The following is a 60,948-nucleotide window of genomic DNA, read 5'->3' as shown; positions in this document are numbered from 1 at the left end:
ACAGTTACTACCACCAAGAACATTCCTGTGTTGGCTCATTTTCACGTTAGAGCAAAGTTTAAACTGTTGTAAACTTGCTGACTTGGGGCAAATAAGTTTCTTCTTTCCTAAAACAAATCTAAAGCAATGCTTTCTTTTAAATGTCATTTTGACATTATTTTCTTTGCATGCTGAGCACTTTCCATAAATAGAGGCCTTTTCCAATAAACAAATTACTACATGATCCAGAAAGCTATGATAGCATTACTGTGACTGTATACCATGGTCAAACACACACACGAAAAGTAAATATTAAAACCAGTATTATTCAAATAGGTAATAAAATTCTATCCATTCTGAAATACACATTTCCTGTGTTTAGTATATATTTACAGGTACCTTAGTGCTTGCTGATTCATTTGGACTATAGATTCTGCCTTAGAGAGAAGGCAGCTGCTTCTTCAGCTTAAAATATATAGCTAAAACAAATAGATAACACTATTTTGAAAATATAAAGATCTGACAAAAATGTGTGACTTTCCTTTTTAGCCTCCTATCCGTGCGATGACAGTTGACATAGCCAACAACCCAGTTACATGACTTAAAAAAGAATTTGGGAAAGAGCAAGAATTTAAAGGACATACTCAGAACTAAAAGCCATACTGTCTGTTTAAGGCCGCATTGACAATACTGCTAAGAACAAGAAGTTGGGTCTCTGTGTATCTCTGGGGCTGTATCACCCATCCAAAGTTCATCTCAAAGTATGCAGCTCCCTTCCCCCGCCCCCAATTTTCTTTTTGCAAACTTCTGTGGAGCATTTTCTGATTTTTACATTAAAGACATTCTGCTTCTTATTTGCTAACTTTTCTTCCCTTAAAAAACATATATTTTTTAAAATTTAAAATTAGGAGTTATTTCTCATTAATGCTTATTCAGTTGCTCTCACAAACTCAGTTTGTGAGTTGTGTTGTGTCTGTTTGTATTCTGTTTAAATATTTACAGAGCCTTGGGAAGCTATCAGCAGAACTTATCTGGTGTCCAACTTGGAGTTTCTAGGCCTCTTTATTCCATACAGTTGAGATACAAAATATAGGGAAAAAAAAAAAAAAGAAAGAAAAAAGAAAAAAAGTGGAGGTCAGACATTTTCAAATCCCCATTTCTGAAAATGAACACTTTTAAAACATTTTATCTGTGGAAATTTTGTTTCTAATGGTAGAGAAGACACTAGAAGTTAAACCTATTACATGAATGCTCTGAATTCCCTTTCCCATGAAATCTGGTAATATAATTAAGAGCTTTTCCTTCTGTTTGGTAATAGAAGCACAGTGCAGTACTCTGTCCACACTGTTCTTAAACTCGACCTGACCTGTACTAATAAATCTTCCTTTTAAGACAGAATAATTAAACACAGAAACTTTCATTATGTATAGAGATAAAAGGAGGAAAAGAGAGGAAATCCTGCTAGGAAAATAATATCATTAATCCATTTCTAACCCATATTTCCCTGCCAACCTTTTTCTAAACTGTTAAAAGATTTTTTTTTTTAATATGGAGCAATATTTTCAAATGAGGAAGGTAAGAAATGCCCCAGAGAAAGCAGACCTTATGTTCCCCAAACTCAGCTTTTTTGGGGCATTAATACATTGCACAGCTTGGGAGCCTGGGAATGAGGCCCACTGACCAGACAGGACACCAGGGCCAAAGGTCTCACTGCTTTGGTGACCCAGGAGGTCACCAATGGTACACGAACACATAAACATTTACTGATTTAAGAGAAAGAGGAGAAAATCACAACATTTCTCTTCCTGTCAGAGCGCAGTGCTTTGCCTCAGACTTTCAAAGGGATGGAGGACAAATAGGCTTGGGATCCCTTAAAAATCACTGTTTTGAGATCCCTACTCAAGACGATTCCCCAGGGCACTGTCTTTGTGCTGCAACTACTGATTCTTGCCCCAAAGGGGCTAAGCTGTGGCTGCCCTGCCAGGACCGACCCAGAAGAAAAGACCCAAAACCGACCAAACAGAAACCCATCAAAGCAAAACAACCCTCGTGCAGTTAAGGGTGTTTTTAAGGGTGTTTTTAAGGCTATATTTAAGGCGAGGCCCCACGCGCAGCCCCGTGACGCGGGGCACGCGCTCCGCCGCCGCCGGGGCGGGCCCGCTGCGCATGCGCGCGGCCGCGGCGCGGCGGGGGCGGCCGCGGCGCGTGCGTCACAGAGGGCGGGGCCGTGGCCCCGCCCCCGCGCGGCGGCGGGCAGCGAGGCGGCCCCGCCCCTGGCGGGGGAGGGGCCGGGCGGCGGTTGAGCGAGGAGGAGGAAGGAGGGGAAAGGGAGGAGGAAGGAGGGGAGAGGGAGGAAGGGGAGGAGGGCGAAGGGCTGCGCGGCGGCCGCGCCTCGCTGCGTGCGTCTGTGTCCGCGGGCGGCCGCGATGGAGCCCGCCAGCCGCTACCAAGTGGTGAGTACCGCGCCCGCGCGGCCCTTTTACCCTTTTAACCCTTTTTTCTGCCTCCATTTCCCGGCCCCCACCACCTTTTTTTTGCTTCCTCTGGCGCCGCGGCGGGCCCGAGCCCGGCGCCGCCTCCGCCGGGGCAGCCCCGCGTCACGGCGGAAGATCGCGGCGCCCGGGCGGGCGGGCCGGCCGCGGCCTCCGCCGCCGTTCAGCTGGGGGCCGGGGTGCCCCGCAGCCGCTTCCCGCGGCCGGCGCCGCGGCTGGGGCAGCGCCCCCGCTGTCCGCCCCGGCCGAAGCGCTCCCAAGGGCCCTGCGAGCCCCTGCGCGTACGTGCGCGTGTGTACACTTACACATATGTATGTGTATCCACACGTACACGCGGGGGGTAGGGCGGTCCGTTGTGGGCGCTTTGCGTTGAGTCCCGCTTAAGTGCTGCTTCTTCCCTGGACTCCGCGGCTGAAGCAGCAATTCAGGGCACTGAGCGCAGTATCCCGGTGTGAGCGGGTTGTGGTGCTTCTTTCCCTCGGGTTAGTGGCTGTTGCACTTAAAAGGGGTGAGCTTTTCTGCCTACTGGTTGCAAAAGTGACTCACGCGTGGGCAGCCTCCTCTGAAGTTTCAGTTTTGGCCTTTAGTTCCGTGTGCTTGGCGGCTTTGCTGTGAGTTTGAGGGGAATGCCATAAAAATCTGCAGCCTTTGCTGCTGGCTGTAGGCACGTTTGCTCTTGTTTGACCTGCCCCCGTGTATTTCTGGGCCTGCCATCTCTATGGGGAGGCCTCCAAATGCTCCTATCTCTCTGAGGTCTGAAGTAAGCGAGGTCTGTTTTGAAAGGCCTTAAAATATATGCTATTAAGAGTCACATAAATATAATGGAAAATCCTCATCCTGTTACTCAAAGGAATAGGAAAAAGCATGGCAAGAGGTAATGAAGAAATAGTTTGCCTCTGTAATATTTCTTATGTTCCATTTGATTTGGAACTTCCAACTGTGGTTGCTGGTGCCCAGCCTTAAATAGATGCTTTGGAGAAATGCTTTTTGGTGCAGAGTTTTAAAAGGGCCAATATTGATGTGATATAATAAGGTTCGGTCCAATCAATTCCCTGTGTATATTAAACTTTGTGGCCAATCTACGTAACTGAATTTCCTTATGGAAGGGTTCTCTGAAGCTTTTGCAGTTACAGCACATGAAATAACTGACTACACATTCAGTGGAATGGCAAAAGTGCTGTTTTAATCCTTGAGGTACTCCAGAGTTCAAAAAACATCTTGCTGATTACTATCTTTTAAGAAGGACGATATTGCCTTTTTCCCTTTACTTCGCAGTACATCTGACAGCTTGACATTGAGACTTCCAAAATCATATTTGCTTACTGTGCGGTCTCAGAGGACAGAAGAAAAAACAATTACAGATGTACTTAGCACCTTATTATTAAACCTGAAATCTTAAGAGTTGTGGTGTATTTCCTTTTACAATGACTATGACGAATGATAAGCAATAGATTTCAGCTTTTGAAAATGCCTGTTTTGTTTTCATGACCTAATTTTTAGGGGCAAAATACAGAGGAGAAATATGTGTCTAAAATGGCATTAGTTTTGTGAGCCTCCTACTCACTATTGCCAAGCTTATGAAATCCAACCAGTGCTTCTCACTATTTGTGTTTTATTATTATTACTATTACTTTAATAGTATTTTTTTCCCTTATTTCCCCTCTTCTGCCTTTATTTCCAGTTGACTTTTTTTTTTTCTTTTTTTTTTTTCTTTTTTTTTCCTTTATTCAGGACAAGTTTTTTTCTAAACAAAATGAAAGGAGTTATTGGCTTACAGTCAGTTCATAGAGGTGATGGTAATTAGTAAGCACTGCAGGAAGCTGAAGAAGCTCTCACTGCTGCCTCTGCTTGTTTGTGGTTTCTTTAAGCGAGTTAAACTAAAAGACCTCAAGAATGGCAGGCACTTTAATTTTAAGCTTTAACACAAGCAGTCAATTTTATGACCTGTTAAGGAGCAGAAAATGCCTGAGCATTCAGTTAAACACTGGTTTCTCTTGCTTGTTTTTCCCTGTCAGAAACACTATTAAATTTTTGTTCTTTTTAATATATTTAAGTATAAAAATATGAAAATGGTGCAAGTGTTAAAAAGCAGCTACTTGGAAGTACAGCACAGTAAGTGTTGTAAACTAAGAGCAGGCAGTAAGTCAGCATTACGTAACTTTATCTGCCTCGGGCATTTGAGGGTTTTTTTTTTTTTTTTTTTTTTTACTTTTCTGTCCCCTCTTCCTAGGGCAGAGAACAGATCTAATAGATGGGTAAGAATTTGTCATGCTTCCGTGCAGGAATATGACATCAGAAATAAATTAGCCAACCTTTGTTGTGCTGCGTTCCTTCCTTTTTCTTTCCTTAGTCACATGCAGACTGCAATGTTGTTGGTAAATGTGTCTTTTCCTGTGTGGTTTTTCTTTTTTCTTTTTTTTTTTTTTCCTGTTCTGCTTTTTTTGGACTGGGAGATGGAGGCATCGACTTAGTAAAATGTAATAATAAGTTGTTCTGTGATAATTTTTCTATGTCCTTGTATTTTCTAGCTCACTGTCATCTGTCCCTAAATTGTGCAGTGCTGTCTTGTTGCCTGAAATGTCTGCTTCTCGTTCGAGCTTGTTCACAAAAAAGGTGATCTGAATGATGCTTTATGAATATGTGTACTGAAGCGCAGAGAAAGAAATTCAGCAGTCTTCTGCAGTGTGTAAAAATGGCTGAGGAACCCATTTTTTGTGAGATTTTTTTTTCTTTACCAAGTAACTAAGTAATGAGGGAGGTGTTTCACAAGTGTACAAAATGATATAGACATTTACATTTCCATTGAAAGCCACATCTTAAGGATTCACAGAATGGTTGAGGTTGGAAGGGACCTCTAGAGACCATCTAGTCCAACCCTCCTGCTCCAGCAGGGTCATCTAGAGCACGTGGCACAGGGTGGCATCCAGGCAGGTTTGGAAGATCTGCAGAGAAGGAGACTCCACAGCCTCTCTGGGCAGCCTGTTCCAGGGCTCTGTCACCCTCACAGTATAGAATTTTTCTTCAAATTCAGGTAGAAATTTATGTAATTCAGTTAGTGGCCTCTTGTGCTATCACTGACCACCACTGAAAAGAGTCTGGCCCCCTCCTCTTGACACTCTCCCTTAAGGTATTTGTACACACTGATAAGATCAAGATCCTTCCTCAGCCTTCTCTTTAGGCTATACAGGCCCAGAGAGATGCTTCAAATGTAAATGCTGAATTGCTTAAGAATTATAATTGGTCTCTTCCCCATGTTACTTCATTAAGGCTTTTGAGTAATAATCTTTGCACAGGTAGTTGATTGTCTTTCACTGTAGGATAGGTTTAAGTGTTAAGGTGTAAAGTAGGTAAATAGCAAACCAGGACTGGTAAAACCAAAGGTCAGTTGTCCACACAGATGTCACTTAAGCCATCACTGAACTTGTCATACTCCTGTAGCACTTGGGGTTGGGTGAGTATTGGAAATGCTGCTTTCATTTCTAAGTAATGAGTGATGAAGAACCCCAAGACTCCAGCCTGCTGTTTATTGGGACTATTTTGTCTTCTGCTAAAGTTCATGAATTTTTTGTGTCATCGTGTATGTGGTTTACAGGCAGGATTAAATGGTGGAAATTCATACTGTAAACACCTTGGCTATGTAATGCTACATGATATGAGCAGTTGTATGGTTAAAAGGAACACTTAATATTCTGTATTTCTTAATTCCATTGCCACTGGCTTCTTATGGCTTTGTGTTTTTAATCTGATTTAAAATCATGTTGTCTTTGTATGTCTGAAACTCACGAGTCAACCTACGCAGAAGAAAATCCTCTTCTTTTCATGGAACTGAAACTAATAGTGATTGGCAAATAAACAAAATTTACCCGAGTATTATTTACTTTCCCTGTCATGTAAGAATCACAGCCATCCAGATGACACCTCTCCAATATGGTCCAGTACTTGTCATCTCTGGGGGATTGGTGTTACCGAACCAGTCGAGCTTATGTTAGGGAAATTCCACTGCTTTCAGTACGTCTGCTTGTGAAGTCATAACTAGAAGGCAAGCTGGGTGCTTTTAGGAGGCTTCTGTGTTTATAGCACAGAAGAATATTGAGTAAAGATAGGCTAAGTGATAAGCCTTGCTGTTGCCTGACTGTGCTTATGACAGTTAAGCTGACACATTTAGTGATACAAACCTCTTAACCAGGGGAGATAAAAATTTTTTTCAATGCACTGACATTTTGCACTTTAACTTATTAATAGTTTAGAAGGGCCTTACACAAGGGGCTTTTGAAATAAGTTGAACTCCCAAATAATGGGCTATGCTTATACCTTAATTATTTTTAGAATTTGATAGTAACCATTTAAAACTTGTAAATTACCCATTTATTTCAACATATTTTTATGAATATCAAATTAAATGGAATATAATTTACTTTTATGTAAAGAGCAGTTTTTTTTTTTGAATTGCCCTATCTTTTTCCTTTTAAAAATCCATAGCAATCGAAGATGAAAAAGGATATTACAGATGCTGTGGCATATTTGCAAATACAGTAGTCGTGCTGCTTGTCTTTTACTTTTTAGGTAATCTTTTAAATAGCTAGATATCTATTTCCTTCTTTCATATGAAATACTTAGTTTCTCAGTATGTTCCTGACAGATCAAGTAGATGACGTACCAGATAGGCACAATCTTTTCTCTCTTCCCCTTTGGAAATGTAAAGCAGAGTAATCTGTCTTTGTGTGTTGTCATGATCATCTGCTTTTTGGATCTCTCTACGTGAATTGTATGTCACGTCTCTTTAATTATATGATTTGCTGATATCTGAAATTGTGGAGCTTGAGTATTCCACTTTTTCAGTTGCCAATAAATGAGTTATATACAAAATGGATTGACTACCACAAATGTAGTATCCAGCCATGGATCTGCTTCACAGGAGAAAGCTCTGTCTCGTTGCTAGAACGGGAGTAATAGCAGTTACCATAGCTTACTCATAGCTTGCATTTATTCATATTAATATGGGCTCAAATATGGGCATTTGGGCAGTTTCCTGTCTTCGGAGTCAATGTGTATGGGGGTGGTGAGGAAAGAAGAGCCATGTTTCATTTTCATCAGCCCTGCTTACAAACTGGATCCGTTTGTAATATAGGACACCAATTCTGCCATGTTGAACAAAATCAAACCCACAGCCAGAAAAATGTACCTGAGTTACTCCATTCCTACAGGCTTTTCTCCAAAAAATGATGGGAACTCTTCTAGACATACTTCCATTGTTCATTTTTCTTTTCATGCAATAACTTGGTTTTGTCAAAAGTCACTGTAGAGTAAGCAGAAATTTGACTTATTGCCTCTTCCCTCTCAGAGGTGATGCAGTTCACCAGACTGGCAGAAAAGCTTTGAGAAGTGTGGACCTTGGTTGGTTGCAGTGTCCCAAAGACACTGGGTTTTCATGGTAACTAGTAATTTAGATACTTCATAAAAACTTAATACAGGGCTGTTGTGGTAGGTTAGCAGCTGGTTATTATATATATATATATATATATATATATATATATATATATATAAAATCATTACCAATATATGTGCAAAAGGGAAAATATAGATGTTCAAATTAAAACTCAAATTCACTTCAAAGAATGTACTTAGGTGTCTGCATTTAGGTATGAAACTTCGCCTATGAACAGTAGATGGGAGTCTTCATATGAATGGAGGTTTTTGAGGAGAGGAATATTGTATTTATAATAAAAGCAATCTTCATCTCCCAGAGATTAAAAATTCTGTGGTAACAATAAGGTATATAGATGTTACCTTTATTTTTAGATATACCTACTGTCTAATTTATGAAGATGGCCTTCTAAACTTTGTAAAAATTTCTGGCTTGTTTTTGTCTTCTGAATCTTATTCCTCTTCTGGTGATTTTTGAGTGTCATATTCTAATGTTTAACTAAACATACTTGTATAACTAACTAAACAGGTGTATAGCTAAAGTTAAATTAATCAGAAAATGCCTATGGTTCTTATTCATACTGATTAAATTTTTACTCGTTGTCTTGTTCTGTCTCTTATGGTTGGTTCTTTAATACTATTTTTATATTAGTTCTAGGAAATCTTGATAGACTTAAATTTAAGACTAATGATGAGTTTGCAGAAGGGAATTGCTGGGAGGAAAGAGTGGGAAAAGGATGTCCTTTTTGGGTAGCAGAAAGCTGTGGCTTGGCCAAGGCCGTCTTGTGAAGTTGTACTCTTGAACTTTAAAATTCCTCAGAGATGTACGTATACAAAGATGTAAGCAAAAGAAAGGTGTCCCTGCCCCAAGCAGTGACATTAAGTCCTGTGATGAAAAAAGGCAGCTTCAGACTGGGTTGTTCCTCCAAAAGGCTGCTTCAGGTATGTCTTTTCTATTAAGAAAGGGAAGAGGGGGAAAATTTCAGTAACAAGAGTAAAATGCTTTTGAATAACAGGGTTTGTGGCAAAAATCATTTGTGATCTGGCCGAGCTAGATCTCTTCCTATTGTGCTGCTTAAAGACCCTCTAAAGACCCTGTAATTGCTGTTTGAGAGTGTTCATGCCTAAAAAATGAGGTAGGAATCACAGTGGAAAAGTCTTAAAATCCTCATGCTGAGAAAGCCCTATGTTAATGCTAAATGTAGGTAGCAGTCTCCCAGATGGAGAAACTAAGGTGAATAGGACAAATGCTTAGCCCAAGTCTATGTTTGAAACTGTTTTCCTGAGGACAATATCCACAAAAGAATGAGTGTGTGGCAACTGCTACTGTCATGATATCTAATATTTGGACCTCAGTCCTAGGATGGAGCTTGCAATCCTGGGTGTGATTTCTGTGTTCAGTTTCATAGCTTAAAATCTCATTTCAGACCAGAGGTGTTTAGACTGCTTGGAACAGGAGAAAGAGCAGATGGACTATATACCACTGCACACCTATATTAGGCAAAGTATTTTCAATTTGGGATGGAAATGTAATTCTAGGGCAAAGAAAGAATAAAACACTGGGAAGCTTATTGGGTTGGAGGGGCATTGGCAACTCTTCCTACTGGAACTGAGCCACTGTACAGCCAAGAACGTGTGTTTGAGCTGCCTCAGGTCTTGGTCTCCCACTTCCTGCACAAGTACTCTAACAAACGACCCATTTCAGTAAGAAGGGCACCCCCTTTGCCAGCTGTGTTTTTAATGGAAGTGACTAACAGCTTCTGTTTTGTGCCGAAGTCTCTCATTGCCTTGATTCTCTGCTCATTTCAGGATGTGCATGATGCCTTACGGCTTTGAGACTTAGAACGAAAGTGGAAAATATATTTCCATTTTAACATTTAGTTGCTTATTCCATTTAAACATTGTTTCCAGTGTCTGAGGGTAAGAATAGCCTAAAAGTGATATAGTGCAACTTGCTTTTCAGTTACTCTGTACCTTGAACATTAGATACTAGGTATTAGATACTAGGTTTCTCACAGACACCCCTGGCTGTGCCTCATTCTGTATCTAGAGTGTTTTAGGAAAAACAAAACAAAAAAACAATCAAACAAAAACTCTCGAAACTGAGTATTGTAGACACAACAAAACATGATCAATATCCTATATATTACTAATTCTGTATTTCTGTTTATAGTCCCATTCTTCTTCAGTTGCTGTTCAGGATGCTTGACAGAGGTTTGTTATCTCCCTCATAAAACATGTGTTTTCAGTGAAAACTTAAGGAAAGAATAACACACTTAATCTCTCTCTATCATGTTGTAACTTAAGATGCTGACAAACATGAGTGTGCCTTCTGTAGTTTTGAATAGTATGTTACCTTTTGACAGCATTCCTGGTAATGATGACAGATGGATTATTGTTGTAATGAGGGTCATAATCATGTCCTTGGTAAAGCTGTATGCATAGCTTACTGTTGAACATGTGTGGGTTTGTTTGTTTGTTTGTATTTCTTGATTAACCTGCAGAGGTTAGGTAGAATAGCTTTGGGGAAAAGCTGTTGACAAGAGAATATTTCCAATGGCATCTATCTTGCTACTGCAACAGCTCAATGACCAGGGTGTCCCTGTGTTCCGTAGTTCTGTCCTGTGCCTTATCCCAGTGGCTGTTACCTTCGCTTTCCTTGACTTCCCAAGTCACTAGGTAGCACTAGTGCAGTCATCTGCTTCCTCCCATCTCTGAACAGCTGAGTTTCCTGATCAGCTGCAATGGGTTTCTGTTTGACTTGACCTATTGGGAAGTGCCTGCTTCTAGACCTGTGCATCACTCCTCTCACCATTGGACAAGCCCAAAAGCCATCAGGCTGTATAAGGTGTTTGTTTATCAACGGAAATACAAAGCACGTCCTTTAAAGACAGGAAAGACAGGGAAGCAGACTTTTATAGTTTATTGCTCTTCTGGGTTGTATTTGTCACTAAATTTCAAGTAAAGCTGGGTGTTCCATAGTGGATACAGGAGAAAAGTCTGCAATTCAAAACAAGGTAACTTCAGTAAAACCTATTCTTTTGCATATTCTTTTGCGAGGAAAAATATGTCCTACCAGATCACATTTTTTTTTTTTAAGGTGTTGGGACTTGTATGTCACGTCTCTTTAATTATATGATTTGCTGATATCTGAAATTGTGGAGCTTGAGTATTCCACTTTTTCAGTTGCCAATAAATGAGTTATATACAAAATGGATTGACCTGTTTAATAAGAATAACAGTTTGCATTTATTGACTTACTCCTCTGATATATGTATTATTTGATCCAGCGATTTTCATTGGAGCTATTTAGGACTGCTGAGTGGGAGCCTGTTCCTGCTTGACTAGCTCTATTCAGATACCCAAGAGAAAAACACCTGTGCTGTCTGTGACATAATTCAAGCTTTTCTTAGGATTTTACTCCAGAATTTTCAAGGGTAATTCAATTGTGAGATAGGAGACACAAACTCAAGTCCTTTTTTTTCTTTTCTTACTCTGTCAAATGAAGGACCTAAGGTATCCCTTTCATAGTTCAGTTACTATAATACTTCTCTAGGAAGATCTCATTTTCTTCCTCATCCTTCTCCGTACAAACTGGATTTGCAGTTTTTAGCCTCCCCCTCATTGTCCTCATTAGGAAGCTGCTGTCCGTGAACCTTCCTATTGTACTTTAGCCTTTCAGTGAAACAAGAATGATATTTTCAGAAATACTTCACTTTTTGTATCAGCACTGAAGTTTTTAGCCTGGATGAATGCAGGTTAGAATGAAAACTGCAACTAAATGTTAAATGACAAGTTTGTTATTGGTGGCAGTTTTGTCCATCTCCCAATTTTACAGGTTCTCATATGCTCATTATTTTTACAGTTTACATGTTTTGTATGTTCTGAGTTACTTCAGTATGATCAGGACTTACTTGATGTACTTGATGCATGTAATTTGTTAGTACATGAGAGGCAAATAGTACTAGCAGATTGAAAAGGTTCTTGGGCAACAAGTCCATAGAAGTTATTAAATGGAATAGGCAGGGGTGTAGCATCTATAACAAAACTTGTGGCAGTATTTGCCCTATTGATAATTTTGTGATTAAAAATCAAACATACCTCTCATATCAAAATTCCAGTATTCAGAATTATCTCTGAATATTCTCGTATTAGAGGAGGAAAAAACTAGGAGGAAACAACTATTTTCAAGGAAAGCCCTTTTAGCTGGAGTTAGTCTTGGCATTTTTACTTGTAGAAGAGTTCTAATATTGACACATGGTATGTTGTTGACTGTCCTTTGCTAAGGATAGCTCTGCATTTGCTATTGGTATGGGAGATGGGAAGAAATAGCTCTCTTGGGGACAAAAAGGAATGCATGCAAATGCATGTACTGTGTTGTTAAATTTGTACTTAATTGTTTAAATCTAGATTACAATCCATGAGAAATTAAATGCTAAGTTACATTTTATGCATCTAGTATCCTTTAGAATATTACCTCTTCCACCACTGGAAATCCTAACCATTATCTGTATTTTTATTTTTTTCTTAAATGCCCATTTGCTTCTTTAAAACAACAACAAACCTTGGAAAAATCCATAGACTAGACCTCTGATGTGAGAACTGACTAAAATGTTTTCACTCTTTACATTAATATGTATGAGTATCTTTTTTTACACTTGCATGTAAAACACTTTCAGTTGCTATGGATTGCTTTATTTTTATGTGAAGAGTCTAACTTTGCCAGAAAAACTGTTCTGTTGCAATGTATTTTTTATTTTTTTTTCAACAACATTCAGTATAAATCTCTCTGGATTCTTTTCGGTAGAAATTTGCCTCCAGAGGTTGTGGGTTTCCATGGTGCCTAATCCTTATTTAGCAGACACATTTGGTATTTCTACACAGCTGTGGAATGGCAGCAATGGCCTTCTGTTCCGCTTTCCTGCTTCCAGTGCAGATTTTATATCTGTGACCTTAAAACATATTGGCTACTGTTGAGTACTTTTTCCAGAGATGTATCAAAACAACCCACTGCACTGTCGCAAAGGAGCAGTGCTAAATCTGGCATCTGTGAGGGAATTCCCATTTGTCAAGTGATGGGATTGTGGGGGGAAAAATTACGTAGAACTGCTCTGTGTCCTTTGGTATGTCCGTGGGCTTTGGTCAACTGATGTTTTAGGTATAAACCAAAGGATGAAAAGCTAAAGTTGCTGAAGTTTGCTGGACTTTTGTGTCTTACCTGCTTGTACCAAGGTATCTTATATAGCTTCATGACTTTGTACTTTAATGTAGTATTTATTCCCTGGGAGGCTCTCAGTCTAACATCTTTAGAGAGGTAATTTCTGGAGGGGAGCTCACTGCCTGTGGTCACTATAGTATGTTTTAGAAGAGAAAGTACTTGGTGAACTGCAAATAGCTTTCAGTTAACAGGAATTCAAAGTTTTCTTCTGCAGGACTTCTTGACAGCCTACATTACAACAGGAGTTTGTGGACAAGAGCATAATCTTGTTGTAAATCAATGCCTTGATAGAGAATGAAAACTGATATTGAGAAGAAAGTTATAAATGTTTTTCCCTCTACTGATGAACAAGAAACTTGCAGTGTTTCTTCTTCAGTAGGAAGGTTTATCTTCTCATCTTGTAATTCCTGTCTAACTGTGTACTGCGCTTACATAGTGTTTATATTGTTTTATGGGTCTTTCTAAAAATACACAAGTAGCCTATACCACAGTGAAAATGTAGAGACAATGTTATTTTGAATAAAGTATGATCTACTTCAATTAGTTCTGTGTTTTTACTTAAAACCTGGTGTTAGATCCATGATCATAGAGTTTCCATGCATTGTATTGATTAGTATACAGTTTGGATAAACTCAGGTCAAAACTGGAAGAGCCAAATTTCCTGAAGTTTCATGTGATTGAAAAGGCTAGAAAGGAAGACGAAAGTGCTTGAAGTTCTCTAGTCAAGGCAGAACCATGGCTACATTTGTGTTTTTTCTAAAAAAAAAAAAAAAAAAAAAAAAAAAAAAAAAAACCTAAGTCATCCTCGTCAAGACAATCTTACAGTACAGGTATAAATGAAAATAGGGAGAGAAAGCTGGATGCCTTTTAGAGCAGCAGAAAATACATTTAAAAAACTAATATAATGTGAAAACAGTTTTTTTTTTTTTTTTTTGGGGGGGGGAGGTGGACAAAAGTAAGGTTTATAATGTATTGTTGAAGTTGCATTGCAGTGCTTGTTTATATGATGTGAATTACATTTTAGAAAATGGAAAATACAGCAACTTTTAAAAGAAGGTGCATAAAATTGGGTAACAGAAGTAGGCTGCGTGTGTGTATGGCACTTTTGTACCATATGCTGTCAGGATGATAAGAGATGACATGTGCAGCTTTAATCCACTCGATCAGAAGATGTCTCGCTAAGCTTGCGGAGTCCGATGCAGTCTAGCTGGCACTGCAGATCGTCACAGTATATCCTCTTCCTGGGCTCGCCTACAAATTTGACATATTTTAACAATTTGTCTTTATTGCCGCTCCTCTACAATCAGGCAATTTATCAGAAGATACTCAAGTTATACAAAGAAGCAGACATTTGTAGTTCCCAAAAAATCACGCTCTGGAGGGGAAGTGAAAAGTTAAGTAGAGAATAACATCTTTCCACTTGAAGTCTTCATTTCTGGAAAGCTTAAAGAGGAAAATTGTGCCCAGCCTGCCCTGCAGTGAAGGGCTTCTGTGCTGCTGAGCCCTTATTTGTGGTTCATGTCCTGTTGCAGGATGTCTGCTCATTCTACCCTCCACGTCGGGTTACTTTACAAATCATTATTTCCACAAACAAAATAGAGGACTTAGAGATCTCCTCCTGTTGTTTATTCCCTCCAAGAATTATTATTTTTGATAAAAATGAAATGCTAAAAGAAAAGTGGCTCTACCACTTTTTTCCTTTTTTTTTTTCCTTTTTTTTTTTTTTTTTTCTTTCCTCTTCCATAGTATATTGCTGCTAGAAGATCTGAAAATGTGAATGCACAGATACTTTCTAGCTTCTTCTGGAAGAGAGTATTGAATTACTGGTTTAGAGATCCTGTTTGGGATATCAGCTGAAGATAGTCTAAGTAAAAAAGCATGTGAAGGAAATTAATATTTTCCTCCTCTGGTTGTTTATTCTCTGGTCATCTCCACTGATGTTAGAGGAACTGTTACTTCTATATCTAAGTTTGCAATTTTAAGCTTTGAAAGTGCCTGGACTTAGGTGTAGTTTGCAAGTCTAAACAGTCTGGCTCTTGAACCCCTAATGCCCTGTAGCTATAGGGCTGGGAAAGCAGAAGAAGAAGGCAGTTTAGGCAGAATCTAAATATACTGAAATATGTCCTGTTTTGAATTTTAATGATCTGCACAGTCAGCTGGCTACACTGCACACAGCCTAACGTGTGAGGGAGTCTGCTCTGGATTATCTAAAAATGGATTTCTAGAAAGCTGACTATTACCAGCGAAACTGGGCTAGTTGCAGGAAAACCTTATTGAAAAGAACGTTTCACATGGAGCTAACACAGAAGAACATGCCTTTGAGCCCTGCTCTTAAAATAGTGTGGTGGGGAGCAGAGGAAGGTGGTAATTTACTGTTGCCTGTAGCTGTTTAAGAGGTCCTGGCAGTTATTTTGACCATAACCTTGGCAAAAGCTGCTCTGCTTGCAGTTATATAATAGCTCGCTTGTAGTGAGGGGGACCTGAACTGTGAGCTCTTCCCACTCCTTCAATTGAAAACGTGGGCAGAGTAGTCTTACTACTGAAAAGAATTTCAGGTAAATTTTGTTGACTTTGTTAAATCCCAAGAAAGTAGCATTCAAGTACTGCCTTGAAACAGACATTTTTCTATTCCCATCTGAGTGTTTTTAGTTTGGTGTCTACGGAAATGAAACCTCCGTGCTGGCTGTCAGACCTCTGCTCCCCCTGTCCCCAAAACCAGCATGGGTCTGTGCCAGGCCAAGCGAAGGGGGCAGGAGGGAGGGCCGCAGGTAGCTCCGCTCCCAAAGGCTCAAGAGAACCGGCCGCTCCGCAGAGGGGAGCCGCTGCCTGTGGAGGCCTAGCGGGAGAGCTGGTCTACCCACCTGCATACCCATGTACCTGCCTGCCTGCCCGTCTGGCTGCCTCCCGGCCGGGAGAGTGGGATTCGCAGCTCGCAGGGTGAGTCTGCCGTCCCAGTAGGGTCTTTGGGAAGTCTGAGAGAGGACCTGGAGTTCCTGCCCCGTTATAATAGTAACAATGCGGTGTCCTGTAAGGCGTGTTGTGAATTCTTGGGAAGTTGCTGAGCTGGTATAGCCATGCTGCCCTCAGGATTTCTGAAAGATCCGCTCAGTAAGGGACAACAGAAATAGAAATGCTTTGCCCTGATATAAATCATCCAAAATAATGACCAGGGCTGGGCGTTTTTTTGGATGCACCTAATCAAAGGGCATAAAGGGCTCCTTCGGAGACTGTAGTGTGGCGTTTTCCTGTTCCCTCCACGCCGTTGCTGTTACAGCTGGTTGCCTCGTCACTTTTCCTGAAGAAAAAAGTGTCCTATTTGGATGTTCTCTTCCCAACCTCTTTTCACTTCCATCACTTATAACCGTTGGTGACTTTCAGAGGATTTCAACAAGAGGAGTTTTCAGGCAAGCAGGTAGGGCAGACACCATTAATTCCCTTGGTAAGGAAAAAGTGCCTGTTGAGCAGTTGTGTCTTTTTTTGATGCATGAGCTGGTGTCAGTGGTCTTATCTGTACAGATTTTTTGACAGAAGATCGAGCTCCCCTCACTGAGGGGAGGGCAAGAAGTGGGAAGAACGGCCATTATGGACACCTCCCTTAACTAGACTCTTTCCTCTACCGCTCATAGACCAAGTTGTTGCAGTGGGGTAATCAGAACTCCCCACACATTCCAGATGAGGGTGTACCAGCCATTGCTGTAAAAGTATGCCAGTAATTTTGTTATTGCTCACCTCCTTCCTAGTAAAACAGCACTCCCCCCTGCCCCGACCTACTCGGCCTTTTCGAAATCAGGATTTCCTGTCTTGCTCACATATTAGATTATCTTGATTTCCCCCCACCGCCCCGCACTTAACCAGTCTAAAGAGCTCAGCATATTTCTCATATGTTTGCTGCTCTTTTGAGGACCTCTGGTGAGAGATTAAATGACCAAATTGCTCAGTTTTCCTGCGCTTTCAGTGCTCATTTCTGTTACCTGGTCTCTGCCTGGTTGTGTGTGTGCACGGGCGCACGCACATACTTATATAGAAATAAGTTAGGGGCTACAGATACTTGAATCCAGTATTTGGAGAGGGAATATTGGAAAAATGCTTTAAACTTGTTTAAGTTAATGGTGAAGTTGAATCAGAATCAAAATCAAAGCTTAAAAAGTAGATGACTTTTTGTCACATAAGTAAGAAATTATATGAAAACTTTATGAAGTTGTTCTTCTAATTTCTTGTGAAGTATTTTGTACTTTCTGTTAAACTATTTTTCAATTTACCTGCCTGTTATTGAACGAAATGTCTTATTTCCTTGCTATTCCTGCTATGAACTTTAATTTATTGTTGGAAAAAATAAGCATAGAATCTGTAACCTGCAGATTTTATATTCTCTGGATAAAAAAGCATTATTAGTGGGAATATAGCAATATTTAGTAAGACTTATTTAGCACCCTCTCTTCTGAAAGTATGTTTTGTAGTCTAATTATACTTTGCCTAATACAAGATTAGTGTAGATGTATCCTTTGTATTCTGGTTACAAATAGGAAGACAATATTCTTTAGGATCCTTTTAAAAGCTGTTAAATTAAAGCATGAAAGGGTGTTTCAGTAGCTATTCTGTAGATGCACATTGTCTAAGGTTAACACTTTTCTTAAGAGAATTTGATTTCTGCTTTCCTAAAACTACCAGAACTACTTTAACAAGGGGAAAAAAAGTGTTTGAACTCTAGGGTTTTAATCATTCCGCTTGCTTATTCTTTTTCTTATTTTTCCATGTGCTTTATCAGAAGTGTGCTCTCTTCTTTTTATTGCAGTTTTCAGAGGACAAGAACTTAAAGGAGTATATAGGGGGGAAAGATTTCCATAATGTAAGGAAAAGCAGAACGCTTTGAAAGTCTCAAAGTTTTAATGGAGAAGCTACCTGACAAGTTATGTGAATATAAAAATCTCCGTTATGCGAATGGAAATATGAATCTTTTTTGTTGATTTCTCTAGATTAATGCAATACAATAAAATGTTCACCTGTTACATTAACCCACTACAAAATGCATTTTACAAATGTAAAAAAGGCTTCTTGTAGTAGTTTTAAAAACATTCATGTAAAAGAAAGCATTTTAAACTTAACATTTTCCCATATGGAAAACATTGAAAGGCAGAGTTTTAGGCTCCCAGGAATAGAGCTGAATAGAAGTAATCCATTTCTGGAGAAAAAAAATCCGTGGTTAAGTTTATCCGATTTAATTGGACTATTTGCAATAGTCCAGTGCTAATTTATAAATATTTTTGTTGAAGAGAATTTTTTGTTGTAAATTTGAAAAGGATTCTTTAAGTATTGAATTGCTATGTAAATAAAATAGAGTGCATCTAAAATGTTTATTTTTTTTAAGCTTCACAATGAGGATGACCCTCCAGAGTCCTCAGCAGCTGAGCAACCTTCCACTTCTACAGAGCCTGCGCAGACCCCCCAGACAGCAGCCGTCTCTGAAGCAGACACTTCCCCTCCACCCTACTGCAGCATAGCTGTAGAAGCAGCAGCAGCAACCTCAGGTATTTTTCTTGGCACATAACAGCTTGTCAGAGCAGGGGGCTGTGAATCAGCACTCGATTCAACGTGCTGCGATGCTGCCGCTTCCTTGCTTTGCTTTTGTGTTGTTCTGTCCGTGCAGACGCTTCCCGAAGAGGATGAGTTTCCATGTGCTGGTCTCTGCCCCGGGTGTTCAGAGGCAGCCTGCTTCTAAATCACGCCGGTTGCTCCAAATTAGCAGACTAATTGAGTGTTCATTAATTAGTGTGATACTTTGGTTTTATTTAAGTCTGCCTGTTAATTCCATTCCACATTTAATTTTTGCAGATTAAAGCAGTGCTCTGTAATAGACCTCATTAGCAATTTTCATGCCTTTATAAAAGAAAGACAATTTACCAAGCTAAGACTCCTTAAAGGAACGTGGCATATTTGGTGAAAATACTGCCATGAGAAGATGCTCCCCCCACCTTTTTTTTTTAATTTTATCAAGCAATTTAAAATGAAAATTATAGTGCTTTTATTTTCATCATTGTTGTTATTATTTAATTTTTTTCCTCACTCTCTTCTCTCCTCCCTTTCTTGTTTGGGGTCCCAAAGACTTAAATAGAGACTTGAATATTACCTGCTGTAAGCGGTGTTGCTTGAATTTGAACAAAGTATGTGTTCCAGAATTAATCTGTGGCTTGTTTTTCTTATTGAGTCAAGCACTTTATTACGCCTAGTCTTTCAGAAAGATATGTTTAAGGGTATAATAAATGGCCACTCAGGATTATCCTGTATATTATATCTCTGTGGTATTGGCACCTGTGCTGACAGTTCTTTACCAAGGAAGGAACTTGTTGGAAAGTCCTGCTGCTTGTGGAAGGAAACTCGGTGTGTTTTAAAATAACTTTAATTTTTTAATATTTTTAAAAAATGATTTTATGATCATACCGTACTGTTTCAGGATATAAAAGTTATGTCTGTCCATATTAATATAAGGAACACTATTTTTTTCAAAGAATGTGGTAAGATTGAAATCTTGAAACAACAGATTTTCATGAATTGACTGGAATTAGTACCAAGGCATTGCTAATAAAAATATAGTATGATAAGGACTTAAGTATAATATAGTAGTATATATAAGTATATATAAAGTATAATATAGTATAAAATATCATATAATAAGGATAATGTGACAGGACGTAATCAGGATTGATAACTAACAATCCTTTTCAGGGTTTTCCTTTGTGTGCTTTTTGTATGATTTGATAAAACAATTTCTTGGTTAGAATATCTAGATATGCACCTCAGCAAGTACTGTCTCTGTTCCTAAAAATGTTAGCTCTTTACAATATCTAAGTTAAAGTTTCGGTCTTGAGCAGGAACTTCAAGCCTCCTTAATTTTTTTGTTATTTTATTTAATAAAATACTTTTTTGTAACTTCTAAGAATTTGAAGTACAAGTATTTTTAACAGAAGCTGAACTTCCTAGGTACTTTAAAGCTCAATAGTTCTGTGTGTTTAATATTTACAGTTATTGACATCTTTCTTGTTTAAAAATGAATAAACCTCTTATTTTGAACAGAAACACAGAATGGATTTTATCCTGTACCACCTCCCTACAGTGTAGCTACCTCTCTTCCTACTTACGATGAAGCAGAGAAGGCCAAAGCTGCAGCAATGGCAGCTGCTGCAGCAGAAGTTGCCCAACGAGTAAGTGATGTAGTTCTCCTCTATTCAACTTTGTGAAATCTTTCAGTGAGTTATTTATAAAACTGGAGCCATATGATGACCTATTTATTAAAATTATGATGTGTTAGTGATTTTAAATATTTTGGACTTTTAATTCTTCATAGATTGTGCAAGTTAGTTGCAGAATACTCTAAAAAAAGCATACAGTATTCACTTCCTTCTGAGACAGGAGAGCTTGCCAAACATCTTTAGAAGCCAAATTGTGCATTGTCTTGATAACTCATCCTATATGGTGTCCCCTTTTAATTAAGAACCCCTACTAATTTTACTCTTAGGAGTTTATGCATATTTTGAGCTTCTCAGATGGTAATAAACTAATAACCCAATAGGGAAATCCCAACAACCTGTAAGTGGCAAAACAACAAATGCTGCAGAACTTTTAGAAGGAAAAGTCCCTGTTACTTGTTTCATGAAAATTTTAGTACTTTAATACTGAAATTATGTTCCGAATACATTTTAAAGGTTGCTGTCTAAGTTAATTAATAGGTCTGTGTGTGTATATACAGTGCTTATAGCTTTGTGAGAATTAACATCCTAAGTAATACAGTCTTCAAAGTAGAAAATTGATATTTACAGTTTTAATTATCTAAATGTTAGTTTTGTTTTGTAAATAGTTGATGATTTTGTTCTTTCTTATCCAAATTCTGGAAGGTGGAACTTTCTAGTGCTTGGTGTCATTAGCTGTATTTTACTCTTCTCGAGTTAGGTTTCCACTGCTTTCACTAAAACACCCCATGTTGAAATTGCATGTGACTGCAGTTGAACTCTATTTATAGTCTGTAGGCTGACTGAATTATGCCTGTCACTCAGAGGAGTCTTTGCAACCATTTAAAAAAAAATTCTGCTAGCTCAGACAGAGCTTGTTCCTTGACTGCCGTACAACAGTCATACCCACAACAGTTTCTTTAAGGTATGAACAGCTTAAATTGAAGGAGGTTTGTGTAATGCTGCCAGTGAAGGTGTAGCCCCGATCTGGATTAAGAAACGTGGCAGCGTGTCAGGAACGTTTGCGTAATCAGCTGGCAGGTTCCTGCTCTGAAGGCAGGATGGCTTGAACTGCTCTCGCAGGAGCGCAGCAGTTTTAGGCATACAGGCATTCTTCTCTGAGCTGGATCTCTCTGGAAAAATCTCAGGATATGGCTCAGTTGATTCCAAGAAAAAGACGACCAAAACACAGTAGTGTTTTCCCATGTTCTTAAGGTTTTTATTTTGGAGAATTTTGATGCTCACATGATCTGGTCACTGTTAGAAATGTCTTTTGCCTTCTGCAGAAAATCTGCCTCATTTTGACCAAATTATAAGCTTTTGAAGAAGTTTCCACAGTTGGTGCATACAGGTTTGAATTTGGTAAATCTGTGGATAAGCCTTCCTTGAACAAGTTCAGACTGCTCAAAGCTGTGAAGAGGAACGATACCAATCATCTGAAAAGGAACAGAATTGTAAATCTAAAAGTAGATACACCTTGTGGCTGCTCTGGGCTGCTTTTAATGAAAGCACTGGAACTGAGTATTGGTACTTTTTTCTTGTGACCTAAAGTAGTTTTACTGTTCCTGGCCTTGGATCCATAAGGAAGGGGAAAGCAGTTTGATTGGAGCAATAAGGCATCCATGTAGATACAGGGAAAAGAGCAAGTGGTGAGGAAATTGGGTGACTGAAGCTGTGAGGAGAGAAGCTGTGAGGAGAGAAGTCTGGTTTTGCTTTGGGCTAGGAGGTAACTGCCTTAAAGTGAGGAGAGAAAGACGGGGTCAGGGAGGATGGGGCTAATAGCCAAAACGAGAAATGACACCGATGTTGGCTGTGCAGTGGCTTCTAGGGAGGGATATACTGAGATACTTTAGTAAGGGGCAAGAAGAAGGATGGGATTTCTCGGCTGGGATTGGCCAAGAAAGGAAAATGTGGTGCTGGAAAAGGAACTGAAGCAAATGTGGGGGAAAACTGAGTGTAGGGAGGGGAGATAAACTGAGTAGGTGTGGGGCAAGATGCAAGGAAAGTGGAGCTGAGGAAAGAAAATAACTGCTAACTGGCAGTCAGGCAATGCAAGAAGAGGCACAAGCCAAATGACCAAGTAAAATGTCAATAGTTGGTCAAGGAAGAAAGTAAATAGCAAAGGTAGGAGGAAATTGAGGCAAGGGAAAGGAGTCTGGAATGATGAGGTGGGAGAGTAGGATGTGGTAGCAAAGTGATAAATGTTTGCCTAAAATCTGTCCATATGCGTGTTATTTCCAGCAGAACTCAAAATTCAGGAACTAGGTGTTTACACCACAAAAACAGCCTACTTCTGAAAAATCCATAGGAACAAACATCGTTCCCTAAGGCTGTAGACTTAAGTCAGTATTAAATGAGTGGCAGAAGTCTATTCAGTGTATCTAACAGCAGCAGTCCTGCTGAGTGCCAGGAGCCTCAAGTTTGATAGAATTTTTACTTGTTGTTTTTAAATAAAAATAAAGACTCGTCCCCCAAGCTATATTAAAGAAACAATATTAAGCTTTCAAAGTAAAGCTTTGGAGGGGGGGAAAAAAGGAGCATAAACCAAAGCCAAGATTTTGTTTTGTAGATGCTATCAGTCTTACGTGCCAGTGCAGTTTTAATTGATGCTATTTTAATTATCTGGCCACATGATATTTCCCCGGAATCCCTACCCTATTTAATCCTTACAACAGACATACTCTGGTTCAGCTAAGGCTGTATATTAAGAGTGTCTTGATCTAATATGGGGGAACAGATAAATCCCTTAAAGTTTGCACTACCCCCAGCTGTTTTCTCACTTGCACTGTGCTTGAGACCACAAGCTGCAGACAGTGTCAGAGTTGTTTAATACAGTTCTCAAAGCACCAACATAGCACATCATTTCTGAGTTCTCAGCCTTACAGCTCTGCTATGCTTTCAACTTCTTACATGTAAAATGAGGATAGTAGGATAGTATTTCCCTTTCACTGCAATAGTGCTACCAGTTGCAAAAAAAAAAAAAAAAAAAAAAAAATTAGATGTCCTTAGGTTGCATTGAGCAATCTGTGAAGAAACTGAAAAATGTTTCATGATCTATTCTAAAGTGTGCAGTAAAGCATGCAGTGAAAGCTGCACATTGAGCAAGAGGGGAAAAACATATACAGCAATAGCGCATTTAATGAACCGCTTTCGACCTTGCCTTGTCCTATGGAAGGTAGGAATATTAAGAAAAACTGTAGTGCAATCTTGCTACTCTCTCCCAGTCTCTGCATCCACAGAGTTTATGAGCAATCTAAGCTTAGCCGTGCTGTCAGTACTGATATTAGTTAGCTGGGTTTTGATATTTTCTAATTCTCAAGGTCAGCTTTGAAAGGTTATTTAAATGGACAAAAGTATTTTTTTAACAGTTATGTGTTTTGTTTGTATGTTGTAATAAATGGCTTTTAATGTGCTGCTTTAGTTGCATCTGTCTTATTTTTCTGTTTTTACATGCTTAGCACGCCCAGTTTAGGGAGTCTAGGAGTCTGTTTGATGAAATATTCCTCAGTCCTTCGGAGGTATGGTATAGTTCTCTCTAGTTTAGACTTTAACTGTGACTTTTTCTGTTGGCAAGCAAATGCTGATGGGCTTCTTCATGATTTCACACCCTCTTCCACTAAACCATTGACTTCTCAATGTTGTTTTATGTGCTGAAAGGGCAGTTAATAAGTTTCCCACTAATTTGACCCTTTTCCTAGGGATATATTTCACAGCATTGTATCAGTTTAGAACCCAAGGGGGTTCTGACAACTCTATTCCTTTCCTTGATTAAATTTGGGCATCTTGCTATAGGCCGTGCTGGGTTTCAGTCTGAAGTAACTTAAAAAGCCTTGGGGAAGAAAAGACCCTCTCTTCATAGAATAACCACAGAATTGTGGTCCCAGAGAAGTTAACAGGTTCAACTTAAGTGCATGTTGTGTGCAGTGTGCTGTTTTGCTCAGAAGTTACTGTGTGACATGCATTTATACTGATCATGTATTTTGCTGTTTTTGTAGCACACTTAGCAGATAGAATTGTCCACAATCCTCAATATGGTTTACTATCAAAAATCAATATAAGATACTGAAACAATATTGCGTATTTTAGCAATTTCCTTGTGTGGCTGTATTCAAATAATTGAGAGCAATGTCATTAATATCTAATAGAATTACTACTGTGAAGTTATGTTTAATTCTGAGCAGCCACTGAAAAGTCAGATTTCACGTAGTCCATTAAAATGGTACCAAAAAGGTGACAAACACTTATCTTTGAAGGAAAAAATGGGATAGCTGATACTAAATAGCTCAGGATGAACTTTGTCCTGGGAAGCACAGTTGACACATGTGGAGCAATGGCACATTGGTGTCTTCCATCTGTAGGTCCAGGATCAGTAAACCATGTAGTGCTCGAAGGTGGCTGTATCTTGGAAATTTAATTTGAATCGGATTTAAAGCTAGAAAGCCCTATTTCATCATTCCTAAAGTTTCTGATGAATTTAATATCCCAGTGCTTGAAGGCAGTAGGAGAGTCTTGATTTAATAACTCTCCTTTGACATGGAGGGTGCTTAAATTAGAGGCTGTTTACATCTACTACACAAGCACCTCCTTGCAATGTTTGTTTGCATGTTCCAGGGTATTGACTTGTTTTTTTATATGTGCAAGCCTTAGCAATGTGCCCCTTGAGAAACCTGTTAAACTTGTTAGTGTGATCGAGAAAAATGTTGCTTTTCTGAAGGAACATTTTGTGTAGAGAGTGGCTCTCTAATTGATACAGAAATGCCAGTATGTCATGCAGTAGTTACTAGTCAGTTAAAAGCGTGGAGGGGGGAAAAAAAAAAGCTCTATTTTATGGTCCTCCTGAAATCTGGATTGAAAAATTTGTTTTGTTGTCCTAATTTGAAAGAAAGCTTGAGTTGTGCTTTTGGAGATGAGCACATTCAAGTATTTTCTTTTGTTTAGTGACTTTTCTGCCTGTGATTTCTCTCATCTGTCACTATTATAGTTGCAGTGAAGTTATGCTAAGTAAATTAATGTTTCCATGGTCACCTAAAATCACCATTAAGGGATATCTGAAATTATATAGAGTTGAATTGTACCATCATAAGATTGCTGCCTTTTTTTCTTTCCTGTGTTTTTAATTTGAATTATCTGTGTGAATAGCAACGAGCAACTTATCTGATTACTGGATTATTAACCTGAAATGAAAGGGAGCATCTGAAATTCCATGCACGCATTTTAAGGGATGGTGCTGGCCACCTTGAGTTAGGCACTGCGTGTTCCCACTGCTGTCACTGCCTCCCTGTAAACTGTTCGCTTATGCTCACCTTGGTGAGCAAACATGTCAATCACAGGGCAGATCAGTGTGATTTAAGGTCCTTTTGGTTACCAACTTAATGTACAAAAAGACATTTGGGACAGCAGGTGAAAAACGTGATAAAATCAGACTAATGCTTTTTTCAGTTGCAATTGTTTGCTGTGGGGAAAGAAAACAGCTAAGTTGGTCTCATTTTGGTAAATTTTCCTTGAATTATGTTTTTTAATAGAGTACGTTTTATCTTAATTCTAATCCATTATGATTACATGGAGAGAAAAAAAATGTGTGGACAAAGTAAATGCATGTTACTCATGTTTTTATCTAAATGGTATTACTCCTGTTGCTGGTGGCACTGCTTAACTTGAATCACCGTGGTGTTTTTTTTTTTTTTTTTTTTTTCTTTCTTTCTGTTGGTCACTCAACTGTCAGAACTAGTCTTTTTAATTGATTTTACAGTTTCATCAGGCTGTCTTTAATGAGCACTCTCACTGTGAACATTTGTTTTTCCCAGCCTACGATTGTGGTGATGCCTTACTTCTCCCCAGAACTGTATTTGCAAGGACTGCTGCAAATAGAGTATTGGAAAATAGATAAACCTTATGCTCTCAGAAGTTTAAGATCTAAAATTGTGACATGGCTGGAGAAATCTTGAGATTGTTTTGACTGAAATCCATCCATTCAGTTTCGTTTGCCTTAAATATTCCCATTTTTGAGTTGAGAAGACTTTTGAGGTGCTTGCGCCCTCCTGTGTCATGAGAGGCTCTCTGCTTTGTATGTGCTTGGCCGTGGATTAGAGGATAAATAAGAGTATGTAGAGTTGGGTAGTGCCATGTTGTTGCAACAGCAGCTTGTCTTAAGACGCTAAGTTTATTCTGAAAGTTTATTCTGTAGTTTGGGAAACAATAAAAATGGCTTGCCTTTCAGGGGAGGGAAAAAAAAAACCAAAAACTGTGAAATCATTCTTTAAAAGATTATATTTAATTGCTTAGCTGTATATTAGGATATGAGAGATATAGTAACAATAGAAATTTCTGCTAGTTTTGGTTGTAAAAATGTCTGACAATTTCTAGTTTCATTTAAGATGAATTTCTTGTCTCCTTTGAGTATACAACATGTACGTATCTTCTAACGAAAGCTTTTGAAGAAACCTGAGCTCTCGGTATAACAAGAATTATTTTATTGATAAGAATTATTTTTCTTTTAAAATTCCCATGTGCAGACCTGTTACAGAAATGTCAATTCTCTCCTAGCTTTAGAAATTAATAAATACTTTAAAACTACAGATAGTTACTCTAAAATAAACATTTCACTAAATTATCACTAACCTGTAAATCCAGGAAGAAGAGTATCCACCACGGGATGATTTCAGTGATGCAGATCAGCTTAGAGTGGGCAATGATGGCATCTTCATGTTGGCATTTTTCAGTAAGTTATCTTACATCCCAGACCTACTGAGGTATATCTTAATTGTACAATTGGACAATAAGAGACAGATGTGATAAACTGCAGTAATTTACTGTTTAAGTCGGATTATTTCTTACCTGTATGCAGATATAAACACTTCATGTTCTAAAAGTAGCAAGTATGTTGTACTTTTGTTCAGTTGTCAAACTGCTATCAGAGATAAGGGAACACAAGAGGATCACAGTAAGTGTTCTGAGGCATCATGAGACTGTAAACTGTGAATTTTGGCAGTTCTGTTATCTTTAGGACAAACAATTTCAACTGAAGGCTGGATTAGAAACTCGCAGTCACTTTTTAGGTAGAAGAGATTTGATAGAGCTATGATGTGCCATATAAGATTGCTTTTTTAACGTGCTGTGGCTGGATTTGTTCTACATATTTATCTCCTGGTTGAACTAGCCACTAGCATACAAAATATACAGTCTTCAGGTGATTTCAGATTGTCACCAACACTCATTCAGCACTCAAGACACTGTGTATGCTGGACACACCTTACCTTCTAACTTGAGTTTGCGTTGAACAAAATTGGATATATCCACTGTAAGTTACTTCTAGAAAGAATCCGCCTCCATTTTCCCAATTGTATATTTAATTTCTGAAGATGTTTCCTCTTTCAAACTAAACCTGCATTTTGAGACCTTTTTGAAAATTTGTTGTGGAAGATGTAACTCTTCTTTTCACCTTTCATCAGGTCCCTTTATGTCCTGCAGCTTAGGTTTCATCCTAGTTCAAGTTCTTGTCTTTTGCAGTCTTTGTTTAATTGTTGCAGATGCAGAATATAGGACTTTCAAAAAAGCTTTTTTTCTTATTATTAAAATATACTTGGACAGTTTGGGGTTTACACCTTGGCCGACAAAAGTATGTGGCTACCTTTTTAAGTAAATGCATAAACATATAATAAATAATACAGTAAATACATATATATATGTGTGTGTGTGTGTATCGAGTGAGACAAAGCAATGTCATGGTCTGACCTCTTTGTAGTTGTAGCCATAAAAAAGTATGTTTTTGTGGGGGGGAAAAAGGGGAGGCTTTGGCTTACTTGGTTTCTTTTCTTCCCAGTCCATTTGCTACAACCTTCTGTATCCAACCAATAGGAGTCGGTAGCAAAAATTCAAGCAAAGGTCTTTGATCTACGATATTTTAGTCCTTAATCTCATCTGAAAACAGCCTTGATGCTTACATCTAGGAGTAGGCAGGCAATAAAAATCATTCCTTGGAGAAGGTGAATTAAGGAAAGTTACAATACTTATCCACAAATATATTTGACCAAGACTGCATGCCCAGAGCCGTTGTGCACAGCTGCAAGAATGGAGAGGTTTATTCAGATAAACTGGCAGTTTTCTTTTTAGTTTAGCCAGTTAGCTGAGACTGCCAGAGCACTACTTATATATTTGTCAAAAACTCTGTAGATCAAAATTTTTCTCTCTTTTTTTTTTTTTTTCCTAAGACTATCTGACCATCCAACTTTGCTCTGCTCTGCTTTGAATTAAATGCATAAAATGCATAAGCTTTCAAATTTAAACATGTTACAAGATCATAGTGCAAATATGTGCTTCATCATTGCCTGCATGGCTGTTATGGAAAGCAGTTACATATGGAAATTAGAATTTTGCTCACTGAGAACCTATAGTAAGTTGTCTCCTGCAGTTACAATGCAGGAAGCCACTGTCAGGAGCTGTGTTTTCATGACAGGGTCACGTAAAGAATGGGCAGTTCTAAGCTCATTTGCCTACCTCCTCCTTTACCTATTCCGTATACCTTATATTACCTATAATGTATAGCATTTGTAGAAAGATTATATAGCTAAGGAGGGAGGGAGGGACCTCGGAGGGACTTTTTGGCATATTTTTAACACAAAACAACGCAGTTATCTCTTTGCATGTTAATTCAACTGAAATATAATAATAATAATAAACTCTTTACTGATCTGTTCATTGCAATCAACTAATTATCGTTACCTACCATCTAGTGGTAGCTGCTGAGACTGCATAAAATTGCTGTCTTCTTGGCCATCTAGTGGCCAAGCCTGGGGCTTTTTTTGGTGGTAACAACCAAACTGGGGAAAGAAAGAAAGAATAAAAATTTGAAAATAATTTAAAAAATACTTGCTAGTAGTGCAGTTACAAATAAGTGCTCGGTGCACCCAAGCTCTGAACTTGTTTCCTAATTAGATATGAACTAGAGTGTAAAACACTGCTGTGATTAGCCTAAATGCAGAGAAGGAGTTTTATGACAGTCAAAACAAGAAAAACCCCTCATGTGAACAGGTGTTGTTAATGTTTTGGGGTTTGCAAAAGGAGTTTTAATTTTATGATATTTTTGCTTTGGTGTTTGAGTCAGAAACAGTGGAAAAAATGGAAACCAATGAAATATAAATAAAGTAGCTCATTGCTAATGTGTAGCAAAATTATATACTTTCAGAGATTGTTCTTGCTTTTGAAATCTTTGGCTGTGATGTGAGAGGAATCTGCTGCCTGTCAATTTCCACCTTAAAAGAAAATATTAGGTCAAAGGAACCGTTAGGCTATCCTAACACTGAAAATGATTTGTGTGTTCCGTATGTTGAAGTGAGATGTGCAATATACCTCACAGTATAAACTTTTCAGAATGCAATAGGAAGCACTTAGTAGAAAACTTTCTTGGAAATAGTGGCTTTTTATAAATAAAATAGCAAAGGAGGAAATTTAGGGTTTATTCCTTCTCCGTTTTGTGTACAGCTTTAGTGGGATATAGCGAGTAACGGTTCTACCCAAGTTAATTTGATGGGATTTTATTTATTAAGTATTTATTTGTGCTTAGTTATGTCCATAATGGAAATCTTCAAATCATGTCTGACAGCTGTTTGTTCAGTGACTGATTGGCTCATCCTGCTCCTTTATGGAAAGGAGATTCCATAAAGCAGTGCTCAAAAGGCTAATTTTCGCTTATATAATGAGTACATTAGAAAATAAACCAATTTTCACATGTGCATCCCAGAAGGATTGCAGAGCTCTTCTGGAATTTTTTGAAATGACAGGTACTTTTGGACTCTTCAAAACTAAAACAGTCTCCCCATTTCCTTTAAAAAAAAAAAAAAAGAGTCTCTCAAAAGAATTAATTATCCTTTCAGAGAAAGGAGAGGAGAAAGCTTTTTGATCAGTCAGGTGTGGTTTTAGTTCTTGTCTGGAGATCCGAGTTGTTGTTTTGAATAGATATCTTGGCAATTTAAACATTGCAAGTACAATTCACACCAGTACAATTCACCATGTCTAGAAGCAGTTCTGTACACTCTGTCCAGATGCTATATTGAAATAGGTAGCATGCACAGCAAAGTTTGCAAGCAAATTTCACACTCTTTTCAAAGCTAGTTGATATTTCAGTCAACAAGGGGCATACAGACTAGGGTATCTACTTGAAGCTTTAATGTATACATCAGGATATCTACTTGAAGTTGAGTGCCAGTTTTAGTGCAAGCTCACGGTGATCACGGGCTCCTATTTTGTGCCTCCTAAAAAACACTATGTAAACATGCTCGGAATTCCCTGTGGATTTAGAAAACCTGACTTCTAGGTGTCCACAGGTCGAATGTTGCCCAGGTCTCCTCCGGGCACACGAGAGGAGCTGGGGGGAAGTCATGTAACCAACAGCACCTTTGCCAGGAGGAGATAAAGGAAGCGTTTGGGGAATGCCCCTTTCCCCCTGGTTATCAGGGGAGCCCGGCTGGCCTTTGTACCCAGTCACCTCAAATCTTTCTTTTCGCAGACAGAAATAGAATTTTTCTACGCATGCTGGATATAATAGTAATTGGAACGAGAAAACTTCCAATTTGGCTTTAAGGGGGGGAACTCGAGGGTAACGAGGCACTGGAAGTAAAATGCGTAAGGAAGTTTTGGAACATTCACTGCTGAGCAGGAAACCAAACTGGATGCTCTTAGGAATAGCATAGGCACAGCTAATGCTGTCCTAAAACCATGAAACAATACAGATGCCTTCTGGTAAACCCCTCTGCCCTGTTTTTTCCAGCTTAGTTGTTTCTCCCTTAATTCAGTCTCATCATATCACCGTAGTCTTATTAAATATAGTTTTTTCTAGTGAGTGCTTTTTATTGAACTACTTGAGGGTGTTTCAAGAAGAAAAATCCCAACTACTGAAGTTTTTCATTTAACTTGAGAATAGTCAGAGACATAGAGTGCTGTTCAAAGGCTGGTGGATACAAAGTAGGTGAATGGAAAGAAATTGCAGCATTTCATATCCAGCCTATTCATATGTTGTTAATGGCACATGATTTTGGAAAGAAGCATGCTGCTTCCTGAGATATCTTTTCTGAAAGGAAGAGAGTAAATTGTGCTTCCTGTGACTGAAAGCAAGTGCCTTGTGTGTCTTTTGAGGTTCAAAACACTTAGGAATCTGACATTTTTACACAAAGAAGTAACGTGGGTTTTCCAATTAAAAAGTTCAATTAAACAGCTGTCTCCTCTGCAGAGATCACTGTTTGAATATCCTATTTCTCCCTCTTTTCTTCCCTTACAAACGTGCATGTTTGTGCCTGCAATTTCTATTGCAAGCATGCAGGTTAAGGCAATTCTTTCTAAGTCTTTCTGCTAGGTGACATTTTAGACTCTGCTTGGAAAATAGCATGAGGTAATATTACAGAGGTTTGAACCCAAATATCTAAGGGCCTTCTATTTTTCTAGTAACTTTGCTGCTGGCATAAGAAATGTACTTAGAATCTGATTAAAAGCTGTCTGTTGAAGTTCATAGTGTCCTATTGATCAACAGACTTCAAGTGAAAAAGGGATTTACAGTATTTCAGACAGAAGGAAAAATTTAATCCTTTGGTCCGTTTCCTGCCACCCTCTCCCCAAGCAGCTTCTTCCCCCACGTTGCTTCTGAGCCCTGCTGAGTTAGGAAGCAGCCCTAATGGCCGTGAGTTATGTTAACAGATATTCATGCACATGTATGCTCTTAAAACAAGCTAAAAATAAAGACAAAAAGCTCCCTTTCCATCTCCTGCTGAATATAATGCAGAAGGGCTAATGTTTTACCAGTCCCACTTGGCTGCATGTTGCTCAGAAGTGAAGCAGCAAAGCGGAGCAGTGGTTCCATTGCACTCAGTGCAGATTTAAATTAAATGTCGGAAATTTCTTATAGGAAAGAGGACAGTAGTTGAAGGTTGCAACAACAAATATGAGCACAAATACTAGTTATCTCTGGGACAAAAAATAATGGTTCTTGTTGCAAAATGCTTAGTCTTACAGGAAGTTAAAAAAAAAAAAAAAGTGATTGCTCATCCTCTTTGCACAAACAGAAGTAAAGAATGCTTATTAAATTAAAGCAAAGGTATGAGTGCAACAGCTCGTCTGACTAGCTCATTTAGGGGAATGCCATTTTTTATGAAAACCTGTATTAGTATTCGATCAGGAATATTTTCTGTATGAGAATCTATTGGCAAGTATAAGTGGTATGAGGGAAAGCTGAACAGCATCTTTAAATTTGGAGTGGAAGCTGGCCAAAAGTGAGAGGGCTGTAGCAGCAGGAATCAAACAAAACTGCAAGTCATCTCTGCATAGTAAGTATATATTTAATTTTACTAGTTGTTCCATGGCTCTCCCTCTGCCCCCCCCCCCTTTTTTTTTTCTTTTTTATTTTCCTTCAAGTTTCGGAAGAAAATTTTATGGCTTCTCTCAAGCAATATAGGGATGAAAATTATGGGCTTCTTTTATTGCCATAATGTCTCAAGACTTTGGACAGACAGGAATTTCACAAACTATTTTTGGTTGTTCTTACCATATGCAGTGTGGGCTCAAGCAACTTGCATGATTGATAGGATATTCCCTCCCAAGAAATTCTGATGGAAGAAGATACAGATAGAAGGAAAACTGCTGGAAAATAGATAAAAATCCCTCTAGATCCAGTCAACTCAGAAGCTGGAGATGCATTTGTGACAGGAAAGAAGGAGTTTTGTGACCACAATCAGACAGCTGAGATGATCTGAGGAGCAGCAGTAGGATATTGAGGAGATGAGCCAAAGCACTGGGAAGAATGAATTTTGTTGTTGACAATATTAAGTTCATCTGACATAGTGGAGAAGCTTCCTAAAATTGTGATTAGAGTTGGGAGAGGCAGTAGTAAGTTCCTCATTGCTGGATTTTGATCAGTATCCACAGCAGAATTTTTCTAGTGGATAGAGGCAAAAAGAAATTTAAATATTGATTTTTTTTCCTTGTTTATAGCTCAGAAAAAGGCAGAGTAGTAAATTGCTGTGTTATTACACAGCAATAGAAACACGGTAAAGAACTAGCTACTGAAGTCTGTAAAAACGAGCAGAAGGATGAGCTTAGAAAGCTTCTGTTTAAAAAAAAATCCTGCTTTCTTAAATGTTGTTTTATTTTGTAGAGATCTGACTGCACAAATGAAAATATTCGTATTAGTAAGATAGCTGACCCACAAATGTGTGTGTATATATTTATTATTTTTATTTTTAATTTATTTTTTTAAGTTGCCCTTGTTTCCTGTGACTGGGACATCCCCCAAAGGGGCTTCCCATGTTTTGGTCTTATTACTCAAGCTGCAGCCAATGCAGATGTTTATTTGCCAGCTACATGTGCAGATATGAAAGCCTAAATTACAAAACTCTGAACTATACAAGGTCATTACTGAGGTAGCAGAAGTAGTTACGCGCTATGCCCTCCAGTTGCTTCGCTTCTTCTTTTCTGCAAAAGCACATCTGTTTTTGTGCAAGATGTCTAAGGTGTCTAAGAGCAGGTGTTTGAACGTAGATCTTGCAAAGAAGAAGACAGTAACCAGTGAAACATCAGTTTCTCAACTTACCTTCCTTTCTATGACACGTCTACAGAACAAGATCAGATACTTTCCTTCTGTTCTACCCATGCTGGGTCAAGCTGAATACTCAGCCTTATTGTATGAACATATGTATTCATAATAACTATATTCTTGGCTATAAAAATGTAGCAATCTTTGATTTTTTTTTCTTTGTTTTAAACCAAATCTTGTGTGCTGTCCTTTGCTTGCATTACCTTTCTTCTCCAGCTTCATTTAGTCAGATTTCAGTAGCAATGTAGTACTTTGTTTTTGCAATGTTCTCATTTAAAACAGTAGATTCCAATCTATTTATTATTTGCTTTATTTTTAAGTGAGTATACTCTTGGGTATTAAGCTAAATTTCTGAAACCTTGAATTATTAGAAGGGAACTTCAAACTTGCATAAGCATATCTTTATTAGTTTATAAGTGAAACTAAGTGTTTGCCTATCTATGTAGATTAACAGAAGCGACTGTTTCTTTTATTTTATAGTGGCATTTATTTTCAACTGGATTGGATTTTGTTTGTCCTTCTGTATAACAAATACCATAGCTGGAAGATATGGTGCAATCTGTGGATTTGGTCTCTCACTGATCAAATGGATTTTCATTGTACGGGTATGTTTCTTGATTTACACTGTACAGACTATTTTGTCTGTAGACCTAAAGTATAGCATTTTATTTAAAAATAGATAATAACGGAATTTTAAAAACACACTTTTTTAATAAAAATACTAGAGCTCAAGGCTGCTTTTTTTTTCTTTTTTAATTCATAGATAAGATTATCATCTGTTTCTTTTGCCCTTTTCAAAGTTCTTGAGGTATATATTGATAATATATTGATAATGTTGTCCTATAGAGGATGTGCCGGTGTATGTGTGTGTATACATGCATGTAGTTGTTCTCTTCCTTTTATTTCAAACTTCAGAAGGTTTCTGTCACCCTTCATCACTTAGGGCCCGTGCTGTGAAATGCAGTAGTGTCTAAAACAATGTCTGTTCTCTCTCTTCTAGTGTTTTGTTTTGCCTAAAGAAAGTGTGAGAAAAATGCAAGACTAGTGCTTGATTGCTGCTTTTGATAAATCTTCCCAGTTAAATTGAATGAAAATGGATTGGTAGATGTGCTTAGAGAATTTAAAATATTAATTATGTGATATACATTTTTGGCAATGCTGAGAACTCCCTGGGAATCAAGTGTTCATTGGTTATTTTAATGAACTGCCAAAATACAATGCTCTCTCTGATGGCTGATAAAAACACTAGGATTTATGTGGGAGTAATACAAGTACTAAATATTTTAATTCAATTTAGCAGTTCTGTTGCATAATTTATGTATTTTTATTCTACTTTATTCTCTTTGAATTGTTCATGGAAATGAGTACAGGATTAGGCCTTTAAGGCACATGGTCTGACTTTATTATGGAGAAAATATCTGTGCATCTCCATCTACATAAGAGAGAAGAGGGGGAAGAAAAAAAGGATGAGTCATGCCTCGCTTTCATCTAAAATTTATTCAAGGGCAGTGATGTTTGTGGTTGAAGGTCCAGCATCCTCTTTTTAGAATAAGCCCTGTCTGAACTGCGCAACATTCCAGTCCGCATGGAAAACTGCGTGGGCTCTGTGGCAGGATGCGGCCTACATGAAGCAGCATGACAAGTGTAACTGCTGCTAAATACCAGGGGTTTTTTTAATTCCTTCTGGTAACTTTTCACACATTTCTCTACTCCTGTGCCCAAGGGGAGCTTCAGAGACACTTGCTGAGCCTTTTTATCAGTGGAGCGTGCGGGATGGTGAAGGCGAAGCTACCTGTGCCCGATGTTACCACACGCTGCCCCCCAGCTGCCTCCCGCGTCAGAGGGGACAAAACCGCCCTCCATGGTCACTCGCGGGAGCAGCTGAAATGGCCCTTCAAGGTTCATTTAGCTGCGTTCAGCCCTCTGCTGGGAACTGAAGCCTGGTTGGAAAATGAAAAGAGTTTAATGAGCTGGGGGTCTTTATGGGGCTGGTATTCTCAGCAGCGATTAGCAGGAGGGGGTCTACAGCAGGTCAAAAGCTCTTCTTTTGAGGGGTCAGCAGAACATCCTCGGCTGATAAGATTAAACTAATGTGGCTTCTGGTGTTAATATCTAAAGCAGCAGGCTGCTGTAATGTGTTTGGGATGACAGGCACTGGGAGAAAAATCAACAACGGTTATTCATTGTAATAGAAAATGTCAGGTGATTCCAGCACAAAATACTTAGGTTTATTATCATTATTATTATTATTTTATTTAAAAGAGGTTTGAAATAGTAACTTTCAAAGACAAAGAAGACAAATAATACTTTTCCAGTATTAGGTATAATCTACTGCTACATAAAATACCGGCTTTGTATTTTACCTTAACATATTATTTTTATTCAAATTTGCTTTTTCCTCCATACTTTCTGTATTTAAATAGGCATTAATTATGTCCTAGTCTCCTATGTTACTGAAGCCTTGTGAATGTATTTCAGTTCTCAGATTACTTTACTGGATATTTCAATGGACAGTACTGGCTTTGGTGGATATTTCTTGTACTTGGTAAGTGGCAATCAAACATAAATGTTTTTATGTGGAAGTAATTAAAGATGATAGTTCTTAAACATATTTAGCCATATGCTTTTCTGATGCTGTTGTTAGTTTTTATGCTGCTCTTTTTTCCTTAGCATTCAGCAGATATCAGTCACTCTCATGTTGCATGGACTGCAGGCTATTTGGGGACCTTCAACTCATTTTTTTTCTGCACATGTAATTATGTACATATTTGCGGCTTATGATTTGTGGGGATTTTTTACACAAACTATATACACAACTGTTTTGAGAAACCTCTAGGCTTTATGTGGAAAGCAGTGGAAGGAGGGGATACCTGATGAATATATATTGAAGCTTGTGTGACAAATCTTGCATTTCAAGAGATGTGACTGATCCAAGGAAGGTGGAGCCTGTTGTCTTTTCCACAGGTCACGAGATGTCCTTTTCTCACGAAATGTCCTTTTCTAGTCCTTTGAAAGGCTCTGGGCACCATAGGTGCTCAGTGAGACGAGCGCGGCTTCATGCTTGCTGATCACAGAAATGTCTCCTTTAAAGCACCCCCTGCTCCGGCACAGAGCTCGATGCGCTTCCAGCTCTGTTCATCTTTTTAATTACAGCACCCGCTTCCCAGCGCGGCCCTGACGCTCCAAGGGTGGATGAGAGGCGGGTTGGTGCGAGCGGAGGCTCCTCTCAGCGCCGTCTCGAGGCTGCAGCTTCAGTAGGTGGCAGCCTCGCCTTGGGGAGCCCGCGACGAACGCCGAGGAAAGCGCAAACGCTCCAGTCCTGCCTGGGATCATTTAAGATTTCCGGCATTGCTTGTGGATAGCTTGCGAAGTTATCTGGATATTCTCCATCCCCCTTTTAATAATGCATTTATCAAAGAGACAACCCGTCCCCTTCGATGCCTTCATACTCAACTTGAGGTTGACCGCATTCGAGTAGCAAGTGATGTGACTCTTTCCACATGCGAACATCTCCAGATAAACTGTTTTAATCAAAGTAAAATCCAGTTTCAGGCACTGCACCAGGTTTAATGCTTTCACTTGTATAAAAGCAGTGTGTTCTTCCCTTTACATCATCTTCCACCCTACCTGTCAGAGCTGTGCCTTTGTAGTCCCTCTTTCTACCAGCCTTGTGAGCTGCTTGGCTCATTCAGAAGTTAGGCCACTTATATTTTGGAAAGCCTTATTTTTTCAGCCTTGTCTGTTTGAACATTTTCTCTCTTTTATGTCAACTCGCAAATCTTATAATATGCCTCGGAATGAAAGGCATCAACAGGGTACATAATATATATCCAACAAGTGACATTCCCTTCTGTCTGAATATTTTGGTTGAAATATGTTATTGATAATTTTAAACTAATGAAACAAATGAACTGAGATTACTAGAATGCTACAGAAGAATTTACCCTATAGAACTACTTTGCTGGGCATTAAAGAAAGAAAATATTATCAAGTCATGGGGATTCTGCCACACAGATCTTTATCTCAGTGTTTCAGACAAGTTTCCAATTAGAAGAGGCTAGCTAGTATATCCCGTATTTCTTCAAAAATGAATAACCTGAATTTTGTGCCTTTGTCTTTGGTATAGCTTGCTGCCATACTTGAGTCCCCTGTTGTCATCCTTTTTCTCTGGTCGTGTTCACATATCTGTTTATGCTCCCATCTTCTCCTGAGTCTGGAGAAGTGTGCTCATGCTCTGTGGAAAAGCAGAACGGTCTTCTTCCCAAGAGACGTGCCTAGCACATCTGTGTAACTATAGGGATAGTTTATTAGGATGGAAGAGAAAATAAAGGAATCTTTTGATATCTAAGCTAAAGCTTATCAAGATTTTCATTTGAACCTTTGGGATCAGTTACATGCATGCACACATGTGCCTTCAAGCCCTTTACATTCTCCTTAAAATGCACATGAACCCAATTCCTACATAATGATGCACCTGGTATTGAGTTACCCAGTTCAGAGTCATATAGGGGTTAACTTCAGTTTCTGAGAAGCAAAGATGATCCTAAAGAGATATAGTTAGCTTAAGCATAGACTTTCCCAGTCTGGATCAAAAAGAGGTTTAATCTTAGCTGGTGTCTCCTGTTCTGTAAGAGCAAACATTGTACATGTGTGCTGTTAGAAAGCACAGGGATTTATTGTGGCAACATCTAAGTCAATCCTGAATGATTATGAGTTAGGGTCTTGTTCTTTTATTTTTTAAACACTTAATACTACCTTAAACCTATATTGTAAACCTGTACTTTCTTGATGTATCTCAGAATTAAAAATGAATTGGCAAGTGGATAGCATAATATTTCTCATTTGGGAGAAACTAAGGTATATTCTTCTCAATGCCTTGAAGATGTAAGAGTTGGTTTTCTGTGCCTGAGACGCTGGCAGCAGGCCCTGGCTGACCTGCAGCAGGGAGAGGACCTCCTTACAGCAGCACATGTGTTCCAGGGTGAAAAGAAGGTCCCTCTAGACTTCTGCCTCCACAAAGCACAGGATCACAGAATGGTTGAGGTTGGGATGGCCCTGTAGAGATCATCTAGTCCAAACCCCTGCCCTAGTAGGGACACCTAGAGCACAGGGTGGCATCCAGGCAGTTTTGAAAGATCTCCAGAGAAGGAGACTTCACAGCCTCTCTGGGCAGCCGGTTCCAGGGCTCTGTCACCCTCGCAGAAAATAAGTTCTTCCTCACATGGAGGAGGAACTTCCTGTGTTTCAGCTGGTACCCATTGCTCTACTCAGCCCTGGCGAGGCCACATCTGGAGTATTGTGTCCAGTTCTGGGCTCCACAGTACAAGAGGGATGTGGAGCTGCTGGAGAGAGTGCAGTGCAGGGCCACAAGGATGATCAGGGACCTGGAACATCTGCCCTATGAGGAGAGACTGAGGGAGCTGGGCCTGTTCAGCCTGGAGGAGAGAACACTGAGAGGGGATCTAATCAGTGCCTATAAGTACTTCAAAGGAGGGAGTGAGAAGGATGGTGCTGGCCTCTTTTCACTGGTGGCCACCTACAGAACTAGAGGTAATGGCCAGAAACCGAAGCAACAAAAGCTCCACAGGATCTTAAGGAAAATTTCTTAACAGTGGGGGTGACAGAGCCCTGGAACAGGTTGCCCGGAGAGGTTGTGGAGTCTCCTTCTCTGGAGATCTTCCAAACCCGCTTGGACGCAGTCCTGTGCCATGTGCTCTAGGTGACCCTGCGTGTGCAGGAGGGTTGGACTAGATGATCTCTAGAGGTCCCTTCCAACCTTAAGCATTCTGTGATTCTATGTTTCTATGATTACCTCTTGTCCTGTCACTGGCCACCACCGAGAAGAGTTTGGCCTCATCCTCTCTCCATTCTCCCCTCAGGTACTTGTATAGATTGATCAGATCTCCTCTCAGTCTTCTCTTCTCCAGGGTAACCAGGCCCAGCTCACTTGGTGTTTCCCCATGTGATAGGTGCTGCAGTCCCTTAATCTTTTTTGTTGCCACATGAAATTCAGATTTAGGCACCCAACTTTCTTGGCAGATTAATCCTGCCAACAGAAACAGAATCATCTGCTGAAGCCTACTCAGCAAAAGAAGGATGGATCTAAGAGCTGTCTCCGCTACGCAGCCTCAGGGGGGCTTCTACTCCCCAAAGTTTGTTCAGTGCCCAATGAATCTCTTAAAGGGTAGAAGGAGGTTAACAAGGTCTGTGAGTGAGGTCCTTTTTTATAGCAGTAGCTCTTGTGTGACAATTTTGTAGATATTGTTCTCATTCAGTAAATTCTTGTTCAGTAAATCACTAGAGCTGAAAAATTCTTTCAAATATGGCCAAATTCAATTATTTAAAAATCATTTAAAATGTGAAAATAATGAAATATGGAGGTGAGCGTAATGAAGGTAGTTATAAGAATTGTTGTGAGTAGTCTTTGAATCAGCTAGTGATTTTCCTCCATTAGGATGGTGCATTTTAGTGGATAGCTAAATTGCAAGCCAGCAGCTGCCATAATTTGGTACTGGTTTGATGGTGGAATGCTCAGTACTGTCTTGATTCATTTTTTTTGTTTTCTCCTTGGTTTACCATGTGTCACGCTCTTAAGCTTTTCCAAACTCCTTGGAGCTTGTGGTTCAGGCAGTTTTCTTACAAAGAAATACCTTCTAAAAATTTTACTTGAAAGTAATTTGCATTTCTTTTTAGAACACTTACTCGTTTTCTATTAACATTTTTCACGTAATCCTTTAAGTGGGAGCTAACTGAATCCAGAACGCATGTAAAAAATTTATGAAAAGCCTTGCATAAGGACATATCTGTCATATCTCTCAGCTAAAAGTAGAACTTCTACCTGTTGAACTTGTTTGTGAAATGCATATAGGATTTGCTGACTTGTTTATTTTTTTAATCAAAATAACTTTTAGTAGTCTGGTTATATAATGCAGGTTATTGTGTACTTTGATATTTTGATATACTTCATTTTGTGCATTTCTGACATTTTCAGGACTCCTGCTGTTCTTTCGAGGATTTGTCAATTATCTTAAAGTCAGAAATATGTCTGAAAGCATGGCAGCTGCTCATAGGACAAGATTTTTTTTCTTGTACTAAGGTAAGCGGTTTTTAGCAATGAGAGAATCGCTGGGAAACTCTGAGAAGCAGAGTTAAATATATGCATTAAAAAATTCAAACTCCACAAAGCAAGAATTTCCAAAGATCCGTCACAGATATTGTGTATGTTCTCTGCATGCTTGGAAATACCTCGAATATCTTGAAATCGTGCAGTTGAAAGTAACCCCGTTTCCTCCTTGCTACCCGCGGTCCTTGCGGGAGCCAACGCTCAGCAAGGAAAACGTGGTAAAGCCTCTTGTTCTTCCAAAGCAAGAGCCGGTATCTGCTGCCCTTCCGGATGCTGCCCTTTATGTAGGGAATTAGTAGTCAACCTGTTGTCAGCAAGTTAGGAAGTGGTGATCTGCCTGCATATTAAATCTGATTAACATGGGTCTCAACAGGCTAACAATAGATAAGTATTGCCTCTCTTCACATGCCTCTCTTAAGATAGTCGTGTACAAGGATGATTATTGTGTATTCAACAATGTGCTTCAGGTAGCTGACTAATCGGGCTGGCACATAGCCACTCTTGATTTTGAATTTCTTTTATCCATTAGGTGGATATGTTGGACTTCACAAGTAGGGGGTCTCATGAGTATTTAAATTTTTTACCTTATCTGCATGACTAGAGAATTTAAATCTGCAAACAAGTACTGTTGCAACTTCATGACGCTGAAATGTTTAAATGATATATTTGATTTAACTGATAAGCTGTGTTTACTGTAATAATACTGCAAATTTTCTTCTTCTTTTTTTTTCCAAGAATGGCCACAGGATCAATGAGAAGTTGCCAGCAACATTACTGGAAATAATTATTTGTCTGAAACAAAAAATGAGACAGTATTTACCTAGAAAGGATGCTTCCCTTTATTTAAGGCAATGATACACCGTTAAACAAATGGCTAATAACAAATATGGAAATTCAATGCTTATAGTATAACATTCTTGCTCATGGAGTAAAACTGTGAAGTGAACATAACTATAATGTAATATTTTTACTGTGTGCCATTTTGCCAAAACTGGGCTGTAAGTTCAAGTGCTGAATAACAGAATTATATTGCCTTTTAGTGATCAGCCTAAACTAGTGTCTACAGTGCACCATTTCCCTTTCACAGCAGTAATGTATCTGTCATTTTCTTAGCAGCCCCTGTCCTGCTCAGGATAAATAGAGACAGCATGAAAAATGTTAGCTTTCAGTATAGTAAAGCTATGGCTATAAAAATATGACTTTAAACGTGACTATTGGCACTAACTGGTATTTGAAAACTGAAGCTTGGAGAGATTATGAGTATGTATGATGTTGCAGTCCGTGACTTTTATTATTATTATTATTATTGTTATTATTATTGTTGTTGTTCTCTTGAAGTTAAAAGTTCTGTTTTAGGACAAGATGTTAATGCCTCATTCACTGTCATGTGAAGTTAATGAGCTGTCGCCTCTTACTTGAGAGGCTTCTGAAATGGTCCTTCAGCCAAAAGCATTTCTCATCACTGTGCTATCTGGGAGGACAAGATTTGTGGATTCTCTTTAGATAGGCGGACACCTAAATATTTTCTTAGTATAAAATGTAAACAAGGATTGCATATTAATTTCTGGCAAGTTCAAATGACTTTGTTTTTCTGAAGACGGATAAGTCCTCTAATTAATTAAATAACAAATGTTACCTCTAAAACTGTAAAATATTTTCAAGTGTGCTTTCAGACTGTCACTTTGAGGAAATAATAATAAAGCGCTCACTTTTTTCTGCCATCCCGACGCAGCAGAGCCTGGGGGTGGGAAGCTGCTTTCTTACTGCTTCCAGCTCTTAGCTCAGCCAGCAATGTTGCTTATAGCTGATCACTCCAATGAACTGAAGTACAAATCTCTTTTTATCCCCAGACTGCATCGAACAGACATTCCTTTCCTTATACCAGTGTGAAATTTCCAGATGATCCGTAACTCTTCAAGTTAATAGGATAGAAGACTACTAAAAGCAGAAGACAAATTAGTGAAGATACAGCTTCAGATACAAATGACAGGATGGTCTACGGTCACGTGGCAGTTCTGGTCATTCTAGTAAATATTTATAATTACTGCCTTTTCTTTCAGCGCATTTGCATATGTGCTTTGAAGATAGTACCGAAGTAAGAGCAAATCCTCTGTTAGTATAGGTTAAGTATAGTCAGCCTTGGTTAATCCGTGCTTCTTTTACCCAGAATATTTAAGTGGTAATTTGTTTTACAGCATTTATGTATCACTGATGTATAGATCTGAAGTTTGAGTAAAAATGGAATGCATTAAATCATTCAGATTAACCACATGACACAAATTTTTAATATAATTTAGGTTCATCTAAATTGTGTAGAACTTTTAAGTTTACTAAAACCTGAAGTTCCTTGTTATCACAAACTTGTTTTCATCAATACTTTATGGAATTCAAACCAATATACTGGTTTGCTTAAAACTGATACTTCACTTTGAGTCCACTGTAAATAACTCTACATAAATTACTGTTTAAATTGCTTCTTAGGAAATAAGTCGAACTATATTTTGTAACAGCACATTCTCTAAATTATGTTTAATCTTCATATGAACTACCTATATTTTTGTTGTTGTTGATATGGTTATTAAGGAAATACTTACTGCTAGGTAGAATTTTGGATGTCAAGGCATCAAATTGTTTCATCCTAAGTTTGTTCACATGAATTTCTATTAACTGGTTTTAGCCTGAGCCTGAATGGCCTTGCTCATAAGCATAATCCTGTTAAAAGATTATATTTATTCATGTTAGCAGGGATGGACAGCTGTATATCCTTAGTCCATGATTATGCAGCTGGGTGCTTGTAGGTACAGCTTTGTCCCTAAAACAGATATTGCACATGTGTTCCCTGCTTTATAAATACTGGCTTTATTTAAAAGTCTCGAGTTAGTACAAACACAGCGTCCCCTGGAGAGTCTTCTCAAAAAGAGTCCATGCAGTCATGCAGGTGTCTTGAAATCTTTCTGTAGAGATATTATCATTTCATAACAATAAACTGATTTAAATTCCGAGGTAATTTTGGAAATAACATAAAGGGGGGAAAAATGTATTTTTAAGTCTCTGAAAGTGGAAAAAAAAGTGTTCTCCCTGTCCTCACTTAAATTATACCATTACTTTCTTAAAAATTTCATCTCTTAAGGGATCTTCTTGCCTGCTCGTGCACATTGAAGTTCCTTAATTTTTTTGTGGAATGCTTTTTTATGTTTCTTCCTCAGTAGGAGAATACATCTCTCAATCCTTTGTACAACTGGAATCTCAGTTGCAAAACACAGTAGTTATTGGTTGCACCTTTGGGGGAGAAAGATGCAGATAATTTCCTCCATTTTTTTTCTTTTTATGAAATTCTGCTTTTTTTATTACTAACATTAAAAATGGTGAGGTTTATGTTGTCATTAACCTAGTGCTGTATTAAATTTTGTATCTTAAATGTTTAAGAACGCATATATAATCTGCTCACATTATTCATTTTCTTAATCTTTCAGAGATATTAAAAGTGATTATAGACTAATTTGAGGGGCACTCCACTTCTCAGCTTTTTATGGGGAAAAAAAGTTCAGTATTATGTTCAATATCTGATTGGAATTTCCTTCTATGCTTACCTGTTCTTTTTCTATGTTCTTTTGCATTCATCGTCCTTATGAAAAGAAGCAAATAATAAAACATTGCTTGTTTTGCTAATCGAGGCTTCTGCTTTTTATTGTTTTGCACTTCACATTGAAAACTACACAGTGCAAGACTGGTGGCAACGTGGAGTTACATTGATATTAACCAACGTTCCCTTCTCTTTTCCTTTCTGTCTCGTGTTTTATTGGATCATACTGTAAGGACGCTTCGCTTGATCAGTTAATACAAGCGGGCCAGGCACACTATATTGATTCCTTTTCTATATTTACCAGTGTCTATTTTCCAGCTGTATGATTTTTTCCCAAATTGAATAACTGTCTTCAAGCTGACTTATTTTCATTTACTCCACCAAAACTTTGCAGAATGCTTCATCCAGACCTTGGGGGTTCTTTGCTTTGCTTTTTTTTTTTTTTTTTTTTTTTTTTTCCTGGGCTAGAGTGGAAGAAGTCATCTTCAGGCAGAATATGTAGGGTTAAAAAATGTACATGTTATCTAATCCTTTATAGTTGATGCAGCAGTTTGGGAGCCTGAAATCTCATCAGCAGGAGGAAGGGAATTGGGACACTGTTTTCAAAGACTCTGCAATCTATTCCAGATGTGTCAAATGCTGCATATTTTCCTTGCTATTTCCTGTGAGCTTGGTTAAGGAGCAGCTGGCTCTGTGGTTTAGAGACACCTGGCCAGCTTTGCTTTGTGTCCTGCTTGGAAAGCAGGAGCAAAGAAAGAGTGGGGGGGAAAGGCAAAATTCCCCCCCTCCCCCTTACACCCTACTCCAGTATCACAGAGGAGTTGCCTGTAAACAGATTTTATATGAATGCAGATAAAACCTTGATGCTTGGAGGGAAGCGCCCGAGGGGAAGTCCATTTAGTTTGCATAACTCACATGACTTGAATGTGTTGCAAGAATCCTGTAGCTTTCCTTGTCTCCTCTCGTGGACCGGGACACCGCAGGAAGGCAGTCGTCTTGAATGTGATTCAAGCAGCCTGCAGCTCTATTAACACGTTTTGGAAATGATCCATCGCTAACTATTTCCGTGCACATGACGAGGGAAGGTTGTCTCCAAGCTTTCGTTTTGTCTCACCTGGCCTATGGATGTAATCCTCATCCTGTAAAACCTTTAGCCTTGTTTTAACCTTCTGCCCTTGTTGGCTTCCACTGCCTTCCTGGTGGATGATGAACAGGCAAGTGGGGAAGTGGCTTTATTAATGTGCTAGCCTAACATAAGCTGACTTTTATCTATCTTCCACATGCAGAGTGAATTCTCCCATAATATTCTGTATTAGTTCCTCTAATGGAGGGACTAATACAGAATACCCCCCCTCTAATGGGGGGGGCTGGTTCACGTCGTTCCCTTGCAAGTCATCATGTGAGCTAATTGTCGCCTCTTGGGCTTTTGAGGAGAACATGGTTAATCTCTGGTCTTGGGGATAGCAATCTGTCAACATGGAAAAAAATGCCAAATTACCTTAAAAGGCGATTAAGATACCCACAAACAGGCCAGTCTAATGTGTCGTGTGTGTTGCGGGGTGGCTTTTTTCCCTCCACCCCAGGTTCTTCTTTGTGATTATCATCCTTTCCCTCTGAACTTCCCAGGAGGCTTTCCCCTTTTGTATCTTCTCCACATACCGTATCCTTTCCACTTTCGTGTCCCTTCTTCTTTCTCCACGTTCATGTCGTGCACTCAGCAAGCTGATGGTTGCCTGCACGCACAGATGCCTGCCCTTATTTTGTTAGGTTGATGTAGCACCATGAGGTCCAAGTGCCCAGTTTCAAATGAAACAAACTGCTGCTGGCCTAGTTTAGTAGTAAAATAACTATGAAGTAAACTGCACTTGCCCGTGTTCCTCAAATTAATGGTTTAGTACAATTGCACTGCTGGTGCTTTTTTTTTTTTTATAGGAAACTCACAGCACATGTGGCAATTCTGTTGGTATTCCTTGCAGCATGAATACAATGTAAATACGAATATTACGAGTACAATCCTATGGTTAAAAATGTTAAGGGTACACATTGGAGAGAGCCTTAACTGTTTCTGAAGTCTGCCTGGAAGTTGGGGAGCTCGTTGGACTCAGTTGCGTGTTGCTCAGCTCAGGTCTGTGCTTGACTCATAACTTGCTCATAATTGTGCTCAATGCATAACTCTTGCTTTCCCCAATTCTTCTGAAGAGCCATAATGCAAAGGAAAATCTTTGGCTTTGACTTTATGCTCTGTAGCATAAAGTAAAAAAAATGAATAATTTTAGAAGATAGAAAACCTTGATGCAAAAGCAGATATATTTCTCTTCATTTGCTTTTTGCTTCCAGAATCAAAGAACTTGGAAATAATTCCATAGCCTGCTGTCAGTAAGTGTTACAGAAAGCATTTGTTGCATGTCTTGCTATTTCTCTGTGGCTTCTAGAAACTCCTTCTCATGAAGATAGTCTGGTGATATATGTACTATATATAGAATTTGATCTGTATCTGTGGTGCATACCTATGAAGTGACATACTGGATCCTACATACATGCCGTATACATTTCTTCTGCAGTGACATCAAGAGAAAAGATAATATGCATTAAAACATGGCAAAACCGATGAGTTTTGCTTCGTTTGCTTGGGAAGTGCCAGCACCTGATCTACTTCTGTATCTCAGCCATCAGCTGTAAGACGCAGGGAGCATTATAACATTTGCTTCTTCGTTTTTTTGCATTCTGATCTCTTTGAGGCCTGCATTAACCCATGTGCAGTGCCTGGCACATTGCAGCTCCACATCTTTTTTAGATCTTCTAATTATATAGCTGTGCCGCAGAAGTGATTAAGCACCTAGTGCATATAATTTTATCCAGATTGGGGGCTTACAAACAGATACGGTGGAATTGGTTAGTGTTAGTGCGTCTAATTAGTTCAAAATAGATCTGCCCTTCAAATGAAAATTACCATACAATTAAACTACCTCTGGACAAGTGAGAATTGTCTTGGTAATGAATCAAGCAATGCCACAGACACTGCTTCTGTAATCAGCCGTTTAGTCGTGGCAACCATGTGTCAGCGACCACTGGTCCAGGTTTGAGTTTGGAAATGGTGTAGCTGCTTCTATAGGTCACGATGCTGAGCTAAGAAGCCCTCTGTACCTGAACTAGCTGCCCACGGAGCAATCCGAGGTTTCCTGTGGGAACTCTCTGGGGTCAGGGCTTCTGGAAAACACTGGTTCCAAAATTCCAGTGTGGAACCACCTTGGGCCTGACATGGCAGGTTCCAGCTCAGGTTACCTGGGGTTAGGCCAGGCTCAAGCTTTTGCGCTTGAGTGCCAGCATCATGCTGTTTAGCGCAGCTTTAACATCCCTGCTAATTGGATTTTCCACGGGGAGAAGAGGGGTGATAGTGACAAATGAGTAATGAAGTGCTGTGTGTCCCAATTTAAAAAAGGGCTTGGGAAAATGGATGTGCAGCTCGGGAATGTAACAGGTAGATGTCCAGTTCAGGACACTCTGAGGGTTGCTTCTATGTTTAAAGGAAAATACAGTCTCTGTGTATGCCAGCTGCTCACTGAGCGCTGTAGCAGGGTACCCTCTCATCTGCTTTTCTCTGGATCGGTGATTCCTGCCCTCACTGAGTCATTCGGATCAGAAGAGGCCACAGGAGGTCATCTCGTGCAGACTCCCGTCCAGCGCGGGGCCAGGTGCTGCATTCAGCCCACATCGCCTAGGACTTTTTCCGTTAGCTCTTGAAAACCTCCAAGAGCAGAGATTCCACAACCTCTCTGGGCAACTTGTTTCAATGCTTAATTATCCTCATTCATGATTGTCAATGACCTAGTTTCAACAAAAGATGTGCACAGTGGCTTCTCCCACAGTACCCTGGAGCTCTGAACTCTCTCCTGGCACATGAATCCCAGGCCTTTGGCATGAGGAAGGCTGGAACGGAGATGTCTCAATTACTGCAGCAATGCAAACTGCTCGACTATTGAGTGAAGTGGGGGAGAAAGTGTTTTAAGTTCTCTTGTTTAGAGAGAGAGAAAGAACATCCAATCCCTAATGAATTGCATATGTTTCCAAGCCTAAAAAAGGATGTCAGGCCCTCTTCCACTCTTTCCTGCCAGCTTGTTTAAGCACTGCTGTGCTCAGAGCACTGGATGCTGTGAATTCTCCTAATAGCTCCGAACATCGTCACTACCAGGAGGCTCCATTTATGGGTATTTAGGTATTGAATCCTGCTTCGGACACTAACTCTAGGTATTACAGCAACATGTGTGTCTGTCTTGTTTGGTCTTGGCTTAAAAACTCCTTTTAAACAATTTGGGATTTAAGTAGCTAAATGAATCGGAGTGGAATTCATGTAATCTAATTTAATCTTCCTAAAAGTGCAGTCACCTAGTCTAAGCTAGTCACCAAGGATCATGCTGTAGCCAGATAAGAAGGGGCGCATCTGCAAAAGGTCTGCGTTCCCTTCAAAGATGTATATCCAAAATGGAGGCGACTGAATCGGCGTTGAAAGCTGCACCCTTAAGTACATTTAAAAGTGTGCCCTGTAGGTTCTTAAGAAAACGATACCTTTTGGTCACAGCGGTGCTTGCTGAAAAGTTTCTCATTTACAGGAAACTGACTTTTCTTTGAAATTCTGTTGAGCAATTTGCCCCTGCTCCCAGTGTCCCTGGCCCTCAGGGCACATCTGTCCTGTGGCTGAGGATACCACAACTTCCAGAGCTGCCAATCCCCCAGGCTCTCTCCGAATCCTGCCTTGTATTTGGCAATAAACTTCAGTCTGTGGTGTTTCAAATGAAATGGTTTGGGCTTTGTGAAATCCTGTTTTCCTACAGACTTTGTTTCACAAGTAAATAGGGATCTGCTGTTTGCTGTTCCAAGAACCAGGGGGAACATAATGAAGCAAGTATGCAGATGGGAGCTTTTTTTCACAAAACATGTCAATGAGCTGTGGGACTCCTTTCCCAGTGTTTTGCTATATTGTTGTGATTAGAGAGTGGCTGATTACTCAGCAAAGGCCCTAGAAAGGAGAGAAGCAAGTTTCCATGGCCAGGCCACTTTCAGGTATGGCTTGTGCATGACTGTGTATGCTTTCATGCTAAAGCTGGTATGATGTGTTAGGAATGCAAAGCGGTGATGTGCTGGTCAATACTTGTCATGTTCCCAGTGCATCTGTCCAGCTTATGAATGGCATTTTGGCTGTCATTTCAAGATTAATTGACAGGTTTTGAGAGGCTCTTTCGAATCTTGAATGCTCTCTCCAAGAGTTCTACCGGTTCTTAGTCTTAATGTCATGAAAAGTAGCAAACCCTGATGCAAGATGGCTTTAACTATTAGAAAACACTTTCAAGACAGGGCTCAGAAATTACACCTAATTACGAAATTAACCTAATTTAGCAGTTGCAATAAGGATGCTTGGCCACCAGGTCACTGGTGTAGAGTGGCTTCCTCTTAAACTACTGAAAACCAATAGACTTGGAGCAGTTTGGCTGCATTTACATCATGTACAACCACATTCCAGGCACATGGAGGACAAGAAGGTGCTCAAGAGTAGTCAGCATGGATTCACCAAGGGGAAATCTTGCCTGACTAACCTGATAGCCTTCTATGATGAAATGACCGGCTGGATAGACGAGGGGAGAGCGGTGGATGTCGTCTATCTTGACTTCACCAAGGCTTTTGACACCGTCCCTCACAACATCCTCCTGGGCAAGCTCCGGAAGTGTGGGATAGATGAGTGGACAGTGAGATGGATTAGGAACTGGCTGGATGGCAGGGCCCAGAGAGTGGTGATCAGCGGTGCAGAGTCTAGTTGGAGGCCTGTGGCTAGTGGGGTCCCCCAGGGGTCAGTCCTTGGTCCAGTCCTGTTCAATTTATTCATCAATGACCTGGATGAAGGCACAGAGTGCTCCCCCAGCAAGTTTGCTGATGACACGAAACTGGGAGGAGTAGCAGATACCCCAGAGGGCTGTGCTGCCATCCAGAGGGACCTGGACAGACTGGACAACTGGGCGGTGAAAAACCTCATGCAATTCAACAAGGCCAAGTGCAAGGTCCTGCACCTGGGGAGGAATAACCCCAGACACCAGTACAGGCTGGGGACTGACCTTCTGGAGAGCAGCTCTGTGGAGAAAGACCTGGGTGTCATGGTGGATGATAAGTTGACCATGAGGCAGCAGTGTGCCCTCGTGGCCAAGAAGGCCAATGGAATCCTGGGCTGCATTAAGAAGAGCATCTCTAGCAGGTCGAGGGAGGTGATCCTGCCCCTCTACTCAGCCCTGGTGAGGCCGCATCTGGAGTACTGTGTCCAGTTCTGGGCTCCACAGTACAAGAGGGATGTGGAGCTGCTGGAGAGAGTCCAGCGCAGGGCTACAAGGATGATCAGGGGCCTGGAACATCTGCCCTATGAGGAGAGGCTGAGGGAGCTGGGCCTGTTCAGCCTGGAGAAGAGAAGGCTGAGAGGGGATCTAATCAGTGTATATAAATACCTCAAGGGAGGTAGTGCAGAGGATGGGGATGGTCTCTTTTCAGTGGTGGCCACTGATAGGACTAGAGGAAATGGCCGGAAACTGAAACATCAAAAATTCCATAGGAACTTAAGGAAAAATTTCTTAACAGTGAGGGTGACAGAGCACTGGAACAGGCTGCCCAGAGAGGTTGTAGAGTCTCCTTCTCTGGAGATCTTCAAAACCCGCTTGGATGCAGTCCTGTGCCACGTGCTCTAGGTGTCCCTGCGTATGCAGGGGGGTTGGACTAGATGATCTCTAGAGGTCCCTTCCAACCCTAAGCATTCTATGATTCTATGATTCTATGATCATTTGGGCCCAGCTTTTTGGGCTCCTAAGATAAAATTATTACCTTGCATTCCTATTGTGATTGAAGGCATCTAAAATGTGGGCTCTATGGCAGCTCCTCAGAGTGAGGCTTTTCTGCAGGGAAGCAGATGCTCTGCAGTATGTGGGAGTGCTCAGGGGTACAAGTGTTGCTGAGATGGTTCTGGAGGACTGAGATAGCATCAGAAGAGAGAGCCAAACCTGGTGCAGTCTTACCCATGCTGTGTTTTGGGAGCATCTTCTGGAATGAATACTTGCCAGAACCACCTCCAGGTTTGGTCACAGGGTGAGCTTAGCTAGAACAGTCCAGGGAATGACCTAACAACTAAACAGTGCAGAAGATCAGGGCTTTGTTGCTTGCGTTCAATCCCCAACTCTTCTTGTATCCAGCAGTGTGGATGTAACCTTCAAACCCGTTTTCATTATCCCACAAATATGCTTACTTGTGAGCTCAATCAGATAAATTTGGAACAAGTCTCTACCCAACTTAAGAAAATACGTAGATGTCTCCTGTAGCTCCTAGAAACCAATCCAGTTACAGCTAAGGAGGATTTGCTGTGAATTTAAAGGCTAAGTCTGAACATTTTAGTCTCCTGCATGAAATGAACAGTGGTCCAAAACATACCGCAACAAATCGAAGGAATCAAGGAGCCTTGAATTGCAAACCTGGGAAGTCTACCCTAACTTAAAAGCTCAAACTTGCCCTCTCCACCACTATATATATAAAATGCTGTCACTGCATGAATTCCAGGCAGGTATCAGGAGACATATATTAATGTTTAATTTTTCATACTGTAAGATGTTGGAGTGCCTCCCAGCTTCTGTTCTGCACCCCGTCCTCCAGCATGTTGGTTTCCGTACAAAGGAAGGGAGTTGCAGTGAGCTGTGAAAATAGCCCTGGATCTGCACAGTTATGAAAGGAAGGCATGTTACACAGTACACTTGCCCTGCCCAGCCAAAGAGTCCAAGTTCAGATAGTTTCACAAGCTGCGAGGTCTCAAATCCTGCCAACATTCGCACCTAATCTTCACTTTACATTTGCTTTCAAAGAGAGGATGAGCTGGGAAGAGTGGCCTCTTCTGCAGCAGTAAGTTTTATTTTTTCTGGCTTGTTTAATCTTTTTGTTCAAAAAAATTGGTAAATGTGACTTGTGTAATGGCGTAGTCAGCTTTCCTCCTCGACGTTTCTGTAAAGAGGTTAAAAAAAATGATTGCAGAGTTGTTTACCCAAGGCTAGATAATAACCGACCGCTCATGGCGGGGCTCCGTAAGTGTCTGCAAGGTGACACTTGAGGCAGGCTTGGATTTTGCCTGGCGCTGGTGCCCACCCAGAAGGCTAAATAAAACCCTTGTTTTATTCTTTTTTCTTTACCGTTGTTCTCCTTAGAGGAGGCTTCCTGAATTCAGCTATATAAACTTTTAATGAGTGACCTATTTGCGAGACTCCTTTCCGGATTGGCAAACGGAGCCGATACGGAGCTTGTCACGCTCCCTGTGCTGTAACCTCCCTTTCCTCCCCGTCCCCTCCGTCTGGAACGGGACCAAGGCAGCGAGAGCATGAAGGAACCTCCTCACCGGTGAAATGCGGCGTTGACAACAGCTGGCCCCAACATTTCTGCACCTTGCCGTGACGCCACCAAGAAACAGCCACCGCGTGTCCAAGCGGCCCCTGCGCAGCGTCCGCCTCGGCCGCGAGAGGCTTTGCAGGCCGCAAGCAAATAGCTCTGAAGCTGCACGCCGGGCCCAGGATGTTGTTTGCTCAAGGATAAGAGGGCGTTTGCAGCATACAGCGTGCTTCCTTTCACTGCCGCTGAAAGGTGCAATGACTCCGAGCTCTGAAAAAGCAATGAATTTGCAGCTGGCAGGTCGTGCTTTAAAAGGAAAGATCCGCATGTCTGTCTGGAGAGGGCACAAGGATGCTCGTTCCTTCCTCCACTGGCTGCCGGGGGGTTGGTGGTTTTTCTTCTTTCCTCCAAACATAGGCAACTTTGGATTAATTTCTCCATACAAAGCAAAGACGCTTTCCTGAAATGATATTTATTGCATGTTTATGTTCCTGAGGCTTAATATAGTCCCTGAAAGGAGATTAAGAACTAGAACTGAAAAAAAAAAGAAAGAAAGCCTGAAATGGTCTAAATAACTATCAAAAAGTCACAAAAAGTCATTGAAATCAGAAAAGTTGAGTCGTGCAGATATATGTTGTTTGAAACCCTAATGCCTTCATGCTATCTGAGATGAAACAGGAAAAGAAGTTTCCAATTAATAACCTAGCTCATCATATGCTATATTAATAAATACTGAAAGCAATATTTCTTGAGGTTATGCAGCCAGATGTTTTCTTATGAAAATATTCCTAAATTAACTTCTATGGGGAAGTCTGATCAAGATTTGTCTCAGAGACAATTATCTAAAACTTCACTAAAAAAACTCAGCAATGAATTTTAATTCTGTAACTTTTATTTTAACACAAAGAAAGTCACACAATAGTTTAGTTCTTCAACTCTGACAGACTTAAAACATTCATATGGCTACAATGAAAATAATCTATGCATTGCATACATAGCGAGGAGGCAGGATACAGGAGAGGAGAATAAGCACACATCGATTAACATCTGGTTTCACCTGAGGCACATGTGGATTTCACATATTGGACTTTGTTCCTATTTTAGAGTTCATATAGATTTTGCAAGAGACCAGATGGATTCTCTGATTGCAATCAACACATGCATCTTTGAGGTCTCAAGTGCTTACAAGCACATAGTTTAATGTTACATATAGGGAGGACAAAAACATCCATGTTTGCCTTGAGTCTGTGCTTAGAAAGTGAAGGAAAAAATGCCCATTTCCAAGTTCCCAGTGTGGCCGTTAGAGTGGCTTTCCAGTTTATGCACTGGGGGCCCATTTGCAGCTCTGTAAAATAAAATTCATAATTATTTGCTTCCCATTATTACGCCTGCATTTTTCTTACTCTAACTAAAGTAAACTAACAAAAGGTACAAGATTAACATCCATTTGAACAAGCAGTTCTGAGATGCCAAATTTTGGTCTCAGTGCAATCCAAGGCTTGTGTAAATGTCTTCAGCCTGAAGCTTGAGTTCAAACACTGGTTAGTTCAGTATGTTAGGAAGAGCCTGATAGTTTATTTGTGTGCATCTCAAAACCGCTGCATAGTTTGGCATGGGAAGGGAATAGCAGAGAATTTGCAGGTCAAGAATGAGGTCAACTGGCAAGCCGGTGAGGAAGCTTGCACAATACCTGCCCACAGTTGGTTTGGCTCTAACCGATACTAATGTCCCTTGCTGTCATGAACTCTGAAGTCATCCACAAATCAAATAATTTTAAAGAAACACCCCAGCGCATTGTAGACATTTGTCTACAACTGTAAACATTAATCAAGTTTATTACTGAAATGTGCTCTATCAATGGAAAACGTGAAACTAGATTTAGACGGAAGGGGATTCATGGGAGATGAGATGCTGGGGAGGGGGGAAGAGGACTCTCTCCTGGACAGAAAGCTTCATTCCTCTGGAACATTCCCGCCAGGTGTTTTGGTGTAGGAATGTATGGTAATAAAAAGTGGAGACTCAGTGAGCAAAACGAGAGACAGGGATAGATTTATGTCCTTGGCAATTCAGGCCGGTCTCCATATGTTGTTAACATTAGATGGTGAGAGAAATTAACTGTATCATATGCTGTTGCACACAGCATGTATTTTGAGCCATTCTTGTTTAAAAAACAGCTTAAAGCAAATGGAAAAGATAAAATGAGTATTTTCCTCAAGTGAGAACAGATGGCAAAGTTGTCAGGCTCTGGAAGTCAGAGCTAGACTTCCCTGTGACCAGGAGGTGGAGGAGGTGGGATGAAGAGTTCTCCTCATGGCACAGGGCAACCCCTTTCTGGATCAGGAATGCTTAACAGTAATGATGTTTTTTTTTTTTTTTTTTTTTTTAATCCCAGTTTCTTTTGAAATGAGCCACACTCTTCTCACTTGAGAATCTATAAACAGCTATAAACTTGCCATGTTGTCACAACCACTACTCCTGATGATGGTTGGTCTGTTAAATTACGTTCTCCAGTTGTCCTTGTTCTACGGGACTCGAGAGGCCTGTAAAGTGCTTTTGTCAAGCATCGCAGTCTTCTTCCTTCCACGGATATCAGGAAATGTGGGAGCTGGTCATTGATTTTTTCTGCAGCCTCTGAAATGCTCTCTTTGGCCTGCACCTCCGGCTGCTCCTGGGCGGAGGCGGCAGGAAGCGAAGGAGCCGCGTCCGGGCTCCAACAAGGGAGCGGCCCTTGGGAGGACCCGGAGGAACCTCCACCGGAGGCCGGAGCCCATGAATAAAGCAGATGAAGTGCCTTTTAAAATCATTAGCTTGAGATCTACACAGCTCTTCCCTATTTACAGGTTTAAAGTTAAAAGTTTTATTTTTTTACAAGTTTTTACAAGTTTTATTTTATTACAAGTTTTATTTACAAGGGCAAATTTAAAGAAGCCTCTGAAAAACACCTGCTACTTCATCCAATAAATCTGTCACTAGAACATCCGTCTGGGGAGACTTCAGGTCTCAGTTTCTCCTCAAAGGGATTTGGACCATGACACTTACGTCCCCAAAAGTGGTAGGGTACCTGGGGGCTATTTTTTCAATCCTCGATGATAACTTTTTCTTCTTCAATAAAAATTTTGGAGTTACTGAAGTAGTCCCATGATTAATGAATTATTCAGCAGTTTGCCTTACCTCCCAGTAGAGTGTCCCAGCCGACAGGCCGGCAAGTCATTTCCCTCTCTCTTTGTTCTATGTATATTTAAGTAATTACTCCGTACAAAGGGATGGATCGGCTCCAGAGGGAGAGCTTGGCAAAGCTCAGCTGCTTTGTCATGGAGGGGAGGGTCCTCTCAGAGACATGGCTGTCGTGGGGTCCAAATCCCAGTAGGAAAAGGAGCTCAGGGAGGCTCTCCCAGCTCCTACATGTGGATGCTGTAGGGGATGTGCCACTGTAGAAGAAAGGAAATGCTTTCATTTTACAAAGGTTTCCCCAAATGATGGACAATTAGGAAATAAACATTTCATTTGACCCAAAACACTCTTTTTTTATTATCATTTTTTTATTTTGTTCTGTTTTAGTATCAGAATCCCTCTCCTTGAGTCTCCTTCTTGTTAAAAAAAAAAAAAAGCCTTGTTAAATTTTCCAATGGTTTCCTTCCGCGGCTTAAGTAAAACAAAAAAGAATTTATTCACACAACTATAACTAACTGAGCCTCGTAGAGAAAAGACAGAGAGGAAAATGCAGCTGCAGGTTGATCCCTGCAGGGCAAGGCTTTTCAACGTTTCGTTTTCCATCTGCCGCAAATTGATGAATTTCATTGCATCTGGAAAAACACCAGCACTCATGGCTATAGGATCACAGTTCAGCTAGGAGCTTCTGGATACTTCATATAGCCAGGAATTTGTTGGTTTGATTAGCCTGTAATCACTGTTGCATTGCTTTATGCTCAGTAAATATTTCAAAAGCAAAGTCTGCAGCTTCAACTGCTAAGAAGGACTTTATTTTTTGATGTAATCTGAGATTTGAAAGCGTATTTTGCAGGAGGGCTGAGCTGGAGGCATTGGGCATTGTAAAATGTACAGCAAACTCAGCCATCGTTTCTGCCTGTGTTTCTAATTGCTGACAAATCTGGTAGCAACCAAATCGCTTTATGGCCTCAGCAGATGAGAGCAAGGGAAATGCTGGGCCAGCTGACCCCAGGGATACAGCTACAAACAAGCCACAGCGTCTGGGTGAATCTTGGGTGGGTTTTCTCTCAAAAAATCACAATTTGTAAGGGGGATGCCATGGTGCAGAACCTGAACTTCTCAGCAACAAGTCATCCAGCAACTGAACAACTGGCCAGGAAGTTGATTCTTCACACTGCAACAGCTTGCTTTCAAAATCTGGGGTGTGGATGAAACATAATATTTATTTAAAGACAGAGGTAAAAACCTACCCTGCGCTTAATCTTGAATGTATGTCTGCCATGTAGATACCTTCTTATTCCTAATGACTCCGACTGCTGTAATTAGGTATTGCATAGTAAGCGTCTGGCTCAGGGAGTTATGGCCTTTATTTTCGTATGGATTTTGTACTTTTAGCAAGCAAAATATCTTCTAGCTGCTTAAAATTCAATTTTGAGTGGAATTTCCTCTCAACATATAGTTTATAATAGTTACAGTACAGGTTATGTGTAGAGCAGAATAATCAACCTTTTTTTTTATCTCTTAGTCTTTATAATAACAATACAGTAGGAGGCCAGTTTTGCACTTTCTTATCTGCCTTGTTTGACAACATACACGGGCTCCATTTTGTAGCTGCCTTTGGAATAGTTAATGGTGAAGTGATTGCTGCTGTGAAGAGATGCTGAACAGGCCCATTCCAACAAGGCATATGTCTCCCTTACCAAGGATTTTAAACTTGTTGACTGGGAAAACCCTACTTGCCAGAACAAGATCTTTTTGCACACAGCAAGAACAATCTCCTATTGTCTCTGGGGATAAGATGGTGCCAATAAAAGATAAAAACCCCATGCCAATGTAGTGATGCATAACTGTGTTAACTGCTTCACCACTATATTTAACTATGAGGTAAAAGCCTCTCAGAGGCTTTTTTTTTTTCTCACACTTCTAAATAAACTGAGCCTAGCAAATATATGGAAGTAAAATCAAATGTTTTGTCCATAGCTCTGCAACTGCACAAGTATGAATATTAAGTTTTCATTGATTGGTTCTTATGTCCTCACAGCATATCTTTAAGTCTTTCCTTTTAAAGTTTGCACTCTCTTTCCCCTTCACATGTGTCTATTTACCTAGTGACACAAGGCAGATGGCAAAATTGCGTCCTAGCTGGGAAAATTATCCCAGAATTGGGATGCTGTAAGGATGGGACCCGCCATAAAGGCAGAGTTCTTATTGTATTCTCTATAGATGGATACTTGGATCCACTCTATTTAATGCAGACTTCTGTTTTTCATGAGAATATGCTATTTTTTTGTTCCACCTTCTGTGAAGATTCCTTCCTTCCAGAGAAATGCAGACCACCTCCATTTCCCCTCGCTTGTGCAGCTCTGCTCTATGTGAGTAACATCTGCTAAAGTATGTAAGTTTGAAACAGAAAGGAGTTTTCAGGGAGTTGAAGGAGACTGAGGATGAGTTTTATGCTGGGCAAGCATTGTTTGAGGAAATTGTGGAAGCAGAGCCTGATATTTCAGATTCCTCCCTCTCTGGGAGGGAGGTTTAGTGCTCTGGCAAGTACTCCAAAGGGTTAGTTACATCTTCTCAGGTCACCTTTCACTCTATGATCTTTTTTTTCTTGGCTACACAGTGTCCCGTGGCTATAATAGGAGAGGCAGCAAGTACTGGTCATGCAATGGTCTTCTGGCTGGGTGCTTTACTGCAACGTGGGATTTCTAGGTAGGCTTTGCAGTGAAAGGGGCCCAAAACTCGTCTTCTCACACACAGGTGCATGTGAAGCTCTGGGGACTCTGTGCCAGAGCAACTCCCAAAAGGGAGATCAGATGCAGGCAGCACTGATTTTAAGGAGAGGAGAGTGGCTGCGTAGGTACATGCCAGACTGGTCTCCCACGTGGCCTCAGACCCAGAGAATATCCCAGGCCTGCTCTATACAAAGGTTTGGCCTGAGGGACCTGAACCAGGGTCTTGAACTATGCACCACATCACAGTCCACATGGAAGCAGGTGTCTCTGCTCAGTCTGTGCCTCTTCTCAGGGAACACTGTGCCCAAGATGAGCAGCAATGGGAAGGGCCATGATAATCAGGGAAGAGCTGGTGGCTTGGAGGGGCCGCAGGTGTAGGCCCTGCTGGTGGGTACAGACTTTCAGGATCCTTTGGATATAGCTCCCTATAAGAATGATTTGGTGTGCTGAATCTTGTGCTTTTGTCTGATTTTCCTTAGAAAAATTGTTGACTGAGCTGACATTTTTCAAGCAAATCTGCTGTATTTTCTTTGATCTCTCGTGGCTCTTCCTGTCCTGTTCAAGCCCATTCTTTAAGTCAGCTGGAGGAGTGTCAGCATCTTTCATGTTGATAGCATTGGCCCTGTCTTTGAAAAGTCCTCAAATGTTTGCTGAGCGGTGCTTTATCTCGAGCCATTCCATCTCTTTCTTTTTTGTTTTAATCCCCTTTTCCCCCTCCCCCAAACTTCTCTTTACTTAAACTGAAACCCTATACCTCCTAAGGACCAGGTAGAGAAACAGTTTATGATATACACAGTGTGTGTGTATACATGGACCTATATGTAAGCATTTGCATATTATGTCTATACACACAGAATATGTATGCATGTATATGTAACTCTTGAGTATTGCAGAGTAGCTCCAAGTGCAGCATAGCCTCTAGATGCTCCTGCCTGGCAAATAATCAGCCCCTCTTTCACAACCTTTTTTTTTTTAAGTTTGGATGTGCGCATTGTGCAGAGCTGGCCCCATTACGGGGCTTGCCCTTTTCCATTGATTACGTGGCACCAAAATGTAGAATTGAATGCAAGTCTAGGTTCATGCTGAGAGAGCCCTGCTAACCTCAGGGAGAAGGAATTAGTTGGTTTTGGAATTTTAATTTGGTCCCAACTGTATTTCAGCTTGCTTTCAAAAATCTGAAAAGCATAACAGTCAGGAAAGCTCGGCCACATAGATCCGTGTCATTGAGTTAAAATGTTTATTTGGAATAAATAAATGGAAGTGCAAAACCACTGCAAACAATCTGGTTGCAGATTGTTGTCAAAATTATATACACACGTGTATACATTTTCATTTCCTTCCTCCCCAAGATAAATTATCCCTTAAGCTTCTCCTGTGGAACACATGTGCCTTTGGAATGTCAGGAGACTGAAACGTGTGGAAATGCAACATGTGAAATCAGAATTACATCTGGTTATATACTTTTGACTCCAGCATGGCTCAGTCTCTTGCCTCTCAATGGTATTTAAATTAAGCCCTCCAAGATGAAAATCGATTCTCTCTGTGTTTCTGAATTTGCAGCCATGAGAAGGAAAAAAAAAAAAAGATGTAACAAGAAAGAGACTTTTCCTAGTTTAATCTTTTCTTGTATTGCTCTACATCTTTCCTAATTGGTAAAATCAGCTGTTATGACAGAGGCAGCATCATAAATAATAAGCAGCAAGATGTCCCACTAAGAGCTTCTTTCTCACGCTATTTCCTGCAGAGTGAGACTGTATGGATGCTTGCAAATATCTAAACTTGGGGCAGTATTTGAACATCCCTATTACCTTTCTGAGCTTTAGATCCAGCTCTTTGATTTGTTCTCTCAAGCTCCTTAAAGCTCCTTCTCTGCCAGTTTGGATGATGTGTAGGAGTCTGTGATGAATACGCTCATTATCTAATACAAAGTGGCATAAAACACTCATGCCATGAACCCCGCCACACAGCTATACCCTGCTGCAGCTCTCTGATTCATGCTGTACGAGATTAATAGCATTTATGTTATTCATATATCTTGGTTGACC

The 60,948-nt window shown here is 40.0% G+C and overlaps 1 protein-coding gene across 2 annotated transcripts; it reads left to right on the top strand.

The window, feature by feature from the left end:
- Window positions 1-2,316: 2,316 nt before the first annotated feature.
- Window positions 2,317-43,794, top strand: NDFIP2 (Nedd4 family interacting protein 2). 2 transcript variants are annotated; one of them, XM_088540272.1, is made up of 9 exons: window positions 2,317-2,432; window positions 18,479-18,633; window positions 20,180-20,309; window positions 23,792-23,851; window positions 26,964-27,051; window positions 34,387-34,511; window positions 36,385-36,451; window positions 40,898-41,001; window positions 42,878-43,794. In XM_088540272.1, exons 1-8 carry the CDS (start codon window positions 2,406-2,408, stop codon window positions 40,999-41,001), a joined length of 756 nt encoding a protein of 251 aa, XP_088396398.1. In that variant the 5' UTR covers window positions 2,317-2,405; the 3' UTR covers window positions 42,878-43,794. The 2 variants fall into 2 exon arrangements, with proteins under 2 accessions (XP_088396398.1, XP_088396399.1); XM_088540273.1 differs by lacking the exon at window positions 23,792-23,851 and having other exon boundaries at window positions 40,898-41,002; window positions 42,880-43,794.
- The last annotated feature ends 17,154 nt before the right edge of the window (window positions 43,795-60,948 follow it).

This window comes from Tinamus guttatus, unplaced genomic scaffold (genome assembly GCF_059628265.1).
Source record: "Tinamus guttatus ecotype Peru unplaced genomic scaffold, ASM5962826v1 Tinamus_guttatus_pri_ptg000058l, whole genome shotgun sequence".
NCBI classification, from domain to species: Eukaryota; Metazoa; Chordata; class Aves; order Tinamiformes; family Tinamidae; genus Tinamus; species Tinamus guttatus.
Note: the sequence above shows the minus strand (reverse complement) of the source record. Positions and strands in the feature narration are given on the sequence as shown.

Excerpts from the sequence above, each read along its gene's own strand:
- NDFIP2 (XM_088540272.1), top strand. The coding sequence starts at position 2,406 with ATGGAGCCCGCCAGCCGCTACCAAGTG. Across the intron at positions 18,634-20,179 it reads GTAGAAGCAGCAGCAGCAAC|AGAAACACAGAATGGATTTT; the intron begins CTCAGGTATTTT and ends CTTATTTTGAAC. Across the intron at positions 36,452-40,897 it reads GTGGATATTTCTTGTACTTG|GACTCCTGCTGTTCTTTCGA; the intron begins GTAAGTGGCAAT and ends TGACATTTTCAG.